We start from the raw sequence: 72,089 nt of genomic DNA, 5'->3' as shown, positions 1-72,089 counted from the left end.
GGCCTGTAAATCAAAGGCTACCGACGAGGATGAAATGCCAGAAACCGGTCCCCGGTAGCTTGTCTCCTTTCTGGTGAAGAATTGGCTTGGTAGTTTGGTCTGCCCTGTTCCCATGATGCACTGGGCCAGGGACAGACTAATTTGCATATAGCCAGGTTCTGAGCTGGGATGGGGCAGTGAGCTAAATAACGGTGATGGATCAAGCCCTGATCTTTGGACTGGGTAAGAGTGGTCTGCTTAATTCAGACACTCTGTTCATCACCACCCCCTTTTCTGAATCGTTTTTGGCCACTATAGGTGTGGCAGGGTATACTCAGACATGAGTCCCTTGCTCACTGCTCCATCAGGATTCAAGCAAGCCGGGCCGACGAGGCTGAAATGCCAGAAACCGGTCCCTGGTAGCTTGTCTCCTTTCTGGTGAAGAATTGGCTTGGTAGTTTGGTCTGCCCTGTTCCCATGATGCACTGGGCCAGGGACAGACTAATTTGCATATAGCCAGGTTCTGAGCTGGGATGGGGCAGTGAGCTAAATAACGGTGATGGATCAAGCCCTGATCTTTGGACTGGGTAAGAGTGGTCTGCTTAATTCAGACACTCTGTTCATCACCACCCCCTTTTCTGAATCGTTTTTGGCCACTATAGGTGTGGCAGGGTATACTCAGACATGAGTCCCTTGCTCACTGCTCCATCAGGATTCAAGCAAGCCGGGCCGACGAGGCTGAAATGCCAGAAACCGGTCCCCGGTAGCTTGTCTCCTTTCTGGTGAAGAATTGGCTTGGTAGTTTGGTCTGCCCTGTTCCCATGATGCACTGGGCCAGGGACAGACTAATTTGCATATAGCCAGGTTCTGAGCTGGGATGGGGCAGTGAGCTAAATAACGGTGATGGATCAAGCCCTGATCTTTGGACTACTTCTTTCATCCCTTCTTGTAGGTTGGTTTTGGCGGTGGTTGGGTCTTTGGTGAGTGAGAGGATCAGCTGAGTGTCATCAGCATAGGAGATGATGTTGAGGTTGTGTTGATGGGCAATGGTTGCGAGGGGGCTCATGTAGACGTTGAAGAGGGTGGGGCTGAGAGATGATCCTTGCGGGACGCCGCAGATGACTTCGGTGGCCTCTGACTTAAAAGGGGGGAGGCGGACTCTCTGAGTTCTTCCAGCGAGGAACGAAATGATCCAGTCCAATGCTTTTCCTTGAATTCCGATGTTTCTGAGGCGTTGTATCAGGGTGCTATGGCAGACTGTGTCGAAGGCTGCGGAGAGGTCAAGGAGGATAAGGGCGACTGTGTCTCCGTTGTCCAGTAGTGTTCGAATGTCGTCTGTTGCTGCGATGAGGGCGGTCTCGGTGCTGTGTTTGGCTCGGAAGCCAGACTGTGAGGAGTCGAGTGATTTGTTGGTTTCGAGGAAGGTGGCGAGCTGATTGTTGATGGCTTTCTCAATGACTTTGGCAGGGAATGGGAGGAGCGAGATGGGGCGGTAGTTTTTGAGTTCGGTGGGGTCAGCTGTGGGTTTTTTCAGAAGGGCGCTGAGTTCGGCGTGTTTCCAGCTTTCTGGGAATGTGGTGGAGTTAAGGGAGTAGTTGATGACATCTCGGAGATGGGGTGCGATAATGGAGTCTGCTTTGTTGAAGATGTGATGGGGACATGGGTCTTTAGGGGATCCTGAGTGGATGGAGTTCATCAGGCGAATGGTCTCTTCTGTGGTGATTGGGTTCCATTCTAAAAGGATATTCGGAGGAGGTAACTGTTCGGAGGTGAATGGGGTGGACTGGTTTACAGGTTGGTTGTCAAAGCTGTTGTGGATGTCGGCGATTTTGTCATGAAAGATTGAGGCAAGGGAGTCGCAGAGGATTTGAGAGGGGGTGATGTCGTTAGAGCTGGCGGTGTGGTTGGTGAATTCTTTGATGATGTTGAAAAGTTCCTTGTTGTTGTGGGCGTTGTTGTCTAGTCGGTCTTTGAGTGCTGATTTCTTGGCTGTCCGGATTAGTTGGTGGTGTTTGCGGGTGGCGTTTTTGAAGGTGGCTAGGGTGATAGTGTTTGGGTCTTTTTTCCAAGTTTTCTCAAGGGAACGACAGAGCTTCTTGGATTTCTTAAGGTCGTCGTTGAACCAGGGGGCGTTCTTGCTTCCTTGCTTGATTTGATGTTTTTTCAAGGGTGCTAATTTATCGGCGGTTTGGGTTAACCATTGTGTGAGGTTGATGGCGGCTTCGTTAGGGTTCGTTGAATAGGCAGGGGGTTTTTGAAGAAGCGATGTTGAGATCTGGTCGATGGTGATTTTGTTCCAATTTCTTCGCAGAGTCGGTTGAGGGTGGTTGTGGATCGAGGTCTTATTGTAAATAAAGTGGATGCAGCTGTGGTCCGTCCAGTGGAGGGGTGTGGTATGAGTGAAGGAGATATGCTTGCTGGAAGTGAAGATCGGGTCGAGTGTGTGTCCTGCATAGTGGGTGGGGGTGTCAACAAGTTGTTTGAGTCCGAGATTGGCGAGGTTGTTCAGAAGGGTGGTGGTGTTAATGTCGTTGCTCTTTTCCAGATGGAAATTGAGGTCTCCAAGTAGAATGTATTCTTCCGAGGGGAGGGCGTGTGGGGTGATAAAGTCAGTGATGTCTTCGCTGAATTTTGTACGGGGTCCTGGTGGCCTGTAGAGGAGGGTGCCCCTAAGTGTTGTATTGGGGTCGGTGTGGATCTGGAAGTGAAGGTGTTCGGCGATAGCGAGGTTGTCATCTGAGCTGGTTGAGACGCGGATGGTGTTCTTGTGGACGATGGCGATGCCTCCTCCTGTTTGGATGGGGCGGTCCTTACGGATGATCTTGTAGCCGTCCGGGATGGCTATGGTGATGTCTGGAGCTGAAGAGGCGTTCATCCAGGTTTCTGTTAGGAAGGCGATGTCCGGAGAAATGGTGTTGAGTAGATTACAGGTTACCTATAGGCTCCAAATGGTGCAGAACTCGGCGGCCAGACTTGTATTAAAGTGGCCCAGGAGATCATCAGCGACGGAAGCCCTTAAGGCTTTACATTGGCTACCCATTATTAAAAGAATTTTATTCAAAATCCTGCTCATCACCTTTAGGGCCATTCATAAACTAGGACCGTTGTATTTGCGGAAAAAATTCATCAGATATCATCCAACCCGAACTCTCCGCTCGACCAACGCCAATCTTCTGGCAGCTCACCATTCAGGCTTAAGACCCGTGGGGGCAAGTCCCTTGCGGTGCTAGGCACAAAAGCCTGGAACACACTCCCCACTCACATAAGAGCCTTGGATAGAGAAATTGAATTCAGGAAACAACTAAAAACCTGGATCTTTACTCTACCTGACACCACTGCCAGACTCCTAGTGTAAGAATTCTACCTGATCAGCTATACAAGTTGGGCGCCAAGATGCTCCTTGGAGCGATAGTTGCGCGATATAAATAACCCCTTACATTACATTACATTACATTCCAAAGGTCGATGGTGTGTTTGTGAACCGAGCGGGTGTTGAGAAGGATGCATTTGAGGTGGTTGGTGTTGGCTCTCTGTTTGGTGTTTGTGGGTTTGGTTTGGGATTTGACGCAGGTGAATTTGCAGGAGTGGCAGGTGAAAGGTCCATGGATGTGTCCTGGTGCTGCTTGGGCGCAGTTAGTGAGTCGGCCGGGGTTGAGTGCAAGGAGGGAGGAGGCGTCGTATGTAATGCGGGGAGGGTGGGTGAAGCGGGGACCAGGGCGTAGACGGGCTTACCTTTGGCGCACCTTCAGCGCGAATGGGGCGCGTCCGCTGCGCGTGAACGCTGCGCGATTGTCCAGCTGTCATAAATGGAGGATGGAAGGGGGCGGAGCATGGGCGGGGCGGCTGGGAGGCGGGAGCGTGGGGGGAGGGACGGGCTGAAGGCACAACCAAATGGCGATCGGTTAAAATACACAACACACAGGCTAACACGCCGATATTGGGCACAAGGAAGACAAAATTAGTAATGGAGATGTTATTATTAAATTAAATACTGCCCTGTTCCCATGATGCACTGGGCCAGGGACAGACTAATTTGCATATAGCCAGGTTCTGAGCTGGGATGGGGCAGTGAGCTAAATAACGGTGATGGATCAAGCCCTGATCTTTGGACTGGGTAAGAGTGGTCTGCTTAATTCAGACACTCTGTTCATCACCACCCCCTTTTCTGAATCGTTTTTGGCCACTATAGGTGTGGCAGGGTATACTCAGACATGAGTCCCTTGCTCACTGCTCCATCAGGATTCAAGCAAGCCGGGCCGACGAGGCTGAAATGCCAGAAACCGGTCCCCGGTAGCTTGTCTCCTTTCTGGTGAAGAATTGGCTTGGTAGTTTGGTCTGCCCTGTTCCCATGATGCACTGGGCCAGGGACAGACTAATTTGCATATAGCCAGGTTCTGAGCTGGGATGGGGCAGTGAGCTAAATAACGGTGATGGATCAAGCCCTGATCTTTGGACTGGGTAAGAGTGGTCTGCTTAATTCAGACACTCTGTTCATCACCACCCCCTTTTCTGAATCATTAGTGGGCCTGCAGCACTGATTGTACCACCCAGGTGAGTAGCCTTAAAAAGGTAACTCAGGCCGGCCATTGCAGAGTCTACACGCAGTTGGTAACTGCCATGTCGACTTGGCCAGTGCACACACTTTCCAGGTCCTAAACCTTCCCTTTTCTACATATCAGTCACCCCTAAGGAAGGCCGAGGTACCCCTGTGGGCAGGGTGCATTGTATGTGAAAGGTAGGATATGCCTAGGTGTGTGTGGCATGTCCTGATAGTGAATAACAGCCAATTTAGTTTTTCACTATTGCAAGGCTATCTGTTCTCATAGGCAAGAATGGGCAGTTTGATTATAACATCTTATAATCCTAAACTGACCCAGGGAACAATGTAGAAATTCGAGTTTAGTATGCCTGAACTCAGAGTGTTAAAATACATCTTTTAGTGAAGGTGATTGTTACATTCTGTGTTTGAAAGTACCACTTTTAGAAAGTAAGTATTTTCTTGCTCAGTCATCCTGTGTGCCTCTGCTGGAATGTGGATTGCCTGTCTTTGTTTTGGATGACAGAAGGCTGGGGAGCAGGAGGGCTCCAGGTAGTCTAGGTAGGGTCAGGAAAGGGCTGAATAGACCTGAGCTGCAATGGGGGAAGAGGGAGATTTCCTTGCACCTCAAAGGGCCTGGTCTGCCTCTAACAAAGCCGCCTCCACCTGCTGCCAGAAATTCACACCAGAGAAGGTGGAACTGGTTCTTGCTGGGCACAGACACCCTCTGCCTAGAGGATCAAAGGATTTTTGGTTATCAAAAAGACTGCCAAGAAGAAGAGCTGGAGAAGCTCTGAGTAGGGACTTCCACTTTGCTGTGTGCTTTGCTGTGTTGGCCTGCAGTGGCTGCTTCTGTCTTGGGCAGTGAAAGAACTGGACTGAACTTTCTGCAATCTACTTTTGTGAGTTTCTCCAAGGGCTTGAGGTAGAGCTTGCCCCCTGTTCACGATGTCTCGGGAACAGCAACGACTTCAAGCTCCTCTGCCCTCAGCACTGGGGACTGTGTGTTTTGTGCTGCAACAGCAGAAAAGCAACTCGACGACATCTACGATGCCGCTGCCAACTCCATGTCCTGAAGGCACCGCAGAGGGCACCGCCGCAATGCCGCACTGTAACCCTGGTCTCACTGCCGATGCCTGCTGATGGCACCACCGAGCCGCAGCTCGCACCGCGACCTGTGGGCGCCACACTCCGCAATGCCTCGCTTCAAACCGAAGACGGGGCACCACAGAAAGCACCACCACAAAGCAGCAACATGACCCTGGTCTTACCGACTCTGCCTGCTGCTGCCGCCACCCAGCTGCTGCTCACACCTCGACCCATGGGCACCGCACTCCACACCGCCTCACTTCACAACGATGCTTTGGCCTCCCCGATGACGCCACTCATTGCTGAAATCAACGCAGCTGCTTGCACCGTGGTCCGAGGGCACCGCTCGTAGAGTTACATGACGCACAGCCCTCATCATGCACCGCAGCCTTGACGAGCATCGCCTTCATCTTGCACCGCGACCCTGGTCTCACCAACGAAGCCATCTGATGATGCCACTATGCCGCTGCTCGCACCGCGACCTGAGGGCACTGCATGCCACACTGCTACATTTTGCAGCACAGCACCCGACGCCTGTCTATGCCAGCACTCCTGACTCCATCAGAGAGGAGATCGACCTGAAACGTGTGTGTCTTTGAGAATTGGTAGTGCCTATCTGGAAAGAGAATGCCGACCTCTCTTTTGCCCTATCAGTTAAGTCGAACTGCCAGTACTCAGACGTTAGATCAAACATGCTGAGGTACCAGGCAGCCCCTAACCGATCAATGAGCTCATCAGCTCTGGGGATGGGGTGCGCCTCATTCCTGGTGACTGAATTGAGTCCTCTGTAGTCCACACTTAACTGAAGTTCGGGCGTGGCACTGGGCATGGCAGCCTTTGGACCAAGACCACTGGGCTGGCCAAAGGGTTGTTAGAGGACTTAATCACCCCAAATTCAAACATCTTGGAGACCTCCTCCTTGATGCAAGCTCTCACCCTGTCAGTAATTCTGTAAGTTTTGTGCTTAACAGGAGGACTGCCCTCAGAGTCTACATCATGGAGACACCAATCAGTGACACTGGGAGCCAAGGGGACCAGATCATAAAACTGTCCCAGCAACTGGTGACAGTCATTCTGCTGCTCAGGGGTCAGGGTGGAAGAGAGGTTCACACCATCCATTGACCCATCTTGCTCTGTTGCACACAGGTCAGGAAGAGGCTCAGTCTCCTCCAATCTAGCATCTGTTGCAAGGAGCATGCCCACTTCAGACATCTCTAAGAGGGGCTTCAGGTTGTTGACATGTAGGACCCGCAAAGGGTTCCTTGGAGACCGCAAGTCCACCAAGTAGGTGACATTACTCTTGCCCTCCACCACCTCAAATGGTCCAGTCCACTTATCCTGGAGGGCACAGGGCTCCACTGGGGCCCTGACCACACTTTTTGACCAGGCTGAAGCTCAACCAGAGTGGTATTCTGGCCATATCACCGCTTCATCTCCTCTTGGCTGGCTTCTAGATTCGCCTGAGTTAGTTGTCTGAATTGCCTAGTCTGGTTCCTGAAGACCAGCATGTAGCTATATACATCCTGGGGAGGTTTTCTGAGTGCTTGCTCTCAGCCGTCCTTGACCAAACTCAGAGGTCCTCCTACTGGGTGACCATAGAGAAGTTTAAAGGGGCTGAACCCTAGGGACTTCTGTGGCACCTCACGGTAAGCAAAGAGAAGGCATGCCAAGAGTACGTCCTACATCATAGGTTCCTCAAGACCCATAATCATGCCTTTGAGGGTCCGGTTGAATCTCTCAAGTAGCCCATTACATTGGGCGTGGTAAGGAGTGGTGAACTTGCACGTTACACCGCACGCCTGCCACAGGTACTTCATATACTTGGAAATTAAATTTGTTCCTCAGTCTGACATCACCTCTCTAGGGAACCCCAAGCGGGAGAAAATCTCCATCAGTGCGATACCCTCCACGGGGGCCGTCACAGTCCAAAGAGAGATGGCTTCCGGGTGGCATGGTCCACCAAGACCAGGATGAATCTGTTGCCCATGGCTGTCTTGGGATCCAGAGGCCCCACAATGTCAATATCCACCTTTTCAAAGGGGGTGATGACCACATGGAATAGCTGGAGAGTAGCCTTGTGCTTCTTCCTACTCTTTCCACTTGCCTGGCAAGTCTGACAGCTTCTGCAATAAGTGTCTGAACTCTTGTGCATTTGGGGCCAATAAAAGTGGGTGACAAGCTGTTCAAGGGTCTTGTCCTGCCCCAAATGGCATGCTAAAGGCACAGCATGAGCCAGCCCCAGTAAGAAGGCTCTTGAGTGCTGGGGTACCACCAGCACATGGGCTGACCCAGGCTCAGCAACCTTAGGCTCACTATACAGGAGACCATTCTCCCAGTAGATCCAATGTGATCCAGACTGATCACCTGCTGCCTGGTTTGTGGCCTGTTGCCGCAAACCCACAAGAGAAGGGCACGTCCTCTGGTCCTCACAGAACTCTTCCCTGGAGGGTCCTCCCTTCTGCTGCCAATGGGTCAGCTCAGGCACGTCCCCCAGTTCAGCTACCTGTTCCCATGTAGGTTCCAGGGCATCCCCCTCAAGGTCTACCTCCTCCTGGACTGTGGGAACTGTGTTGGTGGGTTTCCCGCACCCCCACCCTCTTCTCTTTAAGGCAGGCACGTTGGTCTTTGATTAAGGCTCCAGGTCCTCCTGAACACCCTTACTGGATGTCGTGGATCGAATGGTCATGCATGCCCACTCAGGCAAACCCAACATCTCTAAATGAGCACTTCGGTCCACCTTAGCCCAAGGGGAGCTCTCCAAATCTTTACCCAACAGACAGTCAACAGGCATGGCTGGCCTCACAGCTACTTGAAGAGTACCTGGGCCCCCACCCCCCACTCAAAGGGCTCTCTGTGTTGTCAACTGCAACAACAGAATAAAATGCATTGGGGATCACCTGCTCTTCAGACACCAGCCGACAACTGTCAGCTGTCACACTGGCTGTGGTGTCTCTAAGAGCGACACTCTATGGCCATTGATGGTCACCCACTGCCTTTACTTCTTAGTGTTATCAGGCAGCTGGGCCCTGGGGACCACCTCACAGTCTCCTAAAGAGACTATGGACATCTCTGCGGGACCCCACCCACATTGGGCACCCATCTCCTCCCCCAGGACTACACTAGCCATCTGCCAGGATAGTGCACCAGTGGGTGATATCTTCCCATACAGGGTACATCTAGCATCATAAGAACAGTGGCCTACTAGACCACCTTAAAAGAGGTCTAGGGCCCCTGTGAACAGGCGTATCTGTCAGGCCCCTGCCTTCTTCTCCGGGGAAGGCTGGGAACGCTTCCCTTGGGGATTATTTGGGGGCCTTTCTGGAACTCCCTCTGTTTACGCTTACTCGGCGATGTGACGGCAACTGCTGCGACAGCGACACACTTCTCTTCGTTGAGTTGCGCTTCCAGCTCCCAGTAACACGCAGTCTCTCAGAAGGCCCAGCACAATGGCAGGCATTTCAATTCTCAGCAAGGCAGGTTCCCCAGGAGATGGTGGTGAAGTCTTGTATCCCTGAGAGGTCAGGCAGGAGGCAAGCTTAAAGTTCAAGCGCTTGTAGTTCTTCTACAAGATGATGAAAAGCACACTCAGGCCTCTTCTCCTTTCTTTGGCAATGAAGCAATCACTGCAGGCCAACCCCCAAACACACAGCACAGGGGTAGTTTCTTCCTTCAGCTTCCTGGTTCTTCTTCTCAGCAAAGGTTTGTCTTGATTCCCAGAAGTGATCTAAAGTTCCGGAGTCTGGGTCCCCCTTTTTATATCCATAAATCCTTTGTCTCTGAAGGCAGAGAGTGTCTGTACCTAGTCCCAACCAGTTCTTGGTACATTCTGCCAGGGCACAACTTCTTCCTTTGTCAGTGTTGGCCAGGGTCATCAGACGCACCACAGGAAGTGGAGCCAGCATTGTGAAAGGCAGGCACAGCCATATTCAGGCCCAGGTTCTACTTCTCCCACCACTCCTCATGCACATAGGTCTATTCAGCCTTGTGCTGACACATTCTGTCATCCCAGCCCTTTCCATTCACAAACCAGACATGGAATACACAACCTGGCAGGCTTGGATGCTTAGGCAAGAAAATACCTACTTTCTAAAAGTGATATTTTCAAACACAACATGTTAAAACCAACTTCACTAAAAGATGTATTGTATCATTCTGAGTTCAGGCATATTAAATTCTAATATCTACCTAGTTCCCTAAATCAGTTATTATTATAAGATGTTATAATCAAACTGCCCATCCTGGCCCATGGGAATAGGTAGCCTTGCAATAGTGAAAAAGTAAATTGGCTGTAATTCACTATCAGGACATGCCACACACATCGGGGTATGTCCTACCTCTTACATACAATCCACCCTGCCCTTGGGCATACTTTAGGGGTGTCTGATATGTAGAAAAGGGAAGGGTTGGGGACAGGCACTTACCACGTCAACATGGCAGCACTAGGCTGCACACAAGCTCTGCAATGGCAGGCCTGAGCCACAGGTTACAAGCTGCTCTGGCGGGTGCCACAATCAGTGCTGGAAGCCCACCTGCAGCATTTGATTTACAAGCCCTGGGCACACGTGCACTGTACTAGGGTCTGACAAGTAAACCAATAAGCCAATCATGGAGTCACTAATACATTACAACAATTTACAATAGGGAGCACTTGCATTGTGGCACTGAATAGCAGTGTCACAGTGACCAAAGCATCTAGACCAAAGCATCTGTGATTTGAGTCTAGGTGATTGGAGCAGCCCAGTCCAGGATGCTCTGGATCTTGGCTTGTAAGGGTTGTCCCTGGCCTCCACCAACAAGGTGGCTCAAGTACACCACAGTGCCTGGCCCTATCTGGCATTTGGATGCCTTGATAGTCAGTCCTGCAGATTGCAGGGCTTGCAGAACCTTGCCAAGGTGGATCGGGTGATCCTGCCAGGTGGAGCTAAAGACAGCAATATCATCAAGATAGGCTGCACTGAAGGATTCCAACCCAGTCAGTACTTGATTCACCAACCTCTGGAAGGTGGCAGGGGCATTCATTAACCCAAAAGGCATCACAGTAAACTGATAGTGCCCATCAGGGGTGGAGAATGCTGTTTTCTCTTTGGCTCCTGGGGCCATGCCAATCTGCCAGTACCCTGCGGTCAAGTCAAAGGTGCTTAGAAATGTGGGGGCCCCTAGTTTGTCTATTAACTCATCTGCTCTTGGAATGGGGTGAGCATTTGTCTTGGTGACAGAGTTGAGCCCTCTATAGTGCACACAGAACCTCATCTCTCTGTGGATGAGGTTTGGGGACTAGAACCACTGGACTGGCCCAAGGGCTCTCATAGGGTTCAATTACACCTAGCTCCAGCATCTTGCTGACTTCAGCTTTGATGCTTTCCTTGACTTGGCCTGACTGTTGATAGATCTTGCTTTTGACACGGTTACTGTCACCAGTGTCCACATCATGGGTACACCAGCTGGTCAGACCAGGGGTCAAGGAAAAGATGCTAGCAAACTGCTGTAAGACTTGCTTGCAGTCAGCCTGCTGTTGGGGAGTGAGGGTGTCTGAAAAGACTACTCCATCCACTGACCCATCTTTTGGGCTGGTAGAGAGGAGATCAGGGAGAGGTTCGCTCTCTGCTTCCTGTTCCTCATCAGCCACCATCAGCATCGTGAGGTCAGCCCTGTCACAGTAGAGTTTGAGGCGGTTAACATGGATAACCCTTTTAGGTGTCCTGCTGGTGCCCAGGTCCACTAAGTAAGTGACCTCACTCTTTTTCTCCAGGATAGGGTAAGGGCCACTCCATCTGCATGGAGAGCCCTTGGGGCCACTGGCTCCAAAACCCACACCTGTTGCCCAGGTTGAAATTCAACCATGGCAGCTTTTTGGTCATACCAGTGCTTCTGCAGCTCCTGGCTGACCTCGAGATTTTTGGATGCCTTATCCATGTACTCAGCCATTTTGGACCTTAGGCCAAGCACAAAGTCCACAATGTCCTGTTTGGGTTCTTGGAGAGGCCTCTCCCAACCCTCTTTTACAAGGAAAAGTGGTCCCCTTACAGGATGACCAAACAGAAGTTCAAAGGATGAAAACCCCACTCCCTCTGTGGCTCTTCCCTATAAGCGAAAAGCAGGCATGGCAACAGGACATCCCATCTCCTTTTGAGTTTTTCAGGGAGTCCCATGTTCATACCTTTTAATATCTTCTTGAACCTTTCTGCAAGACCATTGGTTTGTGGGTGGTATGGGATAGTAAACTTGTACTGCACCCCACACTCCACATGTGTTTCAGGTAAGCAGACATGAAGTTGGTACCTCTGTCTGAAAACCACCTCCTTAGGAAGCCCTACCCTGCTGAAGACACCTAGGAGAGCCTTGGCTACTGCAGGAGCTGTAGTGACCCTAAGGGGAATTGCTTCAGGGTACCTAGTAGCGTGATCCACTACTACTAGAACAAATTTGTTCCCTGAGGCTGTGGGGGGTTCAAGTGGACCCACAATGTCCACACCTACCCTTTCAAAGGGCACCCCCACCACTGGCAGTGGTATCAAGGGAACCTTTGGCTTGCCACATGTCTTGCCACTGGCCTGACAGGTAACACAGGAACTCACAAACTCCTTCACTTTTTGGTTCATCTGGGGCCAGTAAAAGTGGCTAACCAACCATTCCCAAGTTTTGGTTCACCCCAGGTGTCCAGCTAGGGGGATGTCATGAGCTAAAGTTAGGAGGAATTCCCTGTACTTCCGTGGCACTACCACTCTCCTGGTAGCTTTAGGATTGGGGTTTCTTGCCTCAGCATCTAGTAATCCCTCTTCCCAATAAGCTCTGTGGGTACCACTGACATCTCCCTTGGCTTCTGCAGCTGCTTGCTGCCTCAGGCTTTCAAGAGTGGGGCAGTCTCCTTGACCCTGACACAGCTCTTCCCTAGTGGGTCCCCTGGGCCCAGGAGTCCAGCCCGGTAAGGCTCAAGCTCCACAAGTTCAGTTCCCCCTTGGGGAGAGGGGTCCTGAGAGGCTGGCTGTGTAGAAGCTGGTTCCCCAGTCTCCTTGCTTTTTCTCTTGGTTGATTGGGCCATACTTTCAGGCTCCAACCTCACTTGTTCACCCTTCTTTTTGCTCTGTGCTCTGGTTTGGACAAACACCAGTCTAGGAATACCCACCATGGCTGCATGGGTTAGTTGCTCAACTTCAGCCCAGGCTGAGATCTCCAGGTCATTTCCAAGCAGAGAGTCAGCTGGCAATTGTGGTGAGACCACTACCAGTTTCAGGCCAGTAACCTCCCCCCATCCTAATGTTACCCTAGCTAGGGGGCGTTGGGTGGTAATGCTGTCAGCATTGGTGACCGGGTACGTTTTCCCAATCAGGTATTGCTATGGGGAAACCAGCTTTTCCCTTACCATATTGATGCTGGCACCTGTATCCCTCAGGGCTTCTACTCTAGTTCCATTGATGGAGGGGTATTGCATATATTTGTTACAGTTGGTTGGCCACCCAGCCACACTGGCAACCTCCATATTCCCCAAGCAGACTAGACTAGCTTGAGTGTATTCCCAGATTTGCTCTGGGCACTCCTCTGATCCCATCTGTAGATTTACTGTCCCTGGAGTAGCTGGAATGGGTGCCTTAGGGGCTTTGTTGTAAGGGCAGTTAAATGTCCCAACTTCTTACAGTTGTTACAATAGGCCTTGTTAGGATCAAAGTTTCTTCCCCTGAAGGGCTGAGGCACATAGGGAGTAGATTGGGACCCACCCACCTGAACAGGTTTTTGGGGCCCTTTGGAAGACTCAGACTTTTTCTCTTGGGGATTCTCACCACCTTTCCCCTGAGGGGTGGGGGTGGTTTGTGACCACCTTCTTTTGGTCACCCCCAGTGGCTGTCCTTGTCAACCTAGTCTTGACCCAGTGGTTTGCCTCCTTTCCCAAATCTTGGGGAGAAATTAGACCTAGGTCTACCAAATGCTGATGTAACTTTTCATTTGTGCAATTACTCAAAATGTGTTCCTTCATAAACAAATTATACAGTCCAGTAAAGTCATGCATATTGTGTTAAGTTAACCAACCATCCAGTGTCTTTACTGAGTAGTCTACAAAATGTATCAAGGATTGGGTCTGGGTTTTGCGAGCCCCCCTGAACCTAATTCTGTACTCCTCAGTGGTGAGTCCAAATCCCTCAATCAGAGTCTTCTTCATGAGATGTGCATTGCTGCAGGCCCAGGAGAGCGGGGGGCTCTCGACCCAGGGGTCCAGCAACATGTCTGCTGTGTGGCACCCTCTGCAGCCACTCAGCCCAGACGTGGTTTGTAGGTTCGGGTTTTGGAGGGCATCTCTAAGATGCGCTTTCGTGCACTTTACATTAAATCCCATACTGGCATCAGTGCGGGTTTAATGTGCTGAGACGTTTGATACCAAACTTGTCAGTCTTTAGTGTAGCCATTATGGTGCTGTGGAGTTCGTAATGATGACCTCCCAGCACCATATACTCTTAAATGCATCACTGCACTTACAGTGCCCAGGAATGGCCCTGGGTACTGTAGGGGCACAGGGCTCATGCACCTGTGCCCTCACCTCTGGCATAGGGCACCCAGCTAGAGGGGTGACAGAAGTATGTCAGGGCAGTGGGTTCTGTGGGCATGGCACACAGGGATGTGTGCCATGTCGACTCTTGTTTTAGTTCTGTACTTAGGCACTCAGCCTGCAAAGGCAGTGTGTGGGTGCCAGGGTACAGGGCCCCTGAGGGTGGCACAATAAGTGCTGCAGCACTCAGGTCTTCTCTGGTCACCATGCCCTGGGTACCTAGGGTACCATTTGCTAGGGGCTGACAGGTGGCCAGAGGTGCCAATTGGGTATTTTGTTTCAGTATAGCTTTTCTTTATAGGGCAGGAACACAGACACTGGGTACCTGATTGGCAGGGTCCCAGGGCACACTCAGTCAAAGCACATCAGCAGTTCAGAAAAAAGTGGGAGCATACCAAGGCAATAAAGATGGCACTTTCTCACATCTACCTTTCAGTGGGAAAATTGGGCAAAAAGGAGTATCCAAGCCTTGGAAATAAGGCAACCTCAGGAGCTCAGTTCATCAAAAAGCAAAAACGATCTAGAGATTTTGCAGCCTGAGCTGGACAAAGTTCTGGAGGGAGAGGGTTTCAACCCTAATGGGCTACTAATAGCTAAATGAATAACAGAAGCAAACATTGTCCCAACAAAGAGCAAGGTTACTCAGGTAGCAGTGGAGGTGCACCACCATTTAACAGTAAGTCTCAACTAAGAGGCCCAGTTGGCAACAATTCTTCCCAGGGAACTGTACAGCAAACAGCAGAGGACAGCTGAGTAGTAGCATGTCCTTGGTGGAAAAGGCTCAGTTGGATGAGGTATTTTCACTCTCACAGGTGGAACCATAGGTGGAGCCTGTAGTGAAACATGATGAAGGAATGCCTTTGGATGATTCCCCTTTATTAGTGACCCCAGACATCTCTCTACAAGCAGATTCCCCATATAGCCAATCCCCCTGCCGGGTAGGAAAAGACAGCAACACATGTAACATCTTCCTTCGTTCATTTCAAGCTGTAGTTGATGCTCTAACATATCAGTCTGGTAAGTTAAACATCCAAGTGGAACTACTGAACACAATGGATCTTTACATCACTGCAGTTGGTTCAACAATCGGTGCATTAAACTCGCTGGACCTGAAGTCATAAGCTGATTTCATTACAAGACGGGAGGCTACCATTATGCATACAACTTTTAATGCAGTCCAAGCATAGCCGCATATGTCACAAAGCAAAAGTTCCATCTTAGAATACATATGAATCAACAATAGCATGAATCACTAGGCAATCAGCCTCTTTTAAATGCGGCTCCAAGCAAGATAAGTCAGCTCCTTACTTGGCTCTTTATAATATTGTAATTTCATGTTAAAGACTTGTATTTTATTATTAATCTATATTTGTTACTATATACTGATTAACCCCTTAATCCCTACAGGAGTAATATTTATATATATATATATACAATGTACCTGTTTTATATACCATCTTATAAGGTAGAGTAACACTTTTTTACTCCTTATACCCAGACCCCCAACCTCCAATTTACGGAGGTTGGCTTCCGCTTTCCTTTCCTGAAGTTGTCTTTATTTTAAAGTTATAATTCTTTCCTCTCGCGCGCGAATTATTCAAAAAACACAGTGACCCGCTTTTATTTTCAGAACAATCTCCCAGACGTTCATAATTGTGCCCAATACCTTAGACTTTGTCAAAACCTTGTGAGGTACGACGCTTTGTGAATGTATCTAATTTTTTATCCGTGTTACCCTCGCCTCCCTCCCATAATCAGTCTATTAGGATTGATATTTACAAACTAATTTGAAGGTAATATTAAAAAATTTAAAAAAAATTAAAAAAGGGAGAGGATATATATATATATATATATTGAAAATATTACTATAAACATATATAAAAAAAAAGGCTGTACATATATAGAAAGTTTATAGAGAAAGGTTAAGAATTCTATATAAGCTTCAGACATTCTTATATATTTATTTTTTCAATTCAAAATATGTCTGAGTCAGATTCTGATTCAATTCACAGTATTACTGTCGAATCTGATTTTAATAATGATGCCATCAAAAAACTTATCCACAAGGAGATGAGATCATGTATGTTTTCTACTCTCTCCCAAGTTATGTCATCTAAGAGACCCTTGATCCATGATAATGATGACCTATCTGACTTGGACATAGCTGAGATTAATGATCTCACCGAAAAAAGGGGTAAGAGGCATAAAAAAAGTAATAATATTGATTATACCCCAGAGAGCACGGGAGGTCCTAGCACCTCAAATTTTACAGGAGGTCCTCGTATCTCATTTGCCTCAGGTGTCCCTCGCGGCACAAATCTGAAAGGTGTCCTTAGCGGCACAAATCTGAAAGGTGTCCTTAGCGGCAAAAATTTGATGGGTGTCCCTCGCGGCAAAATTCACCAAAGTGTTCTAGATAATGATCCAAGTGATATTGATGGCTCAGAATTTCCTGACGAACATATTCTTGACCTAGATGAGGACGATCAAGATATTGATTCCTTTCTCTTGAATGACGACAATGGTCCTTCATCTTCTAAAGATAGTATCTTGGACCGTTTAGGGGAAGAAATGTTCTCCCCTTTTAACATTAAACATCCTAGAAGCTCAGAGTGGACTCCACATGAGCACGTTTCTAAATTCATATCTAAATGGATTAGGAACCCTTTAGAAAGGGAAACTTGCAATGTTTTGAGGGCAGAATGCACCAGACCTTCAATTGAAGGTAAAGTCTGTCAAACTCCTAACCTTGATCCGGAACTATTTACTTATCTTTTTTAATTAGGAAGAGACCCACGCAAAGGCTTGGAAAGGTCACTTAAGCTCTGCCAAGATAAAGTTCTCGACATCCTAGGTCCACTTACTAAAATAATCGACGCAGCTGAGGAGAGTTACCTTAATGGTTCCCCTCTTGACACACACTCCATTCGAGGATGGAGCCAAAGAGCACTTGTCCTCTTAGGAAATGCCAACGCAGGACTTAATTGTGAAAGAAGAAGTGTAGTCCTCAATAAAATTAGTACAAAATTAATCGATATGGCTGAAAAAGAAACCTCCATTAATCCAAAAGGTTTACTTTTTGGAGAAGTTTTAATATGTATCAACCTTTACCGCTTTAGATAGAGCGCATCAAAACATGAAAAAAGTTTTTAACTACAACAGCAACCTTTTTGGAAGGGCTGGAAGAAGGGGGCAATCTTCCGGCCGCTTTAATCGACGCCCCTTCCCAAGAAACAGAGGCAATTTTGGTAGAGGGTACCAACCACCCAACTAACCACAGTTTTATCCACCCAGAGGAAGAGGTTTCCGCTCCAGAGAATTCCGAGCACGAGGAGCACCTGCTGACTCCACCCCTCAAGTGAGTACTCCTTCCCCTTCCCTTTCTTTGAATCCAAAAGTAGGTGGCAGACTAAGATTCTTTTACCACAATTGGAAAATTATCACACAAGATCCCTGGGTTCTGAACACCGTTCAAGGTTTTTGTATAGATTTCACCAAGACTCCAATACAGTACTCTCTTCCAAGACCGACACCCCTTACACTAGATCAAGAAAAAATCATAGAAGAAGAAATTTCCTCAATGCTAAAAAAAAGGAGCAATTCTAGAGGTACCCATGGAATTTATGACATTCATAAGTACTCTCTTCCTTGTGGAAAAGAAAGACAAGGGTTGGAGACCGGTTATAAATCTCATGGAACTCAACAAATTCCTTGTCTACCGTCATTTCAAGATGGAGGGCATCCATCTTCTCAGAGACCTCTTACTAGAAGGAGACTGGCTAGTCAAATTAGATCTGAAGGACGCCTACTTTACAATTCCCATGACAAAGGAACACCAACCCTTTCTTCAGTTCATTTGGAAAAACCATCCTGATTCTTTCTCAAGACTATGCTCAAATCATCAAAGATCTGAAGATAGTTATAGACCTCTTAGAAAGTCTGGGTTTTATCATAAACTGGGAAAAATCCATTCTAGTCCCCTCAAAGAAGATGGAGTTCCTGGGCTTCACAGTAGACACAACAGAATGTTTTCTCCTCCCTCCCAAGAAGATTGCAAAATAAGAAAGGAGATAAGACATGTATTGAAACAAGAAAATCTCTCCCTAAGAGAACCAGCAAGACTTCTAGGCCTTCTATCTTCCTCCATTCAGGCCATTTTTCCGGGACCACTGAATTATCGAGCCCTTCAGAGAATAAAAGCAAGAGCTCTCAGGTCAGGTCTTTGGTACGGAGATCGAATTTCCTTAAACCCAGATGCAATCTTAGAACTAACATGGTGGTTAGACAATCTAGATGCATGGAATGGGAGAGCGATCTTTGGTTCAGCACCAGATTTTATTCTAGAATCGGATGCCAGCCTTCATGGCTGGGGTGCTTGTCTACAGAACCAGAACACTGGAGGAATTTGGTCCCAACAAGAGTCCCTGCACCACATCAATTATCTAGAATTAACTGCAGGACTTTATGCTCTAATGAGCTTCAAACGCTTTCTTCAAGGAAGATCAGTCATATTGAAAATGGACAATATGTCTGCCGTTGCTTACATAAACCGTCTAGGAGGGACCAAGTCAGAAGACCTCTCCATTCTAGCAAAGAAGCTTTAGTTTTTCTGCCTAGAACACAAAATCTCTCTGAGAGCAGAATACCTTCCAGGGAAATCCAATCTTTGCGCAGATTGGAATTCAAGATTCATCTTGGATTACAGCGACTGGAAGCTCAACACTTCTGTTTTCAACTCCCTCAGTCATTTTTGGGGCCCATCCCAAATAGATTTATTTGCGAGCAGATTGACTACCCAATTGATATCTTATTTCAGCTGGATGCCCGATCCTGGTGCTCTAGCAGTGAATGCCTTTCTCCAACCTTGGGTAGGGATCAACGCTTATGCCTTCCCTCCATTTGCAATGATCCAGAGACTCCTTCAGAAAGTGAGACAAGACGATCCTCAATTGTCCTAGTAACTCCTTTTTGGCAATCCCAAGTCTAACGATCTCGCTAGACTTTCGTCAACAGCTTCAACTCTCCTTGGAGAGTCATGGGCCCCTGGAACACATTACGGGTACAACAACATTTTGAAAGTCTGGTCACGTTGGTGCTTGGAAAGGGACTTGGATCCCATGGAGGCACCTATTGTTGATATAGTTAATTTTCTTGGAGAACAATTCGATAGAGGTTCAAGTTACAGATCTCTCAATTGTTTTAGATCTGCTATTTCTGCAGGACATTCTCTAATTAACAATAAAACGGTAGGTAAAAATCCTAATATTTGTATAATACTTAAAAGTATCAGACTTAGAAGACCTCCTCAACCTAGCTATCAATCTCTTTGGGATGTTAATTTAATTCTTGACCTTTTTTGTTCTTGGCCAGTTAATTCTCTTCTCAGCAGGAAGAATCTTTCTATCAAATTAGCTACTCTTCTTTGCTTAATTTCATGCATTAGAGTCTCTGATGTTAAAGCTCTAGATATTTCTTTTAGATCTTACGATATGTTTGGAGTCAAATTTGAAATACATAGAAGAGCTAAAACCATGTCAGATTCTATTTTCTATCCTCGTTTTGATACTTGCACTAAACTCTGTGTTGTTCAATGTATGAAAGAATATGATGTGAGAATGAACTCTCTTCATCCTTTGAATGTATCTCAGTTACTCCTCTCTTTTGTTAAACCCCATAAAGGAATTTCTTCTAGCTCTATTGCTGGATGGGTTAAAACAGTCATGAAACTTCCTGGAATCAATCTGAATATTTTTAAACCACATTCTATTAGAGGCGCAATGGCCAGTAAGTCATTCTGCTCAGGTGGTAAGTTAGATGATATTCTAAAGGCTGCTGATTGGTCTAATTCTAGAACCTTTGCTCATCATTATTGCAAACCTGTTTCTCACATGTCTGATGTTGATTTACATTGCTACCAACATGCATAATGGTAGCCTTCGATCTTGTAATGAAATTGCGATTCTCCTATTTACATGACCAGAGAATCTGGATTTCATTAAAGACACGGAGGCTAACATTATCCCTCCCACCCTTCCATGGGTGGTTGATTAAATGATATAATATATATATAATATATGTTATGATATGCTTATTTGAATTTTTTACTTACAAACAAACATTATTTTCCTTTGCAGGATTACTTACATCCTTTCCTTTGTCAGGAATTGTTATTTAGATGATTGTTTATTATTCTTGTCCTTAATACTTTTATTGGGATTTATTAACAACCTTTCTTTGCCTTGCAGATAACTTGTCTTCTTGATTTCACACCTGTGGATCAATCGTGGATGGTGTATTCTTCCGTCATCCTTCTTCAAGTTTGATGTTTCATTGGATTTGTTTGGACTTTTCCTTTTTCATTGTCACCACATTTAAAAGAGGCTGATTGCCTAGTGATTCATGCTATTGTTGATTCATATGTATTCTAAGTTGGAACTTTTGCTTTGTGACATATGCGGCTATGCTTGGACTGCATTAAAAGTTGTATGCATAATGTTAGCCTCCGTGTCTTTAATGAAATCCAGATTCTCTGGTCATGTAAATAGGAGAATCGCAATTCTCAATATATTTCTGCTTGTACTGCAGTCCAGCTTTAGATGAACTGTCATCAATCTGCAGTTAACAACAGCCTCGGAAGCAGTCGGCATGCCAGTGCCAACTAACTTCGACAATTGTGCTCCTAACAATAACGTTTTTTACCAAAAAACAACACAAACTTTAAATGCCACTGTGGAGTTGAGCGTTTCAGATTTGAAACTGCAGGGTAGTGGAGCTGAAAAGTCTTCAACCAGTACGCATCTGATAAATTTTGAAAGCAGTGACAGACCCCTCCCCCCCCCCCAACATTCCATCAAATAACACCAGTGTAGGCATGGGAGAATCATTAACACATATTTTACTAAGTACCACTCCACTTGGAGATACTAGTCAGCCAACTAAGATACAGTGAAAAAGGCTCAGGAAAGCACATAATATAAAGTGTAATTCATGCATAGGTGAATTACAACCTGGACATACAGGTCAAGTACATCTCATTTTTAAAACCAATAGTAAACACAACAGGATCAGTCAAAACGCTGGAAGAGAAATGGGATCAGACTGAGGAGGCATATATTCACAACGATTTGATCAACACTCTCACCGACCTAGCAAATATGGTCACCACATGCAAAACAAGTGAATCTTTATTACAATTGGATCCAAACCCACTATTTGAAGCCCTTCCCACACAGAGAAAGAAGAGTCTCAACGCACTAGGGTCAGAGAAAGAGCAAGCCCCAGCAGGAAAACACAGGAACACAAGTGGGGAATCTGTGTTTTTAAACAACCAGGCCACTACAACGGCTCATCTGGTAAAAAAGGTAAACAAATCCTGGGGCAATCCCTCTGTAAGAGAGGGGTGCATCCTCCCATTATTGAAATGATAATCTCCTACAAAGACAACAGAAAAAAAGTCAGGATCCGTCAGACAGAACTTGCAGCACCGGTAATGATCAAAAAGATCTGCACAGATGGCTATTGCATAATAGCCAGCAGAAGAGGAAACGTCACCGTTGAGCTTGAAATCACTCCCTTCCATCACCTGCCCACCTGACAACCATTGCAATGTGACATTTATACCAAAGTACAAGTCAAGGGGACATTTCGACAAGATTAACAGAGGGGCACTGCTACGCATGGCTCAAGAAATCCCGTCCTTAAGCCACAATTTTGTCATCTGACATTCATGCAGCCACTTTCTCCAATTTTGGTTGGGGAAGAACCAACAAAAATCATTTAAGCAACGGCTTTGCTAGATGAACAAGTATGGACAGAGAAGCAGGCATTTTCAAACTGGGGAATAGAAATGACATGTGAAAAGGGCAACCCATATCCTCAGTTTCTTCAGCCTGAAAGGCTTGAGGCCCATGCCCCGGTAACAGGGGTGGCCGGGGCTCACACTGCCAGAATGAAAGATTTAAAAATTCTGCAGGGGGGCGTGGCTAGCCAACACCCAAGATGGCTGCATTGAGATATAGCTTTGATCGCTGCCTGAATAATCTTCCCTATATCCGGCACAAACATATCCGTTTTGCCAGCCAAACTCTAAGGATCTGAGGCTCCTGGACTCCCTGCATAGTACGATCCTGGAGCGACCGGAATCTGATGCTCTGATCTGCAGATATCAGCTCCGGAGCTGTAGACCGCAAAGCAGTGGAGGCACTGTCTGATATCTTGGATGCCACATCACTGATCCCTAAAACAGACCACTTCCCACTGTAGCACACCTGCCACTGACTCTTGCACTGCCCGTATATCAGGAGGATATTTATACGGTCTTCGGGCGGCTTTGGCGGAGACCCCTAACAGTGCGTGATCGCGTTGACGTGCCCCGCAGGCTCCGTTGTGAGTGGCCTGCGTTGGAACTCCCCTTGCTTTTTTTTAACCGAATACGGTACCAGAGAGAGGGGACAGTGGTGGTGCCGGATCGTTTCTCTCCCCCTGCGAGGTACAACTGCATGATGCACATCTAACATCAGAAGAGGTGAGGAGCCCCCAGCTTACGGGCCTGATCATATAACCTTCACTTGACGCCCCGTCATAAACAACAATAGACTCAAAGGACGTGTTGGGTCTTTAGTCATCAGAGGGGTTGGCAGGCTGATAGTCCCTTTGAATCAGATGGACTTCAAATTACGGGGCTCATATCTGCAGTTCTGTAGCCCAGCAAAACACACAAGATGATGGACGGAATGTTGAACAATGGCAAAACATTCACCCCCAGTCACAGATCTGGGTTTAATCCATCGTTATTTTGCTCACCAAGCCTCCCCAGTTCTGACAACGCCATATGCAAACCAGTCTTGACCCTGTGCCTCATGGGAACAGTCCAGCCCGAACTGCCAAGCCATGTCTTCCCTGGACCAGAATGAAGCATCCTAGGACTGGTTTCTGGCTATCAGTCGTCCTCAGCCAGGGTAGCTTGACTCCAGTGGCTTAGTGAGCACGGGACCCACGTCTGGGCATACCCTTCCCACATAAGGTGAACAGCAAAACACACAAGATGATGGATGGTATGTTGCACAGTGGCAAAACATTCACCCTAGTCACAGATCTGGGTTTAATCCATCGTTATTTTGCTCACCCAGCCACCCCCGTTCAGACATGGCCATATGCAAATCAGTCCATAGCCCATTCAACTAATTAAAGTACCACACAGTGGCTGTGCGCCTGACTGGGCACTGGCCACTGAGATCTTTAGCTACAGGGCCAGAGGGGTGATCAAAGACACACACAACTGTGGGGATCGAACCACATCCGTGATGCCCTGGCTTGGGTAGTGCCCTATCTGGGGATACACCACAGCCCAATTTGGATGCACAGTTACACATCCATGTCCTCCAGGGCTCTGTATGCCTCTGGGCCAGATACCCCAATGTTGTCTCTGTGCAATACACAATTGCTGCTGCAAAGGGCTCCAGACAAACTCACCTGCTAAAATGGGTGAAATTTGCCCGTTCAAAATCTGACGCCACAGATGGGAAAAAAGAATAGATGGAGGAAAAACAATAAACCGATAAGGGGTCGCCGATGCTGGTGGATGTTATGCCATCCACGAGGTCCCGATGGCTCTGGAACATAAGATTGATGCAGTATCTATAGATGTTAACCTTATACGTACCGACTCGAGAAACATGGGAGAACGGGTCAAGGCGACAGAGGATTCCGTGGCAACGTTTCAACACTCCACGACACAGCTTGAAATGACCGTTAAACAAGTAGATGACCAAACATCAAAACTCAAAGCTAAGCTAGAAGATTACGAAGGTCAAGTGCGCAGAAACAACGTATGCATCCTGGGAGTCCCGAACAGGCGGAGGGACAGACCGCAGACCTCTTTGTCGAGGACTTAATCCAAAAGTAGCTGCAGCCCACACCATTTCCAAATATATTTCAGTGGGGTGCACCCATTGAGTCCCCGGGGATCCCTCGAAGCCAGGTGCCCCAACACCTCCACTCCTGGCAAGGATCTTTAATTTTCGAGATAGCGACATAATCCTCCAAAGTGCAAAGGTGACTCTATTCTGCGAACGTTTGGTTAAATGTTTCCACCCTTCCATTACCTTTAACCTTTATGGGTCGTAGCTAGAGAATGTCATAGTTCGCCTCTGGCAAGGATCTTTAATTTTTGAGATAGGGACATAATCCTCCAAAGTGCAAGATCTGCCCCACTCATTAAATTTGAGAAAACAACCATCACTTTCTTCCCGGATTTCACTTATAAGGTGCAACAAAAACACAGGTTCTTTTTGGAAGTGAAATGGTCACTTCGAGATCACAATTTGAATTACGCAATGTTTTTTGCAGCAAAACTGTGTGTTTAATCAAATGGAAAGTCGTGGTTTTTCCAAACCCCGGAGGCACCTGTGACTGGTTGGATGGATGGCGCTCCTCTGGATCACAGGAACATTCCTCTCCGGATCGTACTCGCAGACGAGAGGGCCACCTGGGGAAAACCGACTGAAATGAAGGAACTTGGGTACCAGTAGACCTTAGTCTATGAAAGGGGCCGGCTCCACTTTTCATGTCGAGAGAAGACCTCTGGACAGCTGCTGCACCAGGTGCAGTTGTCGCCCAACTGGGCAAGGGTGACTCTATTCTGCCAAAGTTTGGTTAAATGTTTCCACCCGTCCATTACCTCTAATCTTTATGGGTCATAGCTAGAGAATGTCATGGTTCGCCTCTTCTTTCCCATCCTGGGGTGGAAATAGAAGGCTCACTCTGGTGTCGGGAATATAAAGTCCCAGTTACTGTTTGCGGAGTCTGTCGCTAATTATCCTGGGCAAATGCATAGATTTTACAGGGAAGTAGGCTGTATTCCTGGGTAGTTCAGCTGTGTAGTGTTCTCCTTTACGCAGCTTTCTTCTGGGTACACATGCAATCTGCAAAATTGGGGGGTGTTCAGTTTTGAGTCCACATTGCAGGGAAGTCGGGTGGGTGAGGGATTCTATTAGACTTTTATATTGTTTTTTTGTCCAGTCTGAATATTGCTGTCACCTTTCATGCTATTTGCTAGCCACTACTGTGTATTACATTTTCATTATGGCATTAATGGTCTTTGTCCCAAGCAATGATCCTGGAGGATTGGATAAGATTGTTCCTCACTGCCTTACTGTGTTACCCGAGGGGGGGGCTTCTAGCAATGTTTACAGATGAGTGCTGATCCAATAACCCCCCCTCCCCTAGGTCACCTTAAACTGCTCTTGTGGAATGTAAACGGCCTGGGTGATTGCATTAAGTGGGGTATAGTGCTATAATACTTGAGAAACACACACCCGATCTTATATTGCTCCAGGAGATACATATCCACGGCTCCTCCTATTGTGCACTCAATATACGGGGAAACAAACTGATAGCTCATGCAGGCTACGCTCGGGGATCCAGAGGGGTGGGTATCTTGGTGTGCAGTTCCCTGCCCTTCCAGGTACAAAACATCACCCATGACCCCCTTTTCAGAGGTGTCATGGTCTCTGGGCGATGTGGGGGCAGGTCCCGCAACATGACTTCCCTATATATACCACCCTGACTACATTCCTCTACCTTGACTGACTTGGGCCTACACATGCTGAATCTGCCCGATGAAGATGTCTTAGTGGGAGGAGACTAATGCCGCCTTTGAATGGCAATCTGGACCTCTTGCCCCCAGACGAGGGGAACCATGGGGTAAGCTGTTGCAGGACTTTCTTGAGGCCCTGTTCTAATATATGTGTGGCGAGTATGTAACCCCACTACTAAACAGTACACCTTCCACTCTGGGCTACACTTTTTTGTAAAGCCACCCAACTCCCCATGTTTAATGACATCTCCTTTCTCCCCAGGGGCATGTCAGACTATTCCCCGCTCACGGCATGCTATGGAAGGATTCCATACTCCACGCTCCACGAAATGGTCCTTAATCCTTGGTACCTAAAAGTCCCGGCAATCTGTGACAAACTGACGGTAGCCACCCAAAACTAATTTGCTGAAACCAACGGCTTTGTTGACTCAGACGTCACACTATGGGAGGCATATATTATAGAGACACTGCGGAAGACGCGGCTAAAACCCACAATCGAACCACTCAACAAAGCATGTATGATATTGGGGATAAGGCCAGGAAGCTATTGGCATGGCTTGATCAGCGTGATTTGCCCAATAGATGGGTGGCTGGGGTAGTGAATAATGATGGGGTGAGGTCACAATACAGAGCCGGGATCGCATGGGCTTTTGCCACTTACTTTGAACAAATGTATGCTCCCTTACCCACATCCACATACGATGCAGCCAGAGAGCTGCTCTGCACCCTGCCGCTACCCGTGCTGGAGCCGCAAGTTTGAACGGATCTTGATGCCGTCTTCATGGCTGACAAAGTGTCTAAAGCAATTGGTGCACTACACTCCCGAAAAGCCATGGGCCTCAGTGGTCTCCCTATTGAGCTCTACAAATTAATGCCTCATTTATTGCCCGCTTCCTCGTGCAAATGTACGAGAAGACTGTGGACTTGGGTTTAGGGATCACATAAAGAAAACTATTGATTAGATTTGGAATATTCCACCAATGCAATCTTCCAAACGGTGAACAGATGCATGCATGAATGCGAGGGAAAGAATCAGCTGTGTGTTGTCGGTATAGGAGATGATGCTACGGTCATGCAGTCTGGCGATGCGGGTGAGAGGGGCCATGTAAATGTTGAACAGGGTCAGGCTGAGGGATGATCCTTGGGGTATGCCGCAGATGATCTTGGAGGCTTTGGATCAGAAGGGGGTAGTTGGATGCGCTGCGTTCTGTCGGAGAGGAAGGAGGAGGTCCATTCCAGTGCTTTGCCACGGATTCCTGCGTCATGGAGGCGGGTGCTTAGGTGTGGTGCCAGATCGAGTCGAAAGCAGCTGAGAGGTCCAGGAGGATGAGGGCCGCGGTCTCGTCGTAGTCCAGCAGGGTCATCGGTGGCGGCGATGATGGCTGTTTTCGGTGCTGTAGTTGCTGTTTGTTGACGGTCTTCTCGATGACCTTCACTGGGAACGGGAGCAGGGAGATGGGGCGGACGTTTTTGAGGTCCCTCGGGTCTGCCTAGGGTTTCCTGAGCAAGGCGTTGATTTTGGCGTGCTTCCAGCTCTATGGGAAGGTCTCGGTTTCGAAGGAGTTGTTGATGGCTTGCGGAGGTGGGGTGCGATGGAGGCTCTGACTTTGTTGAAGATGTGGTGGGAGCATGGGTCGGACAGGGAGCCAGAGTGAATGGTGCTCATGATTTTGATGGTGTCATCCTCGTCGATGTTAGTCCATGCGAGCAGTGGGTCGCTGTGGGTGGTGTCCGTGGGGTCCGGAGGGGTGTTGGCTGCTGTGGCGGTCTAGTTGTTGAAGCTGTCATGGATGTCTGCCATCTTGCGGTGTAAGAAGGAGGCAAGGGCGTTTCACAGGTCTTGCGAGGGTGGGATGTCGATGGTGTTGGAGCTGGGTTGGAGAGTTCTTTCACAATATTGAAGAGCTCATTGCTGGTGTGTGCATTGTTGTCGAGGCGGTCCTTGAATGAGGTCTTTTTGGCGGTTCTGATGAGGTGATGCTGTTTGCCTAGGGCATCCTTTTCGGGCTGCTAGGTTCTCTGGTGTCAGTTTGGTATAGAGTCACAATATCGAGTTTTTAATATTGATATGCATTAATATCGATTAAAAAATATAGAAAGGACACAATATCAACTGGAGAGAATATAGACTACAAAAATATCGAATAGGATAGCATTAATATCGAATCAAAAAATATAGAATGGACATAATATCGAATGGACAGAATATAGACAACAAAAATATAGAATGGACAGAATAAAGACAACAAAAATATCGAATTTGAGGTAGGTAAGTTAATATTAATTTTTTCAAGTATTTTTTATGTTAGTATATGTGTGAAAAGTGTATATTTATTTTATAATTTATTTTAAATAATTCAATCAATCAATCAATCATGCCATTTGTATAGCACACTACTCACCCGGGAGGGTCTCAAGGCACTTGGGGGGAGGGGTATGCTACTGCTCGAACAGCCAGGTCTTGAGTTGTTTCCTGAAGGCGAGATGGTCCTGGGTTAGCCGAAGGTGGATGGGGAGGGAGTTCCAAGTCTTGGCAGCCAGGTAAGAGAAGGATCTTCCTCCGGCGCTGGCTCTTCGGATGCGTGGTACGGCTGCGAGGGCGAGGCTGGTGGACCGTAGCTGGCGGGTGGGCGTGTAGAAGGTCAGGCGGTCGTTGAGGTACTTGGGGCCCAGGTCATGGAGAGACTTGTGTACGTGGGTGAGGAGCCGGAACGTGATCCTCTTGTCGACGGGGAGCCAGTGCAGGTTCCTCAGGTGGCTGGAGATGTGGCTGCGTCGGGGGACATCCAGGATGAGTCGGGTGGAGGCGTTCTGGATGCGCTGGAGTCTTTTCTGTAGCTTGGCTGTGGTTCCGGCGTAGAGGGCGTTTCCGTAGTCCAGGCTGGTGACGAGTGCCTGGGTGACAGTCTTCCTGGTCTCGGTCGGGATCCAGCGGAAGATCTTGCGAAGCATACGCAGGGTGTTGAAGCACGATGAGGAGACGGTGTTGACTTGTCTGGTCATCGAGAGGGAGGGGTCCAGGATGAAGCCCAGGTTGCGTGCGTGGTCGGTTGGCTTGGGTGTGGTGCCCAGGGCTGGCGGGCACCAGGAGTCATCCCAGGCAGAGGGCGAAGATCCCAGGATGAGGACTTCCGTCTTGTCCGAGTTCAGTTTCAGGCGGCTGTCCTTCATCCACTCGGCGACGTCTTTCATCCCTTTGTGTAGGCAGGTTCTGGCGGTGTCGGGGTCTCTGGTGAGAGAGAGGATCAGCTGGGTGTCGTCGGCGTAAAAGATGATGTTGAGGTTGTGCTGGCGTGCGATGGCTGCGAGAGGTTTCATGTAGATGTTGAAGAGGGTGGGGCTGAGTGAAGATCCTTGCCGGACGCCGCAGATGACTTCGGTGGCCTCGGAGCGAAACGGGGGGAGGCGGACTCTTTGTGTTCTTCCGGCGAGGAACGAGATGATCCACTCCAGTGCCTTCTCTTGGATACCGATGTTGCTGAGGCGCTGGACTAGGCAAACCGTGTCGAACGCAGCGGAGAGGTCCAGGAGGATGAAGGCCACTGTTTCCCCCTTGTCGAGCAGGGTCCGGATGTCGTCGGTGGCTGCGATGAGGGCGGTCTCGGTGCTGTGGTTGGCTCTGAAGCCGGATTGCGAGGGGTCGAGGGATCCGTTCGTCTCGAGGAAGGCGGTCAGCTGTCTGTTGATGATCTTCTCGATGACTTTAGCAGGAAAAGGGAGGAGCGAGATGGGGCGGAAGTTTTTGAGATCGGTGGGGTTCGCTGTAGGTTTCTTCAGGAGGGCGCTGATCTCGGCGTGCTTCCAGCTCTCCGGGAAGGTGGCGGTGTTGAAGGAGGCGTTGATGATGTTCCGAAGTTGGGGTGCGCTGGTGGAGTCGGCCTTGTTGAAGACGTGGTGTGGGCAGGGGTCGGTCGGTGATCCGGAGTGGATGGTGTTTATCGTGCGGGCTGTGTCTTCGGTGGTCACCGTGGTCCAGGTGCGAAGGGTGGCGGTGGGGGGCGTTGGTTCGACGGTTGGGTGCGTAGGTGGGGCGCCAAAGCTGTTGTGGATGTCGGCGATCTTGCGGTGGAAGAACGAGGCGAGGGAGTCGCAGAGGTCTTGTGACGGAGTGATGTCGTTGGTGCCGGTGCTGGGGTTGGAGAACTCCTTGACGATAGTGAAGAGCTCTTTGCTGTCGTGGGCGTTGTTGTCCAGTCGTTCCTTCAGGGATTTCTTCTTGGTGGTGCGGATGAGCTGGTGGTGCTTGCGGGTAGCGTGTTTGAGGGCGGTCATGTTGTCGGGGGTCTGGTCGAGGAGCCAGGCTTTCTCGAGGGTGCGGCAGGTCTTCTTGGAGTCCTTGAGGTCGTCGGTGAACCAGGGTGCCTTCTTGCTTCTGGGTCTGCTGGGAGGGTTCTTTAGTGGCGCGAGGTCGTCGGCGCAGGCGGTCAGCCACTGTGTGAAGTTGCGGGCTGCTTCGTTGGGGTCCGTTGTGTTGGCGGGTGGGCTCTGGCTGAGGGAGGTGGTGAGCTGGTCTGCGGTGATCTTGCTCCAATTCCTGTGAGGTACCTGTCGCGGGTGGTGGTGGGCCGTGGATCTTTTGAAGCTGAAGTGGACACAGCTGTGGTCGGTCCAATGGAGTCTGGTGGCATGGCTGAAGGTGATGTACTTGCTGGAAGAGAAGACGGGATCAAGCGTGTGGCCGGCGTAGTGGGTGGAGGTGTTGACCAGTTGCTTGAGTCCGAGGTTGGCGAGGTTTTCCAGCATGGCGGTGGTGTTGCGGTCCTTGTTGTTCTCCAGGTGGAAGTTGAGGTCCCCGAGGAGGATGTAGTCAGTGGAGGGGAGGGCGTGCGGGCTGATGAAGTCTGTGATGTCTTCGCTGAATTGTGTGCGTGGTCCCGGGGGTCTGTAGACGAGGGTGCCTCTGAGGGTCGTCTTAGGGTCGGTGTGAATCTGGAAGTGGAGATGTTCGGCTGTGGCGAAGGAGTCGTTGGCGTCGGTCGTGATGCGGATGGTGTTCCTGTGGACCATGGCGATGCCACCTCCGGTCTGGTTGATGCGGTCCCTCCTGATGATCTTGTACCCGTCCGGGATGGCGATGGCGATGTCGGGTGCAGAGGAGGCGTTCATCCAGGTTTCAGTGAGGAAGGCGACGTCCGGTGATGTAGCGTCGAGGAGGTTCCACGGCGTGTCTGTGGACGGAGCGGGTGTTGATCAGGATGCACTTGAGGTGGTTGCTGCTGGTGTTTGTCTTGGCGAGTGCGGGGCAGGTTCGGAGGCAGGTGAACTTGCAGGTGCAGCAGGTGAAGGGTCCATGGGTGCGTCTCGGGGTGGCTCGGCAGCAGGCGTGGGTCCGGCCGGCATTGAGTGCGTTGAGAGTGGCGGCGTCGTAGGTCAGTCGGGTCGTCTTGTCTCGGCGGGGAGGGCCAGGGGTCCTGGCGCTGGGCGCGGGCCAGGCGCGGACGGGCGCAGACAGGCTTACCTTTGGCGCACCTTCGGCGCTCAATCGGCGCTCCCGCTGCGCGCGTCCGCTTCGCGGTCGCTCTGGGGGCGTCATAAGTAAGGAGCCGGGAAGGAGGAGCAGCTGGGTGGCGGGAGCGGGGCGGCGAATGGAATCACAAGGGGGCGGGGCCGCAGGGAGGCAGCGCTGGGAAATTCCAAGAAGCAGCCGGCAGCGAGAAATTCCCAGGAGCAGCGGGAAATTCCCAGGAGCAGGGGGAAATTCCCAGGAGCAGCGGGCAGCGAGCGAAGGAATCTGCAGGCAGGAGGCGGCAAAGGCAGGCAGGAGCGGCAGCAGTGAGTGGGGCGACCAAGCCCTGTGGAGGGCTGAGCGGTCACACTCTGTGGTCCCCTACGGTCCCCTTAAGTAAGGAGCCGGGAGGGAGGAGCAGCTGGGTGGCGGGAGCGGGGCGGCGAATGGAATCACAGGGGGGCGGGGCCGCAGGGAAGCAGCGACGGGAAATTCCAAGAAGCAGCGGGCAGCGGGAAATTCCCAGGAGCAGCGGGAGATTCCCAGGAGCAGCGGGAAATTCCCAGGAGCAGCGGGCAGCGAGCGAAGGAATCTGCAGGCAGGAGGCGGCAAAGGCAGGCAGGAGCGGCAGCAGTGAGTGGGTCGACCAAGCCCTGTGGAGGGCTGAGCGGTCACACTCTGTGGACCCTACGGTCCCCTTAACTAAGGAGCCGGGAGGGAGGAGCAGCTGGGTGGTGGGAGCGGGACGGCGAATGGAATCACAGGGGGGGCGGGGCCGCAGGGAGGCAGCGTCGGGAAATTCCAAGAAGCAGCGGGCAGCGGGAAATTCCCAGGAGCAGCGGGAAATTCCCAGGAGCAGCGGGAAATTCCCAGGAGCAGCGGGCATGGAGCGAAGGAATCTGCAGGCAGGAGGTGGCAAAGGCAGGCAGGAGCGGCAGCAGTGAGTGGGGCGACCAAGCCCTGTGGAGGGCTGAGCGGTCACACTCTGTGGTCCCCTTAAGTAAGGAGCCGGGAGGGAGGAGCAGCTGGGTGGCAGGAGCGGGGCGGCGAATGGAATCACAGGGGGGCGGGGCCGCAGGGAGGCAGCGGCGGGAAATTCCAAGAAGCAGCGGGCAGCGGGAAATACCCAGGAGCACCGGAAATTCCCAGGAGCAGCGGGAAATTCCCAGGAGCAGCGGGCAGCGATAATTAATTTTATGGTATTTAATTTTTGGGTAATATAATTCTGTAGCGGGTTGTGGGTTTATAGGGGAATAGGGTGGGAAGTAATTTAATTATAATTAATTAAATATGTTAATTTATTTGTTGGTATTTATTTTGAATTAATTGTTAATTAATAATTAATTAAAATATAATTGGTAATTATTTTAATTAATTGATTAATTGATAATTATGTTAATTTTATTAATGTGTTTTCAGTAGCGGGTTGTGGGTTTATAGGGGAATAGGGTGGGAAGTAATTAATTATAATTAATTAAATATGTTAATTTATTTATTGGTATTTATTTTGAATGAATTGTCAATAAATAATTAATTGGTAATTAATTAAAATGTAATTGGTAATTATTTTTATTAATTGATTAATTGATAATTATGTTAATTATGTTAACTTTATTAATGTATTTTCTGTAGCGGGTTGTGGGTTTATAGGGGAAAAGGGTGGGAAGTAATTTAAATATAATTATTTAAATTTTTTAATGTATTTATTGGTATTTATTTTGAATTCATTGATATTTTCATTTTTAATTGGTAATTAATTAAAATATAATTGGTAATTAATTTTAATAAATTGATTAATTGATAATTATGTAAATTTTAATGTATTTTCTGTAGTGGTTTGTAGGTTTATAGGGAAAAAGGGTGGGAAGTAATTTAATTGTAAGTAAATAAATATTGTTATTTATATATTGCTTTTGTTTTGTTGTAATTTTTAATAATTTTTTAATTGTTAAATAATTAATTGGTAATTGGTAAATAATTTGAATTATTAGGTAATTATTTGTAATATTTATTTGTTGTATTTTTAATGTATTAATTATTATATTATATAACATTGTTAATTACTTTTAATTAATTTGTATTTGGTATTAATATTTAAGTTATTTTTATTCATATATGAAGTATTTACTTTCGCTACTGTTGCTCTCTCTGGAGTGTGAATAGTAATTTTTACCCCTATGCTATCCAACGCTTTCCCTACTGTTGGACTCTTTAGAGTGGGAATAGTTATTTTTACAAAAGGGGGTGGTGATGGACGGAGCATCTGAACCAATCAAACACTCACACCCAGTCAAAAGATCTGGGTTTGATCCATCACCGTTCTTTAGCCCACTCTGCCACCCCAGTTCAGACATGGCTATATACAAATCAGTCTGACCCTGTGCCTCATGGGAACAGTCCAGCCCGAACTGCCAAGCCATGCCTTCCCTGGACCGGAAACAACCTTCCGAGGACCGGTTTCTGGCATTCCAGCCGTCTTCAGCCCGGCTTGCTTGAATCCAGTGGCAGTTATTTTTACACCTACGCTATCCAATGCTTTCCCTACTTTTGTACTCTTTTGGAGTGGGAATAGTAATTTTTACCCCTACGGTATACTAACACTTTCCCTACGGTTGCACTCTCTGGAGTGGGAATAGAAATTTGATCCCCCCCGCTATCCAACGCTTTCCCTACTGTTGCACTTTCTGGATTGGGAATAGTAATTTTTACCCCTATGCTATCCAATGCTTTCCCTACTGTTGCACTCTTTGTGGTGGGAATAGTAATTTTTACCCCTACGCTATCCAATGCTTTCTCTACTGTTGCACTCTTTGGAGTGGGAATAGTAATTTTAACTCTCCCGCTATCCAACGCTTTGCCTAATGTTGCACTCTCTGGAGTGGGAATAATAATTTTTACCCCTACGCTATCCAACGCTTTCTCTACTGTTGCACTCTTTGGAGTGGGAATAGTAATTTTAACTCTCCCGCTATCCAAAGCTTTCCCTACTGTTGCACTCTCTGGAGTGGGAATAGTAATTTTTACTCCTACGCTATCCAACACTTTCTTTACTGTTGCACTCTTTGTAGTGGGAATAGTAATGTTTACCCCTACGCTATCCAACGCTTTCCATACTGTTGCACTCTCTGGAGTGGGAATAGTAATTTTTACCCTCCCGCTATCCAACGCTTTCCCTACTGTTGCACTTTCTGGATTGGGAATAATAATTTTACCCCTACGCTATCCAATGCTTTCCCTACTGTTGCACTCTTTGGAGTGGGAATAGTAATTTTAACTCTCCCGCTATCCAACGCTTTCCCTACTGTTGCACTCAATGGAGTGGGAATAGTAATTTTTACCCCTACGCAATCCAACGCTTTCCCTACTGTTGCACTCACTGGAGTAGGGATAGTAATTTTTACCCCTACGCTATCCAACGCTTTCCCTACTGTTGCACTCACTGGAGTGGGAATAGTAATTTTTACCCCTACGCTATCCATCGTTTTCCCTACTGTTGCATTCTCTGGAGTAGGAATAGTAATTTTGACCCCTACGCTATCCAACGCTTTCCCTACTGTTGCACTCTTTGGAGTGGGAATAGTAATTTTTACCCTGCCGCTATCCATCGTTGTCTCTACTGTTGCACTCTCTGGAGTGAAAATAGTAATTTTTATCCCTACGCTATCCAACACTTTCCCTACTGTTGCACTCTCTGGAGTGGGAATAGAAATTTTTACCCCTACGCTATCCAACGCTTTCCCTACTGTTGCACTCACTGGAGTGGTTATAGTAAATTTTACCCTTTCCGCTATCCTACGGTAAAAATATTGTACATTTTTTATTAATATTGCGTTTATATATATGTGTATTAACAAATCAATTTGTATTATTTATTTTTTTACTTACATTCATTATTTATTCATTTTAAGGTTATTTAAGTATTTTAAGTAGGTTTAAGTTAGTTATATTTATTATTTAATTAATTTGTAATTAATTTAAAGCATTTTAAAAAATTAGATATTTTGACTAAATATATATTTTTACATCGATATTTTTGATTCGATATTTTTGTACTTACCTGTTTGGAGATAGGAGGTCGATATTTTAGTATTCTATGTTTTTACCTCGATATTTTGGTAGCTCGATATTTTGACATTCTATATTATGTGATCCGTCTGTTCGTGGCGCCACTTCTTCTCCAGTTTTCGGCAGTGTTGTTGGGGGTCCGTGGTGAACCAGATGGTGTTTCTGTTGGTGCATCTGTTGGAGGGATTCTTGACCGGTTCAAGGGTGTTGGCGTAGTCGTTGATCCAGTGTCTGAGCTTGCCGGCAGTGGTGTCAGGGTCGGTGGGGTCGGTGGGAGGGCTCCGAGCGAGGGTGGTAGTGAGCTGGTCTTCAGTGACTTTGCTCCAACAGCTGAGGGGGATCTGTTGGGTGAGGTGGTGCATGGTGGGCTTCTGGAAGGTGAAGTGGATGCCGCGATGGTCGGTCCAGTGGAGTTCGGAGGTTGGACTGAAGGAGACGTGGGTGCTTGCGGAGAAGATAGGATCCAGCGTGTGGCCGGTGGAGTGGGTGGGTGTTATCACTAGCTGTCTGAGTCCAAAGTTGACGATGTTGTCGATCAGGGTGGAGGAGTTTGTGTCGTTTTGTTCTCGAGATGGAAGTTGAGGTCTCCTAGGAGGATGTAGTCCGTGGATGCGAGGGCGTGCGTGCTGATGAAGTCGGCGATGGAGTCGCTGAACTGTGGTCAGGGTCTGGGGGGTCTGTAGATCAGGGTTCCCCTGAGGGTGGTGTTGGGGGTCGGTGTGGATCCGGAAGTGCAGGTATTCAGCTGTGTTGAGGTTGTTGCTGGAGTTGGTCGAGACGTTGAGGGTGGACTTGTGGACGATAGCAATTCCTCGTCGTATTCCATTTGCGCGGTCTCTGCGGGTGATCTTGTAGCCATCCGGGATGGCTATGGTGATGTCGGGTGCCGAGGAGTCGTTCAGCCAGGTCTCTGTCAGGAAAGCGATGTCCGGGGAGGAAGTGTCGAGTAGGTCTCAGAGTTCGACACCGAGTTGGCGTGCGGAGCGGGTGTCCAGGAGAATGCATCTGAGGTGGATGCATCCCGGCATGGTGGGTGGGTTGGCGGCTCTGGTGCTGGTGAATCTGCAGTTCTGGCAGGATAAGGGTCCTTGAGTGTGCCTCGGGGCGGCCTGGAAGCAGGTGTATTCTTGTCCGGTGTTGAGTGCGTGGAGGGTGCTGGCGTTGTAGCAGATTCGGGCATTGTGGCTTTTGTGGGAGCTAGGGGTTCAGGCGCTGGGCATGGTCCAGGCACGGACGGGCGCAGACAGCTTGCCTTAGGCGCACCAGCGGTGCTCCAGTGGTGTGGACGTGCAGCGGCTGCCATAAGAAGGGGAGGTGGGAGGGAGGAGCAGCTGGGGGGGGTTTGGACTAACGGGCGAGCTGGGGGGACGGGGCCGCAGAGCAGGAAAGAGGGAGGGGGAGATGGCGAAGGGAAAGGAAGGAAAAAGGCACAGAAAAGGGCGAAAGCAAAAGACGATCACAGAAAAACAAATAAGTAATACAGTGCAGAGGCAAAAATCAATCACAGAACACAAATAAGCAGTACAGTACAGAGGCAAACAACATTCACAGAACAACAAATAAGCAATCCAGGGCAGAAGCAGATACCAGTTGTTAGAACCGGGGTCTCTAGTTGGCCGGGGTATGCACCCTAGTCCAAGTAGGGACCACCGCTTCCGATGCGGTAGCTTGGCGCAGAGCAGGAAGGCTTAACTTCAGAGGCAATGTGTAAAGTATTTGTGCAACACCCCAACAGTTCCCAGTAAAACACGCACAAAAGAAAAAGACATTACACCAATCTGTTATAAAAATAAAAATATTTTTATCTCAAGTTTCAGGCAAGATCATCAATCAGATAAATACAGTTGCATATAAAGAAGGTAAAGTTATCCTTATCTGGAGATTGCACACGGTTCAAAAATAGTATGAATTCCCCATACAACAAATCACAGGTCTCAGTTCAATGTCTGAGGATGGCTGTTACTGTCCTATAGTAGGAGAGCGATAGGGCCAGCGAAAGACTCCCCCAGTCACCCGCAGTTAAATGCCAGTCTCTGATCCCTTTAAGGCACACAGTTCCCAAAGGCAGTAGAGTAAACACGGTCCCCAGGAGTTAGGAGCATGAGGCACTTGAAAGGGGACGCAGTCCCCAATGTGCAGGCCCCTCGCACTGAGAGTTCCATGGCTGCTTCAGTGTTTGACCTTTGCGAGGGGTTCCGATGTGCTCACTGGAGGCCAGGAGTGTCGGGTTAGGAAAGGCCTGGTACCGCTGTTAAAAAGGATGGATGATCCCACTCCTGTTCAGCACTTAAGGCGCCTCCTTAGCAGCGCATTGCATTGACAGATCGCTTGTCTCCTGAGGCGGAAGCCGGGAGCAGCGCAAAGATCGTTTTTAATAATTTTAAAATTGTTGCTGTAATATTACTTACATTGCTTATTTTGCACATCCCACCTACCCTTACTCATTTAATTTAGTGGCCTTGCCCTCTGCAGCCGATCAGGCGCTGGGAGGGGAAACTGATTACTAGTTTTGCCGCCATCTTAGGAAGGTGCTGGGTGACGCTGCATTTGGTTCTCAGTAGCATTGAAGGCACAAAAACAGACATGTAGAAGAGCAGAGAAAAAGTGGAGAACCAACTATGACACCCAGCTCAGACAAGGATATAAAGCAGTTCTAGCCAGTTATAAAAAATTAACAATAACGGAAAAAAGCAAATATTTTGTTTAGAAAATCAACGAGTCAAAAAACTCTAGTAAGGCTCTCTTTGCTACTGTAAATAAACTATCAAAAATTGAAAACAGCAGCTCAGTTGAAATGTCGTCAGAATTTTGTAACACATTAGGTGAATTCTTTGTTGACAAAGTATCTTCAGTTTATGAGTTTATGACTCTTTTAAAATTCACCACACAGATATGGCAGCCCAGGCTACCTCACACCCAATAAATTTAGCGGAAGAATCAGTTCAACCCATACTGTTCCATTTCATCCCTCCTACAGCAGATCAAATTCAAAAAGAGGTGCTCACCACTAATTCAGGCAGCCCAATGGACCCTTGCCCGCCCAAAGTAATGCAAATCTGCCCAGAACAACTGAGCCTGCTACTCGAAAAACTATTTGCTCAAATCCTAAGAATTAACACCTTTCCAGATGACTGGAAAACGATATTGATTATGCCTCTATTGAAAAAAACAAATCTAGATTGTGAGGGACCAAGCAATTACAGACCAATAGCTAGGATTCCTTTCGCCGCGAAAATTTTCGAGAAACTTTTAAACAAACAGTTATCCCACTATCTGATGGATGGTAATTGGCTGGACCATTCCCAGTTTGGTTTTCGCGAGGGACACAGAACGGAGACTGCTCTACTCAAAGCAGTGGAAGAACTTAGGAAGGTGTTGGACAATGGAGCGAAGGCTGCCTTGGTGCTACTAGACCTATCGGCGGCCTTCGACACGGTCAGCCACGAGATTCTCCTAACTCGTTTGAGAGCAGCAAAAATTCATGATTCAGCATGTACCCTCATTGCTTCCTACTTAGAGAACAAAACCTTCTCGGTGGAATTAGGAGGGGCTAAATCTAAACCATTTAACTCACCATGCGGGGTCCCACAGGGGTCCTCGCTGAGCCCCACCCTTTTTAACTTATACGTGGCCCCTCTTGCAGAAATTATAAGGGACTGTGGCTTCACCCCAATATCCTACGCTGATGATACCCAAATCGTGGTGTCCATCAGCAAGGATGTGAAGGAGACAGCAGAAAAATTTCAACTATGTATGCTACAGGTCAGACAATGGATGAAAAAGAACTGCCTAAAGCTTAACGGGTACAAGTGTGAGGTGATGATACTAGGGGGCGACACAAATATCTGGTCCCCCGCATGGTGGCCCAACAATCTGGGTAGATGCCCAGATTCGTCAGAAAAAGTGAAGAATCTGGGCATTACTCTAGACACCAATCTTTCCTTTGACGCCCCAGCCAGCAAGCTGGCATCAACAATCTGGTTCATCTTAAAGATGATAAAGAAGATACTGCCTTACCTACCACAGGATTCGCATAAGACAGTGGTGACAGCTTTAGCCTTGTCAAGACTGGACTACGGGAATGGCCTATATGCTGGAGCCAGGACAAAGATCTTAGCCAAACTACAATACCTGCCGAACGCAGTAGCTAGGCTGGTTCTCGGCATACCTAAGTTTGAGCCGATCAGCTACAAAACTAGAACCCTGCATTGCCTGCCAATTGCAAAAAGGGTGCAATTCAAATCATTGTGCCTGGCCTACAAGGCACTTCATGGGACAGGATCGCAATTCCTGAAGTCACATCTAAAACAATACGAACCAACCAGACTTCTTAGATCCAGCCAAAGGAAACTCATCAGGATCCCAAAATTTAGACTAGCCAGCTAGGGTGGAAGAAGTTTCCTGGTACATACCGCACGAACCTGGAATCAGCTGCCTTTTGCTATTTCTCTGCACAGCTCTAGCTACCGTTCTCGATAGTCGAGGGTCTGTCATAGCGCCAAGACGCCTGCAGGCAATCACGCGCTTTATAAGTTGACAAATCAAATCAAATCAATATCCCCCACAGTAAACGAAGGCATTCCCCGTCAGGCCCGCAATGCAGCCACAGGGCTCTTGCTTAATTGTTGCGAACCCCGGCCCGAGCTTCACTCGCAGCCCACACACCCCGGCAGACCCGCAACCCGCCCCCTGTGCTGAGGCGTTACCTGGAGAGGCGGTTGCGGCACAGGAGTCTGCTTCGGGGCGATCCTCCGCCCAGAGTTTCTCCCTTCTTGTTGGTGCCACTCTGGGGAAGTCAGAGCCACGGCCCGAGCTTCACTCGCAGCCCACACACCCCGGCAGACCCGCAACCCGCCCCCTGTGCTGAGGCGTTACCTGGAGAGGCGGTTGCGGCGCAGGAGTCTGCTTCGGGGCGATCCTCCGCCCAGAGTTTCTCCCTTCTTGTTGGTGCCACTCTGGGGAAGTCAGAGCCACTTCCAGGGGTCCGGCGAGGGTGGCTCCTTCTCCCGGACCCTCCCCGGCCTCCAGTTCCACTCTTCCTGTCCCGGCCAAAGTGTGGGGGAAACCCTTGTGGCAGGGCCAATAGCAACGCGGCACGCTGATGACGATGCGGAACTCCTTGGCGACTGAAGCCAATCCCAACGCGGCCCTTCCCCGACGTCAGTGGTGCAGGCAGCAGCTTTCCGAGGCTCCCGGGCCGCCGGTGGGGATTTTGAAATTGATCGTGGTGCACTCTCACTTGGGCCCACGGCGGTGAAGCTGGGGGCAAGTTTTAAGGAACTTTCCTCACACATCAGAGCTGATGCAGGTTAACTCGTAGGTTACTCGTGCCAGCAGTAGGGGGTGGTCCCAAAGCCCAAACAGTGCTTCATTCACTGCACAGTGCCCCTCGGTGCATTCCGGTCCTGGGCGGCGTCGGTAATTTCACGCCCGTACAGCGCTCCCTTTCCACAGCACTTGTCAGGCCATGTAAAGTCCTCACAGAGCGACCGGTTCCCAGGGCAGCAGCGGTGATTGCAGGAGCACAGCACTACAGGGGTGATTTAAATACCGCGCTCCACTCTGGCTGGAGGCGGTCACTTCAGAGGGGAGCATAAAGTTATTTTACACACCCAGTGCTGCAGAGGCAGTAGTTGAAGATCCCGGGGCCAGTGATGTTGGTTGCAGGGACAGAGGTGCAGAGCCAAGTCCTTAGAAGAGTTGCTGTCCCCCAAAAATGCAGCCCTTTAGACGGGGTTCGAAGAAAGGTAGTTTCTCAGGGATTTTGTGGAGACACTCTGGTGGTGGTATTTCCAGTCTCCCTAGCAGGGCAGGATCAGCAGGCAGCAAGGTAGCTCAGTAGGTAGGGGCAGCAGTTCCTTGGAGCAGTCAGCCTCCTTCAGACTGGCAATCCTTCTTGGTGCAGCAGTCCTCACTCCTGCAGGGGTTCGTCCAGGTCCAGCAGTGTAACAAAGAAGTGAGGCCAGGACCCTCATTTATATATCTTACAGTCTAGGGGCTAGAAAGTGGTAGAAGTCTCTGGAAGGGTCTGGGGGCAGGGGCTTCTGGAAGAGTCCAGGGAGTTCTTGTATGTTCCCTGCCTTCCCTGACCTGGCTGTCACATTGACGAGAGGCAGGCCGTTAAGGCTACAGTGGGCAGCCCATCACAGCCCATCCAAGCGGAGAAGGTGTGAATCACCACTCCCAACTCCCCACCCAGGCAGCTATCAGTATGCAGAGGGGAGAGTCGGCAGTGCCCAATCTAAGTGTAGGCAGGAAAAGGTCCACTTTCTAAAAGTGCGATCACTAGCGTAGTAGTGCCCAAACCCCATATATCATTGGAAAGGGTTCCCCGCCCCGAGTCCAACACGACCAAACATGACAGACTTATTAGGTCCCTGTCAGAAATGATCCCATAATAGCGGTTCCCAATGCTAGCCAATGGAGAGTTAAGCCTTACTGCAGTAGCAGGGGCTTGTGGCAGATATGCCAGCGTCATAAGGTTTTAGGGGAGAGCACCTGCTCCTCAGCACTGTGTAGCAGTGGTGAGGCGCCAAGAGTCCTAGGTCCAACAAAAAGGTACAGTGAAAATGGGAGGCGCAAGGGCAAAAAGCGAGGGGGAGACCACTCTAAGGCTGACAGGTCCAACACCAGTCAACAAAAAACAGTGCAGATACTGGACGCAAATACCTACGGCCTACCACTGGCAACCAGGGATGCGGCGCAGGTGGTAGCCTGCCGGTGGAGGTGGGCCTCGAACTCCTTCAGCAGCAGTGGCAGCTGGGCAGAGACACGGGCGCAGACAGGTGGATCTGCGCAGTGTGGGGAGCGACCTGCCTAGAGACAGGTTCAAGGGTCACTCTCTTCACCGCGCAGCGGCCGCCATAAGAAGGACAAAAGAAAAAGTTTGTTATGACAGTATTTTAACCAGAGCACTATACATACATGTCGACAAGCAGTTATAGCTGGTCTTCAGGGAGAGGACCAAATCTTTTCTGGGAAATCTAAAAAATGCATGTCCGTAGCTGAGGGGAAAATTGTAAAGTGCCAAGAGTAATGCCTACTGACAAGGATGTTAGTACCATATGAAGCACAACTATAACAAGTATTTTCTTTTTTCCGATGTCCTTTTCCGATATAGGATTAAATTCAAAGGTTTTTTAACCAACATGTAGTATTAAGACTAGAAATGATTTTATAAAAGGCATGCTCCACTTTAATCTTTTGGATATATCATATTCTTGTCCACATCTGTCAGGATCAGTCCCTAACTCTAGGTGGAATGGTATTAAACCATTGGCAATAAGGTCAATGAAATGCAAAATGCACAACCATAATGAGTGTTTACTTTTTTCCAATGAGCTTTTCCGATATACGATTAAATGGATTTTTTTTTTACCAATATATAATATTAATATAAGAAGTAATTTTATAAAAGGCACGCTGCACTTTAATTTTCTGAATAATGTATAGTCTCATCCACCAATTCCAGGGTCAATACCTAACTTCAGATGCAATGGTATTTAACCATGGGCAACAAGGTCAACGAAATGCAACAACAGCATATTGCTGTCTTTAAAATTAGTTCTGGTGCACAATTGCATTTATTAATTATGTCGGGTCTACCGACGACCATTAAATAGTAATTGGCCAATAGATGAATCCATTATTTACAACAAGGGGTGGTGATGGACAGAGTCTCTGAATTAAGCAGAGTACTCTCACCCAGTCAAGAGATCAGGGCTAGATCCAACACCGTTTTTTAGCTCATTGCACCATCCCAGTTTCAGAACCTGGCTGTATGCAAATTAGTCTGTCCCTGGCCCAGTGCATCATGGGAACAGGGCAGACCAGACTACACAAGCCAATTCTTACACTGGGAAGGAAACAAGCTTCCGGGGACCGGTTTCTGGCATTACAGCCGTCTTCGGCCCGGCTTGCTTGAATCCTGATGGTGCAATGAGCAAGGGACTCACATCTGAGTATACCCTTCCACGCTTAGGGTGGACAAAATTATTTACAACAAGGGGTGGTGATGGACAGAGTCTCTGAATTAAGCAGAGTCCTCTCACCCAGTCAAGAGATCAGGGCTAGATCCAACACCGTTTTTTAGCTCATTGCACCATCCCAGTTTCAGAACCTGGCTGTATGCAAATTAGTCTGTCCCTGGCCCAGTGCATCATGGGAACAGGGCAGACCAGACTACAAAAGCCAATTCTTACACTGGGAAGGAAACAAGCTTCCGGGGACCGGTTTCTGGCATTACAGCCGTCTTCGGCCCGGCTTGCTTGAATCCTGATGGTGCAATGAGCAAGGGACTCACATCTGAGTATACCCTTCCACGCTTAGGGTGGACAAAATTATTTACAACAAGGGGTGGTGATGGACAGAGTCTCTGAATTAAGCAGAGTACTCTCACCCAGTCAAGAGATCAGGGCTAGATCCAACACCGTTTTTTAGCTCATTGCACCATCCCAGTTTCAGAACCTGGCTGTATGCAAATTAGTCTGTCCCTGGCCCAGTGCATCGTGGGAACAGGGCAGACCAGACTACAAAAGCCAATTCTTACACTGGGAAGGAAACAAGCTTCCGGGGACCGGTTTCTGGCATTACAGCCGTCTTCGGCCCGGCTTGCTTGAATCCTGATGGTGCAATGAGCAAGGGACTCACATCTGAGTATACCCTTCCACGCTTAGGGTGGACAAAATTATTTACAACAAGGGGTGGTGATGGACAGAGTCTCTGAATTAAGCAGAGTACTCTCACCCAGTCAAGAGATCAGGGCTAGATCCAACACCGTTTTTTAGCTCATTGCACCATCCCAGTTTCAGAACCTGGCTGTATGCAAATTAGTCTGTCCCTGGCCCAGTGCATCATGGGAACAGGGCAGACCAGACTACAAAAGCCAATTCTTACACTGGGAAGGAAACAAGCTTCCGGGGACCGGTTTCTGGCATTACAGCCGTCTTCAGCCCGGCTTGCTTGAATCCTGATGGTGCAATGAGCAAGGGACTCACATCTGAGTATACCCTTCCACGCTTAGGGTGGACAAAATTATTTACAACAAGGGGTGGTGATGGACAGAGTCTCTGAATTAAGCAGAGTACTCTCACCCAGTCAAGAGATCAGGGCTAGATCCAACACCGTTTTTTAGCTCATTGCACCATCCCAGTTTCAGAACCTGGCTGTATGCAAATTAGTCTGTCCCTGGCCCAGTGCATCATGGGAACAGGGCAGACCAGACTACAAAAGCCAATTCTTACACTGGGAAGGAAACAAGCTTCCGGGGACCGGTTTCTGGCATTACAGCCGTCTTCGGCCCGGCTTGCTTGAATCCTGATGGTGCAATGAGCAAGGGACTCACATCTGAGTATACCCTTCCACGCTTAGGGTGGACAAAATTATTTACAACAAGGGGTGGTGATGGACAGAGTCTCTGAATTAAGCAGAGTACTCTCACCCAGTCAAGAGATCAGGGCTAGATCCAACACCGTTTTTTAGCTCATTGCACCATCCCAGTTTCCGAACCTGGCTGTATGCAAATTAGTCTGTCCCTGGCCCAGTGCATCATGGGAACAGGGCAGACCAGACTACAAAAGCCAATTCTTACACTGGGAAGGAAACAAGCTTCCGGGGACCGGTTTCTGGCATTACAGCCGTCTTCGGCCCGGCTTGCTTGAATCCTGATGGTGCAATGAGCAAGGGACTCACATCTGAGTATACCCTTCCACGCTTAGGGTGGACAAAATTATTTACAACAAGGGGTGGTGATGGACAGAGTCTCTGAATTAAGCAGAGTACTCTCACCCAGTCAAGAAATCAGGGCTAGATCCAACACCGTTTTTTAGCTCATTGCACCATCCCAGTTTCAGAACCTGGCTGTATGCAAATTAGTCTGTCCCTGGCCCAGTGCATCATGGGAACAGGGCAGACCAGACTACAAAAGCCAATTCTTACACTGGGAAGGAAACAAGCTTCCGGGGACCGGTTTCTGGCATTACAGCCGTCTTCGGCCCGGCTTGCTTGAATCCTGATGGTGCAATGAGCAAGGGACTCACATCTGAGTATACCCTTCCACGCTTAGGGTGGACAAAATTATTTACAACAAGGGGTGGTGATGGACAGAGTTTCTGAATTAAGCAGAGTACTCTCACCCAGTCAAGAGATCAGGGCTAGATCCAACACCGTTTTTTAGCTCATTGCACCATCCCAGTTTCAGTACCTGGCTGTATGCAAATTAGTCTGTCCCTGGCCCAGTGCATCATGGGAACAGGGCAGACCAGACTACAAAAGCCAATTCTTACACTGGGAAGGAAACAAGCTTCCGGGGACCGGTTTCTGGCATTACAGCCGTCTTCGGCCTGGCTTGCTTGAATCCTGATGGTGCAATGAGCAAGGGACTCACATCTGAGTATACCCTTCCACGCTTAGGGTGGACAAAATTATTTACAACAAGGGGTGGTGATGGACAGAGTCTCTGAATTAAGCAGAGTACTCTCACCCAGTCAAGAGATCAGGGCTAGATCCAACACCGTTTTTTAGCTCATTGCACCATCCCAGTTTCAGAACCTGGCTGTATGCAAATTAGTCTGTCCCTGGCCCAGTGCATCATGGGAACAGGGCAGACCAGACTACAAAAGCCAATTCTTACACTGGGAAGGAAACAAGCTTCCGGGGACCGGTTTCTGGCATTACAGCCGTCTTCTGCCCGGCTTGCTTGAATCCTGATGGTGCAATGAGCAAGGGACTCACATCTGAGTATACCCTTCCACGCTTAGGGTGGACAAAATTATTTACAACTAGGGGTGGTGATGGACAGAGTCTCTGAATTAAGCAGAGTACTCTCACCCAGTCAAGAGATCAGGGCTAGATCCAACACCGTTTTTTAGCTCATTGCACCATCCCAGTTTCAGAACCTGGCTCTATGCAAATTAGTCTGTCCCTGGCCCAGTGCATCATGGGAACAGGGCAGACCAGACTACAAAAGCCAATTCTTACACTGGGAAGGAAACAAGCTTCCGGGGACCGGTTTCTGGCATTACAGCCGTCTTCGGCCCGGCTTGCTTGAATCCTGATGGTGCAATGAGCAAGGGACTCACATCTGAGTATACCCTTCCACGCTTAGGGTGGACAAAATTATTTACAACAAGGGGTGGTGATGGACAGAGTCTCTGAATTAAGCAGAGTACTCTCACCCAGTCAAGAGATCAGGGCTAGATCCAACACCGTTTTTTAGCTCATTGCACCATCCCAGTTTCAGAACCTGGCTGTATGCAAATTAGTCTGTCCCTGGCCCAGTGCATCATGGGAACAGGGCAGACCAGACTACAAAAGCCAATTCTTACACTGGGAAGGAAACAAGCTTCCGGGGACCGGTTTCTGGCATTACAGCCGTCTTCGGCCCGGCTTGCTTGAATCCTGATGGTGCAATGAGCAAGGGACTCACATCTGAGTATACCCTTCCACGCTTAGGGTGGACAAAATTATTTACAACAAGGGGTGGTGATGGACAGAGTCTCTGAATTAAGCATAGTACTCTCACCCAGTCAAGATATCAGGGCTAGATCCAACACCGTTTTTTAGCTCATTGCACCATCCCAGTTTCAGAACCTGGCTGTATGCAAATTAGTCTGTCCCTGGCCCAGTGCATTATGGGAACAGGGCAGACCAGACTACAAAAGCCAATTCTTACACTGGGAAGGAAACAAGCTTCCGGGGACCGGTTTCTGGCATTACAGCCGTCTTCGGCCCGGCTTGCTTGAATCCTGATGGTGCAATGAGCAAGGGACTCACATCTGAGTATACCCTTCCACGCTTAGGGTGGACAAAATTATTTACAACAAGGGGTGGTGATGGACAGAGTCTCTGAATTAAGCAGAGTACTCTCACCCAGTCAAGAGATCAGGGCTAGATCCAACACCTTTTTTTAGCTCATTGCACCATCCCAGTTTCAGAACCTGGCTGTATGCAAATTAGTCTGTCCCTGGCCCAGTGCATCATGGGAACAGGGCAGACCAGACTACAAAAGCCAATTCTTACACTGGGAAGGAAACAAGCTTCCGGGGACCGGTTTCTGGCATACTCAGACCTGAGTCCCTTGCTCACTGCTCCATCAGGATTCAAGCAAGCCGGGCCGACGACGGCTGAAATGCCAGAAACCGGTCCCCGGAAGCTTGTCTCCTTTCTGGTGAATAATTGGCTTGGTAGTTTGGTCTGCCCTGTTCCCATGATGCACTGGGCCAGGGACAGACTAATTTGCATAAAGCCAGGTTCTGAGCTGGGATGAGGCAGTGAGCTAAATAACGGTGATGGATCAATACCTGATCTTTGGACTGAGTAAGAGTGGTCTGCTTAATTCAAACACTCTGTTCATCACCACCCCCTTTTCTGAATCGTTTTTGGCCACTATAGGTATGGCAGGGTATATTCAGACATGAGTCCCTTGCTCACTGCTCCATCAGGATTCAAGCAAGCCGGGCCGACGACGGCTGAAATGCCAGAAACCGGTCCCCGGAAGCTTGTTTCCTTTCTGGTGAAGAATTGGCTTGGTAGTTTGGTCTGCCCTGTTCCCATGATGCACTGGGCCAGGGACAGACTAATTTGCATAAAGCCAGGTTCTGAGCTGGGATGAGGCAGTGAGCTAAATAACGGTGATGGATCAAGCCCTGATCTTTGGACTGGGTAAGAGTGGTCTGCTTAATTCAGACACTCTGTTCATCACCACCCCCTTTTCTGAATCGTTTTTGGCCACTATAGGTGTGGCAGGGTATACTCAGACATGAGTCCCTTGCTCACTGCTCCATCAGGATTCAAGCAAGCCGGGCCGACGACGGCTGAAATGCCAGAAACCGGTCCCCGGAAGCTTGTCTCCTTTCTGGTGAAGAATTGGCTTGGTAGTTTGGTCTGCCCTGTTCCCATGATGCACTGGGCCAGGGACAGACTAATTTGCATAAAGCCAGGTTCTGAGCTGGGATGAGGCAGTGAGCTAAATAACGGTGATGGATCAAGCCCTGATCTTTGGACTGGGTAAGAGTGGTCTGCTTAATTCAGACACTCTGTTCATCACCACCCCCTTTTCTGAATCGTTTTTGGCCACTATAGGTGTGGCAGGGTATACTCAGACATGAGTCCCTTGCTCACTGCTCCATCAGGATTCAAGCAAGCCGGGCCGACGACGGCTGAAATGCCAGAAACCGGTCCGCGGAAGCTTGTCTCCTTTCTGGTGAAGAATTGGCTTGGTAGTTTGGTCTGCCCTGTTCCCATGATGCACTGGGCCAGGGACAGACTAATTTGCATAAAGCCAGGTTCTGAGCTGGGATGAGGCAGTGACCTAAATAACGGTGATGGATCAAGCCCTGATCTTTGGACTGGGTAAGAGTGGTCTGCTTAATTCAGACACTCTGTTCATCACCACCCCCTTTTCTGAATCAATAGATGAATCCAGCAGGGCTCTTGGGACGGTATTGCCTATTTTCCATAAAACGACATATGTTTTAGCTAATAACAGGGTAAATAAAATACTTCAGTTATAAGAGACCTAATAAGTGCAATAAGATCTGAGATGAAACTATTGTAGATTGTGTCTTCAAAGTAGTCTTTAATCTGAAGCCTCGAATAGATCAAGAAGGTTTTTAACTGTATTTTATTTAGCACGATGTGTGGGGAGAGGTGTGGCGCCGCGGCCAGGGCGACTGACGCTGGCATCTGAGGACCACGGTTCGATCCCCGGCTCCGGCGGCAGGTTAGCCCAGCACCATGTGACTCTGGGCAATAGCTCGCTTAATCTTCCCGACGGCCCCCAGCGCCTAGAGACCCTTACGGGTGATTGTGCGCTTTACAAATGTGGACTTTACTTACTTTACTTTACTTTAACTGTGTCAGATTGTAAGTTTTAATTAACTGAACAATAAACATAGTCATTCATATAAGAAATTGTACACCTCTCAGATGCCCACAGAAGTAGATGAACCAATCAAAATAGTTTCAGCATGTACCAATAAGTAGCTATGCATCCCTTTAGTCTACTTGACGTTTACCAGTAAATCCTCTTTTGTTGCTGCTAGCGTTCGGATATGTGTCCTCTCTTACATGATTTCATATTTAAACGTAATTTTATTGTTCTGCTGTTTATCATTTTAAAAGTCTATGAATTGGACACAGATGCATTTTTCCTTTTCTCTTTATTGATTTGCTCCCATGGCGTACAGCACCACAAGATATTTTGGGGTACATACCTCCTCCCAGAGAGGTGACGTAGCCCAATTTTCTTTAGTGATGTACCACCTCTCTTCTCTTCCTCCCCTTTCAGTCAGCACGCCCACTCCCCGTATCCAGCGGTGTAAAAGGAAGCTCATGGAAGTGTTCCCGTTTTAGTGTTTCATAATTTTTGCCCAGCAACCCATTTGCGAATGCCCAAGGCTCTATGGGCCATATGTATCATCATACCGTTTAGCGATTCCTAAATAGCGATTTTTAAGGAATCTCTATTTGGAAATCGCAAAACGGTATGTATGTAGGAAATCGCTTCTTTTTAGCGATTCCTTAACATTCCTAAATTGCGATTAGCAAATTGCTAATCGCAATTTTCTTATTCATTTCTATGGTCCAGGAGGCCCATAGAAATGAAGGGGATATTTGCGATTAGCAATTTGCTAATCGCAAATTGCGAATATTTTCAAGGGTGCAGGGGTGTCACAAGAACACCCTGCTACACCCCTGAAAATGACATGTGTGGGCATATGGCGCACATACATGCTCTAAGGGCATGTATGAGCATCATATGGCACCTTTGGAATTTAAATAAATTGCTTTTTTAAAAGAATTCGCAACTTACCACCAACTCGAAGTTGGTGGTAATCTGTGAATACTTATGTGCATTTTTGCATAAATATTTCTTTGATACATTGCATTTAAGGAATCGCAAAATTTGCGATTCCTTAAGTGCAATCGCAAAATAAGGAATGGCAAAATGTGCGATTCCTTATTTTGCTGCGAAAATTTTTCATACATACCATTTAGCTAATTAGCTTTCGCAAAGGCCGAAATTCTGCGAATTTCGGCCTTTGCGAATGCTAATTTGCTTGATACATATGGCCCCAAGAGACTTTTTTCGGTCAAGAATTCGAGACCTCTTGTATTGTTTTGTCAATTTCTTTGTGTGCTTACAGTTCACCCACTGCTTTTTCATTTGTGTGTTTCAGGTAATGATCCATTCTGCACTGGGCATACACGCTCCTTGTTCACCTTTTGCATCCTGCGTATATCCACTTCCAATTTCAACATCCCTGCCCCTCCTGCCTCTGGAACTCCGCTGCCAATGTCCATTCCAGCTGCCCCGTTCCGGACCATCGGTGCTGTAGTGGATACAAGGCACCCGCTACAGTTGGGCAGCAGCTCATTCAATAGCCACAGCCATCCATCATTGAAAATGCCCAATACTCATCACATGCTTGCCTAACGAGAAATGCCCTGTACTCACCATGTGCTTGGCTAAAGAGGCATGTTTATATTAGTTTCTACCAAAGCCAGTGCCAGTCTCTGCACTATCAGATCTTCCTGTACAGGTAGCACTCATTCCCCTCCTCAAAACACTTCTAGGCCTCCTTGAATGGCCAGACTGACCAGCCTCCCTTCCCAGATCCAGCTGCCCCTGTAGGCCATCTTTAAGAGCCTGTAGGATTGTCACACCAGTCCAATACTCACCTATACTGCCTTTCACATAAGCAGTTACTCACCCATATACCACTGTTACATCCATTCACTCACCCACACAGCCATACACACTCTCACTCACACATACAACCCCTAATACACACACTCACTAACCCATAGAACCACTGACACACCCACACACTCATCTATACAGGCAGTTACACACACACTCACCCACCCACACAGAAACTCCTGTACTCAGTCACACATCTATATAACCCCTTAGTTACCAACTGACAGACAGATACAGAAATTCACACAACAAGACACACCCATATATTCACTGAAAAACGTATTTATTCACTACTAGCACACCCACTGAATCATTGGCGGATCCCAGTAATGTCAGGCATACTGCCGTTGGCAGACTTCATACAGCACTGGTCTTCCAATCCACTTGTTAATGGAAGTTAGGCTCCTTTGTCGTTAGTATGACTTGTCACTGCCCATATAATCCCATACTTTCTGTGGAGAAGGCTTATGCCAGTGTATCTCTGTTTATTAAGCACAAGCTTCTGGCTTGTTCTGTATCTTTGAGAGCAGAAAATCAATATCAAACATCTCATGTGACTGGCATCATAGCCCAGGTCCTTCTCTGCAGATTTGTACTGACATCAAAACCTCTGTACTAGCGGAGCTTTCTGAAGAGAATCCCACAATTTAAATCAACACTCCCCCTGGGTGCATGTAGATCCATAAACCTTCAGGGTCATATGTCCTTCCTACTCTATGCTACATGTTTGCAGCCCTTTTGTCTGCATACCTGCACTTGCTCCTCTGTCACCTCGTGGACATCTGCAGAGCAGGGTACGGTCAACCCAATGTATACCACCTCTCTTAGAAAAAGATGCTTCTTCGTTGATGACTGCCTTTGACCACATCTGGCCCCATACCAAGGACCCAGCCAGTTTTAGACCTGCCTTTAATTGACATTTAGGACATGATGCACCAAACGTAATAGTCCTATTAGTTATGGGGGTATTTTGAAGGCATGTTTTCAATCCACTTCTTGAGATTACTGGGGAATGCAGACATATGTTAGACACATTTAGGCAAGGATGATAAATAAATCTGATGCTAAGAGAGGCACAGATAAGGCGCATATTTTAGCTAATATGTGACTGTAGAAATACCAGTCTGCTAGCTCAGTCTCACAGACTTGCCTCAACAAGCCGTACTTCCAGTAAATGCCTGCCAAAAGAGCAGGAGATGTAAGTATTGAAACCCTTCTATTGCTATCTGAAGGCCATATTTCTCTCAACTCTTCTCAGTACTCCACTGAGCATTTTCGAGCCAGTGGTGCTTGGATCCAATGCCTCACACCCTTAGAATATCCAGCTCAAAATGCGGATTTTGTGCGGAGCACTGATGATGTCCATGCTTGCGGCATTCTTGAGGGGTTAATTGTGATCTGTTTTGATTTGAAACAATTCACGATTTTACGACAATTGACTGCTTTTTACTTTCCAGAAATGCTAGACAATTCCATTAAATGATGATCGGTTACTGATGCAGGCTTAGTTTCAACTGTCTTTCAAAAGACGATTTAAAAATTTTACAATAAAGGGTTACACTCTTTGATCACCTCAACACATGCATGTTCCCATGCCAGAGACGTATTGTGCTCTTGCTTTCCATAGCGATAGCGGAACAGCACTTAACGACATGGTCTATATGTTTCCCTATGTAAAGTGACTGCAAAAAAGGTGAAAGAAATCCATTCTGGTCTGACATATGTTTGTTAGATTTGAACCCAACCACAAAGTACCAGAACAAATAACATTCAACAGAAAATAAATAGTTTCAAACAATGGTTGAAGATATACATTAGCAAGTTTAAAACTCCGGAAGAATACAGAAGTTGGCAGTTTGGGTGGTTAGGGTTTTGGACAAAGATGTTGAATTGTGTACCTCCTGTAAGGTTACAGTTTGTGTTGCAATATCTACACCCGTCTCTGTGATTGACCCAATGAACTGTAATTGCCATTCAGTAATTAATATTTATTTTTATTTTCTAACTTTTAGTTGCTCATTAGTTTGTGCAGATGTAACAATTGACTGCTTTTTTTCTGAGACTTACTGTGTTTCTTTCTATACCTAGGTAAAGATTTCCCCAGTGGAAGACACTGTAAGCACTTCATGTTTGGTGGATGGGCATAGTGTGATTTCGCAAAACAGACTCTTCAGTTTTGCCATTTACATCTTACCTTAGATGATACATCATAGTGCTGCTACCATCAGATTTAGCAGACTGTAAGCCTGTGGGAAGTTTATTCCGTGCGCAGAGAGTTGCCTACTCCACGTTCCGTGGAAAAATCTCTGCACACTCCGCAGTGGAGTGGAGTTGACCAGCCTCGCATCCACCCCTATACAGAATTAATAAAAAATACATTAAAGGGGGAGGAGCTTCGCGGGCATCCAAGATGGTCGCGTGAGCACAGAGCTCCCCGGACCCGCGCCGCCCTTCGCAACTATCCTTACTACATCCTGATATTGAAGATGGGCTTTTGTTCGCAAACCCTCGCTGATCTCAACATTCTTTGAAGAATTGAATTCGGACGTTGGGATCCACTTTTACATCGCCTCGAACTTTTGCGTCCCGCCCCGAGACGGACTGGGGGCTCGGTTGCTTGGCAGGCCGGGGAGTAGTTTAATAACATCGGCAGAAGGGGTCCCCTCTAGATCGACCCCAGTCTGACTTTCAGTTTCGTTTTCTACTCCCGGCTCGTATTGATGGCAGTGTCGCTCTAATTGATCCTCGGCCGGCCTGGTGTTTCTACACTGCTTTGCGCTGTCCTTGCTGAGTGCCCTGTCTCTAGTTTTCTTGGCGTTACTGCTCATTTGATCCAGTTTTGGTGTCTGCTTGATCAATCTACACCCGGCCATTTTTACCAGGTTGCGCGGACCCCTCCGGGGTCCCTTCTCCAATATGGCCACCAGACCTGATACTGAGAGGCGCAAGATCAAGACACCTCTCCGTGGGGGTCAGACCCAGACGAACATTATGGATCATTATTCTCAGTTGAAAGGGTCCCCCGGCGGTTCTGGTCGCACTTCAGACGACCCTAAGGCTGATCCTGCAGCGTCCTCGGAAATATCGTTGGATGACGTCATGGGTGCCATTACCAGCATGAAGGCCTCCATGGGACAGCAGTACGAGGCCCTTGCTTCTAAGATTGACACGGTGGCCGTCGACATCACGCTGATTAGAGCGGTCTTGGCGAAGACTAACGAGAGGGTCAAGTCGTTGGATTTGAAGACTTCCAGTCTTATTACAGATGTCACAGATGCTCAGACCTGCGTTCCTCTCACGACATGATGGCTCGTCGCCTTGAGGATTATGAAAATAGGGCCCGTTGTAATAATGTACGCCTTATTGGTGTCCCTGAGAATCCCAAGATGCCTGCAACCGACTTACTGGTGGAAGATCTGGTCACGAATTATCTCGCTCCCGCCGGACTTAGCAAATTCTTTGCTGTTGAACCGGCCCATCGAGTCCCAGGCGGGAAGGCGAAGCCGGGTGCCCCCCCGAGACCCATCATGGCCAGACTATTCCACTTTAGGGATAGAGACGCTATTCTTCAGGCCTCGCGGGACAAGGGCCCTGTGAAATTCGAAAATGCCTCCGTGACCTTTTATCCCAACTTTACACTGCTCGTTCAGAGACAGAGGCTGGGATTTCAGGGAGTGAAGAGACGGCTGCGGGACTTGGGCCTTAAGTACGCCATGTTGTTCCCGACCAGACTTCGGATCGAATATGGGGAACGTACATTTTTCTTTGATCGTCCGGACAATGTTAGTGACTGGCTTGACTCTTTGCCCAAGAGAGACGATCGACCTGGTCACCCCGGTGGCGCCGACGGTGGCGCGCCGGAGTGAAAGTGACACCTCGGATCCTGACGTCTGAACTTTTCTACCATTTCAGCTGAGTCTGGACATTTTTTCTCTCGACTGTAGTCTCGATTGGCCTGAGGGTGGCAGGGGGTGAATGGGGACTCTTCCTCCTCCTGGGTTCTTTGTGTAGATTAGTTTAATGATGGGGCGACAGTCGCACTGCAAGTTGGGGTGGCTTATGAATCGTACGCAGGGGTGCAGGGTGGGGGGTGTTGTAACGGGTTCAAGTTGAGGGGTGGCGGGGGGGGGTGTTTTTCTTCATTCACGAGGCATCATATTGGTTCTTTTTTTTGCTCTGGTCAGTGGGTCTTGTCTGGGTGTTGCTCTGCCTATTTCTTGGGGATGGGGGGTGGCGAGTTGCGACTACTGTCCTGGAATGTCAATGGGCTGGAAGACAGGATAAAGCGAGGGGTCGTGTTACGGTTCCTTAGACGTCATTTTCCCGATATTGTCCTTTTGCAGGATACGCATCTAATAGGTAACGCATGTCAGGCCATGAATAGACGTGGATACCGGCTGGTGGCTCACTCTGGGTTTACTTCTGGTTCCAGGGGGGTGGGCATTCTTATCCGGTCTTCTCTCCCCTTTGAAATTGATGAAGTGTCGCTTGACGACAGGGGGCGCTACGCGACGCTCACTGGTAGATGGGAGGGGAAGACACTATTCATACTTTCTGTGTATATCCCTCCGGGTCTACAGGCCTGGACTTACGCTGATCTCGGCATGGTTATATTGGGGCTCCCTGAGGGCCTCCTGATTCTAGGTGGGGATTTTAATTCTGTTGTCTCCGGCACTTCTGATCGCTATCCCCCTAGGGATTTGCCTAAGTATCAAATGTGGCTGAGTGACTTGTTCGAAACCTTCGGGCTGGTAGACGGTTGGAGGTTACTGCACCCCACGCAATTGCAGTACACTTTCCATTCCGGGGCCCATGGCAGTCTCTCCAGATTGGATTACTTCTTAATGCCATCGGTCCAATCCTCCTCCATTAGAGAGATTCGTCACTTTCCTAGGGGTATTTCTGATCATTCCCCACTGTGGCTTAGTTTTGAGGTCGGGGCGGGCAGTGAGGGTAGAGTTGCCCCTATTAACCCCTGGTACTTCCGCAATCCCAAAACCCGCTCTGAACTTGTTAAAGCTATTGACCATTATTTCGATGAAAATGTGGGGTCTGTTTCCTCTGCCGTTTCACTGTGGGAAGCCTTTAAGACGGTTGTCCGTGGGCAATCTCTGTCGCTGATTGCCGCCACCAAAAGGGCTAATAATGTGGAACTTGTACGATTGGAAACCGAAATAACTGCACTTGAAGACGATCTTGATTCGGGTGTCTCTCGCGCAAAGCTGCACTCCCTTGTTTTGAAACAAGCCGACTATAGAGCTCTTGTGACTGATGCTGCGAAAATGATGTATAGAGAGCAACAGGGTAGGTTGTATGATGTGGGAGACAAGGCTGGTAAATTGCTTGCGTGGTTGGACAAGAAAGAGAGGGCGAATCGTGTTGTTCCGGTGATTGTTGGGCCTGATGGTGAGTGTGTTACGGACCCAGTTGGGATTGTTCAGTGCTTTGTTGATCACTTTAAGATTGTGTACGCCTCGGTCTGTGGTAGAGATGAGGAAGACTCTCGCTCGCTGTTGCGGGATATTGCATTGCCCTGCCTTTCTGACGCCGACAGGGACCTCATGGAGGCTCCGCTTACGGTGGACAAAGTTGCTGTGGCTATACGTTCCCTCCGGTCTGGCAAGGCAACGGGCCCCAATGGTTTGCCCATTGAACTGTACAAGCTGCGACCCGACAAAATGGCGCCCCACTTAAGGGAGATGTTCCTTGAGGCTTTGGAGTCTGGTTCCCTTCCCGCTGATCAACGACTTGCTACCATTGTAGTTATCCATGAGGAGGGTAAGCCGCGGGATCGTTGTACTTCGTACAGACCTATTTCTTTACTTAATGCCGAACCTAAAATCCTAGCTAATTTGTTGGCTAATCGCTTGATTAAGGTGATTGGAGACTTGATCCATCCAGATCAATCCGGTTTCATTCCACATCGCAACACCGCTCTTAATCTTCGCAGACTCCATGGAATTCTCGTGAGAGCTGGGATGCTCACCGAGCCGGCCATTTTAGCTTCCCTTGACGCTACCACGGCTTTCGATACCATCGTGTGGCCCTACCTTTGGGCGGCCCTCTCGAAGTTTGGGTTTTGGCCGGTTTTCATCGCCTGGGTGAAACTTCTTTACGAGAGGCCTTTGGCTCAGGTGGTAGTTAATGGGAAAGTGTCCTGTGTTTTTACGCTCGGGCGTGGTACCAGGCAGGGCTGCCCGCTGTCTCCGCTGCTTTTTGCCATCGCTCTGGAACCTTTGGCTGAGTGGCTCCGTTGGGAGCCTTCAATGCGGGGCATTCGGTGGACTCCCGATTTTGAGGATCGAATCTCATTATACGCGGATGACATCCTTCTCTATCTTACCTCCCCTCGGAAGTCCTTGAAAGTACTTTTTGATGTTCTGACCTCCTTCAGGAAGAACTCGGGTCTCATTATTAATAGGGCTAAATCCTGCATCTACGTTTTGGCGGGAGATCTCCCTCCATTGCCTCGTAGATTTCCAATTCAAGTAACTGAGACCAGTTTTAAGTACTTAGGTATTTACGTCTCCTTAGACCCCTCTGTGCGCGACGAGCAAAATTTGTTACACCCCCTTCAGCGGCTCAAGCTTGATGTTGAACGTTGGCGTAGGTTGCCTTTATCACCACTTGGTAGAGCGGCGCTTTTTAAAATGATGTCGCTGCCTCGATTTTTATATGCACTTCAGAATTCGTTTGAGCCGATCGCTTCGGGTTATTTTCGTGAAGTGGAGAGCCTGCAGAGATGACTGGTCTGGGATGGGCGTGCCCGCATTCCTCTTTCCAAACTCACGCTTCCGTGGTATCCCTCCCAGATATCAGGCGCTATTATTATTGGGCTTCTCAGCTGAGTGCCATCAATCACGCGACTTATGCTTCCGGCCCTGCCCCGGCTTTTTTAATGGATACATTTCTTCTGCCAGGAGGGACCTTCCATAGGGCGCTCTATTCCAGGGGACTTTGTGGAGCACTGACCAGTCTCACTAAAATTGCTGTAAGGATGTGGCAGGACGCGAATGCGGCGTTGGGGTGGTGTGGTAGATTTACCCGTGCGACCCCTTTGTATGATTCTGAATGTTTGGGACATCTGTGGAGAACGAAAGGGTTTGATAAATGGGACATGATTGGTATAAGCAGGGTAGGTGATCTATGGACGAAGGGTACCGTCAAGTCCTTCGATGTGTTGAAAGCGGAGTACGAGCTTGGTGATACGGAATTCTTCAGGTATGCTCAGGTCCGTCATGCTCTACTGTCAGTCTTTTCTGTGTGTGATGATATTCCTGAACCCTCCCCCCTCGAGGACCGCATCCGAGATGGCCATGTGCCCGACAGCACGATTTCACTGGTCTATAAGAAGCTGATTAATAATAGAGCTGATTTGCTGGTGCGCCTTATGGCTTCGTGGAGCGCTGACGGGCTAGAACTGGATGACGAGGACTGGCAAACTGCTTTATCCTCGCCTAAGGAGGTTGCTATTCCTGCTCGCCTTAGGTTCATCCAGCTTAAGATCCTCCATCGTGTGTATGTTACTGGTCCGAGTCTGGTTCGAATGGGTTATTCTTTAGATGGGTTGTGCAAGCGTGGCTGCGGTATGTCTGGCACCTTCCTCCACATTCTATGGGAATGTCCGGAGGTGGTTGAGTTTTGGTCCCAAATACATGTGGTGATGGAGAGAGTTACTGGTGTGCCGTTGCTGCCCAAGGCCAGGCATTGTCTGCTGAATGTCTGGGAACCCAATGATTACAATACGGCTCAGATCAACTGGGCAACCTTTGGTAATATGGTCGCGAAAAGGGATATCGCTCAGCTCTGGGGCTCCCACAGGCCACCCACCGTATCTAAATGGAAGGAGAACATGGATTGGTGCATGTTTCGGGAGAAGACTGTGTACCTATCCCGGGGCAGGCCCAAGAAATGGGGTAGGATCTGGTCCCAATGGAATGCATATCGTGGAAATATATGTACTCCCCCACAAGATGTGTATCCCGATGTCTCCTTGTCCCCCTAAATTGACATTCCGATTTTTGTTCTAGATAGTATTACTGCTTGTTTCCTTGCCTACCCCTTCCTCCCCGCAAATATCGACTGTAATGTTTGTACTCTGCACTAGAGCTCTGCCTACATGGACTCATGATCATGCTTTACTCGATTTCTGCCTTGTGAGTTTTGTTATTTTGTTTATTTGATTTTTTCAATAAAAACAAAAAAAAACTAAAGGTAAAAGAAAAAAATCTTACCTTGACTGGGCTTCCCTGGGCTGCCCTCTTCCTCTTCCTCGCCGTCTTAAGGATCTTAATTCAATATGAAATGTCTGGATTCACAGCTTAAATAGACAGAAAAGTGTGAGAAGACCATGCTACCGCGTACCCGAGGACACAGTTGGCACTTTATAGGCGGACGACCCGATTGTAAATGGCTCGTGGGGTTACTTCTAATGAAATGACACCTATGGAGGACTTACTTTTATGTCTACTTACGATGTGACATTTCAGAACAAATTAGGAACCTTATAAATTTCTAATTTTGGGAAATTCAACCTGAATTGTACATATCGTCCTATACACAAATGGGATGGAATTATCACCATATGAGAAATTTCCACCAAATACACTTGAGCCTTGAAAAAGTTGCAGGACAATTTCCCAGTGTGGCGAAGAAACACGTGGTGGCTGGCTAAGAACCTTATAACCCCTTCCCTGCTCATGACGAGCTCAGCTCGTCATGAGGCACGATGGCCATGTGCTCATGACGAGCTGAGCTCGTCATGACACGTGCGGCGCTCACACGCAGGGATAATCCCCCCGCTGTGCTGAGCATTCCTTTAAACGGGCGTGGTCCTGATGAGCTCAGCTCGTCATGAACACAGAGCCACCGTGCAGCGTGACAAGCCGAGCTCGTCACGAGCACCGTGGTGCTGCGCAAGCCCCGCCTCCCCCCAGCACCGCAGGGGAATTATCCCCGCGGCAAAGGTGCTAAAATAACAAGAAACGGATGAGAATAAAAAAAAGAAAGGATCACAACTACTGTTGTCATAATTTGTGTACAGTATTCACATTAATATTGTCTTTACCCTGCATACGTGTGCTGAGGATTGTTTATACCTGTTACTTTGGCCTAGGCCACAATTTACGGAGGCTGGTGGTTCTCTTCACCTTACAGCACCGTCATCTGATATTCTCTTATTAAAACATGTGTGACATTTCCTGAGTGGTGCCAGTATACCTAGTAGTATACCACTGATCGTTTGAATCCTGCTCTAACTTATACTTGGATAACTGGAAGATGTGCACAGCCTGTCTCTTTCCTTGCTCTCTCTGTCGGCTCACATACCTCTCTTGGTCGGGTGCCCAAGAGAGGTATGTCAGCTGATGGGTGGCCATTGCCCCTCTGAATACCTGCCTTACTTTGAGGGTAAAGAGATTTCTTTGGGAAAAGCAACAAGTCCCTCTCACTCTCATACTCTCTCTCATCCCTCTCTGTTGCTCTCTCCCACACTCTTCTTGCCTCCCTCAATTGGTCGACTGCATGTTTTCAAGCACAGTTTCTTTCCTGTGCCTTTTCACATTTTCTGTCCCTCAATACTACACTCTCCTCCCCTTCCTGGGGAGTCTTTTACACACAAAGGTGTTCCTTCCTTTTTTATACTTCTGTTACCTGCTCTCCCCTTCTATCTCGATTTCTCACACACTCTTTCTGCTCCTGTGTCTGGAGCTCTATCAGCGCGTTATGCACAAACTACATCTCCTTCTCTGGCTTCTTGTCTATCTATTCTGTGCAGCTTTCAGCCCTATCTATCCACCATGCCACATAATTCCACTACACAGATCCACTCCACACCACACAATTCCACCTCACACAATCCCACAACTAACAAATACAACTCTACCACATATTTCTACTCCACACCACATACATCCACTTGACTCTAAACCTAAACACATGGGCAAACTCTTGCAAATGTGAGACCTATTGACATTGCCAATGCTTGTTAAGTTTTCACACCAACACTTTTGATAACCATTTGGGAAGTACTTTTTAATTAACTGGTTTGCCACTTTTCCTTTTTTATGTCTTAATTTGTTGCTTATAAAAAAGAGTATTTCTGAGCACTTTGAGTCCCATAAGGATAACACTCCACTGACTCTATGAGCAGTAAGGTAAGGCTCTGTACCATGGAACAAGTGTCTTAGAGTTTCATGGAGGATATGGAGGTGCCTCAAACTCAACTCAGACAAAATATGAATACTCATATTTGGATACAATAATTCCCTGTGGGATTATGTTGCAGGGATTCTGCACATACACAGAGCTATGCACAGGAAGGTGTGCAGTCTAAATATCGAGTATTTATTTTCGAATGGACATAATATCGACTCCAGAATATCGAGATGGCATTAATATAGAGGTAAGTAATATCGATGTATTTATTATCGATTTTCATGTATGTAAAAAAATATCGATTGAAAAAATATCGAGTAGGTAATATCGATAGTAAAAAATATCATTTTTTCTAGTAGTTTAAAAATATCGAAAGTCAAAATATAGGTTTTAAGAATATCGAAAGTAATATCGAATATTTAAATGTACACTGTTTTAATTTTTTATTACTACATTTATTGTTAAAATATATGTTCATTTTGTATTTATTTATATTGAAATTAAATTTTAAAAAAATTAATAATTATAAAAAATAATTCAAATAGTATAATAATTTCTAGGAGCGGGTAGTGGGTTTTTAGGGGAATAGGGTGGGAAGTAATTTAATTATAATTAATTAAATATGTAAATTTATTAATTGGTAGTAATATTTAATTACTTGTTAATGAAAACATATTTGTTGATTATTTAAAATTTAATTGGTAATTAATTTTATGTAATTGATTAATTGCTAATTATTTTAATTTAAATAATTTATGTCATGTAGCGGGTTGTCGGTTTATAGGGGAATAGGGTGGGAAGTAATTTAATTATAATTAATTAAATATGTAAATGTATTAATTGGTAGTAATAGTTAATTAATTGTTAATTAAAAAATATTTGTTGATTATTTAAAATTTAATTGGTAATTAAGTTAATTAAATTGATTAATTGCTAATTATGTTAAATAATTTTTTTTATTTCCTGTAGCGGGTTGTGGGTTTATAGGGGAATAGAGTGGGAAGTAATTTAATAATAAATAATGAAATAATAATATTTATTTAAGGTATACAACGTTTACCACGCAACTTTTACAACGCATTACCATTACAACGAAACTTTTACAACGCAAATACCATTACAACGCATGTATTTACAACAAATGTTTTTACTACGCAGGTACTTTTACAACGCATACCATTACAACGTAAGTATTGGTAAGTATATAATTATATTTAAAATGTTATAGGTTTGGGTTTTTGGGTAAAGGGGTATTTTTAGGGTTCAGGGTCAGTTTTGGGTTTTTGGGTAAAGGGGTATTTTTAGCGTTCAGGGTCAGTTTTCAGTTTTTGGGTAAAGGGGTATTTTTAGGGTTCAGGGTCAGTTTTCAGTATTTGGGTAAAGGGGTATTTTTAGGGTTCATGGTCAATTTTCAGTATTTGGGTAAAGGGGTATTTTTAGGGTTCAGGGTCAGTTTTCAGTTTTTGGGTAAAGGGGTATTTTTAGGGTTCAGGGTCAGTTTTCAGGTTTTGGGTAAAGGGGTATTTTTAGGGTTCAGGGTCAGTTTTCAGTTTTTGGGTAAAGGGGTGTTTTTAAGGTTCAGGGTCAGTTTTCAGTTTTTGGGTAAAGGGGTATTTTTAGGGTTCAGGGTCACTTTTCAGTTTTTGGGTAAAGGGGTATTTTTAGGGTTCAGGGTCAGTTTTCAGTTTTTGGGTAAAGGGGTATTTTTAGGGTTCAGGGTCAGTTTTCAGTTTTTGGGTAAAGGGGTATTTTTGGGGTTCAGGGTCAGTTTTCAGTTTTTGGGTAAAGGGGTATTTTTTGGGTTCAGGGTCAGTTTTCAGTTTTTGGGTAAAGGGGTATTTTTAGGGTTCAGGGTCAGTTTTGGGTTTTAGGGTAAAGGGGTATTTTTAGGGTTCAGGGTCAATTTTCAGTTTTTGGGTAAAGTTGTATTTTTAGTGTTCAGGGTCAGTTTGGGGTTTTTGGGTAAAGTGGTATTTTTAGGGTTCAGGGTCAGTTTTGGGTTTTTGGGTAAAGGGGTATTTTTAAGGTTCAGGGTCAGTTTTGGGTTTTTGGGTAAAGGGGTATTTTTAGAGTTCAGGGTCAGTTTGGTGTTTTTGGGTACAGGGGTACAGGGTAAAAATAACGTAATTTTAAATTTACATTAAATTACTTAAATTAAAATAAATTAAATTAAATTAATTTTAATAAATTTACATTAATAAAAATATGATATACTTAACAATACTTACGTTGTAATGGTATGCGTTGTAAAGGTATTTGCGTTGTAAAAACATTCGTTGTAAATACATGCGTTGTAATGGTATTTGCGTTGTAAAAGTTTCGTTGTAAAGGTATGCGTTGTAAAAGTATGCGTTGTAACGTCATACATCTTTTATTTAATTGTATTTAATAGAAAATAATTGTAAATTAATTTATAATTATCAATAAAAAAACTTGGTAATTAGTTGTAAATTAGTATTAATAGGTAAGTAATAGAAATAATTATAGTTAATTAGTAATTTTAATATATTAATTATTATGTAAAATTAAATAGTTAATCATTTTTAAATAAATTTATATTGATATTATTTTGTAATTTATTTATTAATATATGAAGTATTTACTTTCCCTACTGTCGCACCCACTGGAGTGGGAATAATAATTAGTATGGGTTCAGTGTCCAGCAACTTCCATGAGTTTACAATTGGTGAAGTGGGAATTGTAATTTGTATGGATTTAATGTGTAGTATGGTTTTGTGAGTTTATAATTGGTGCAGTGGAAATAAGAAAACATTTTTATACAAATAATTATTATTGGTAGGATACTATAATAAAGTTTTAAAATTACATAGACAAATTTTGTATTAATTATAATTATTTTTAATGTAGTAGTTAAAAGATAAATACATTTTAAAAATTATTAAAATTCAAAATGCATTTTTAAATAGAATATTTCATATGTAATTAATATTTATATAGAATAATAAAGAAGGAAACATACACAGGGTTAAATGGAATACATGAAAAACAGTTTATTAACATATAAAAAATACATTGTAAGTAGAGATGTGTTTTTTATTTCTATTGAAAATTGTAAGTAAACAGTTTTTATTATCCAAAAAAATATATGAAGTGCATATAAATGTTTTTAACAAATAAATGATATTAACATAATTTTATGTTTATTAACATATATTGTAATTTAAATAGTTAAAGAAACAAATTGGTAATATGTACTTTTCATTTAATAACAATTATTTTATTCACATAGACATTGAATATATTGTCATAGATAAATATGTATATTTGTTTTATAACAGTAACATTTTTGTTTTTTACAAAGTAATCATATTTTTTTTACAAATTAATATTATGAATATTGAACATATTTATAATATTAATTTTTACATAGATAAACACACAAATACATTTTTATATACATACATAATGTTTAAACTAATATTAGCTATTTTTATAAACAAATTATTTGTAACAAGGTTATATATGCAAATTTGTTTAACATATAGATTATTTTCAAAATGTATATATAAATAATAAAATATTATTTAAATTAACAGATAACAGTTGAATAATTATTTGAAAGTAATGATTATTTAAGAAATATTTTTCTACAATTTAAATAATTATTTACACTTAATATAATACTCAGTGTATTTTTTTAAAGTGTTGGAATATAGAAAATAAAGAGGTTTTTGCTGTATACAGGGACTACTTTTTAACCGCGTAATGTTATTTAGGCTTATTTGGTGCTTCAACAGATCGCGGTTGGATGCTGCTTCGCGTTAGAGAGGGTAAGTTTGTTTTAATTGTATTTTAGAAGTTAATGAAGTTAGTGTTAGTGTATGTGTGGTGTGTTTAGGTTTATGTAGATAGGGTTATTAAGAGAAGATTGAGTTTTCGGTGTTAGGTAGAGTGTACGATATTTGATTTTTACCGCGTTTTAGTTGTAGGTGTGTGACGTGAGCTAATATGTTTAAATGTTACAAAGATAATATGTTTGGTGTATAAATATGTGTTTTTATATATGTATGGGTGTTTTTGTGTGGGTGGGTATGTATTTTATTTTTTCCAGGTTATCGTCGCGTTTTACTGTTTTTGAGGAGGTCCTTCTTTTTCGATCAGAGTTGTGTGACGAGTATTATATACTCTTATTTTTGCACACAAATATTTTGGTTTTCAAGTTTTCCAGGAGCGTTTTTTTATCAAAATTACTATTTTCGGGTTTTCAATCGTATATCGTGTGTATTACATTGGAGAGGAGTCGCTATGGATTTGCTTGTATTTTTGCATTTTTTTGGGGCTTCCATGGATTGTATGGGTTTTTGCAATGGTGTCGTATGGATTGCTTGGAATTGGATTACGTTTGAAGGTGCAACAGAAATGTAAGTATTTACAAAAATTTTTATGGGTGGGGAAACTGTTTTAATTTTTGCTTTAGTTACGTTGTATGTAACATTTTGTAAATACATTATCTAAATACATTTTATATATGTTAATATTATGTATTTGATAATTTAATTGCAAATTGTTACATGTAAAAATCAAGGAATTTAGAAAAAAATGCTTAATGTAACGTGTATAGTTATGTTATGTTTTAAAGAATAGTTTTTGCAATCATTGATAGATATTCTAGTCCTTTGCTAGTTGGATAGAGGGTAACTTGACTTTGGAGTGTGTTATACATTTTTTTCGTTTCTTTGGTGAGTTTAGGTCCGATCAAAGTTACTGATTGCTCCATTCGGAGCTCCTGGTAACTCTGTTCTTTTTGTAAGGATTGTATTAATTTGTGAAGGGTAGGCGTTCCTCGGCCTGCAGTTGCTTGGAAGGCATTGTGCCATCCTTCAACTGCATTGTTTGTTTTTGCTTCCTTATTTAGTGTGCTAAGGTAGACATTCCACCAAGCTATTTGGTATTTGGGTTGTCTTCTATGGCCTGATCTGTGTAGCCTTCCTACCCATGTGTCTTCGAAGTAGTCAAGCATTAGGCTTAGTCTTTCTTCGTTTCTTTTATAGTAGGGGCTGTCTATTAACAAGTTATAGTGCTCAGTTACATCTGTCAGTGGAACATAGGCTAGGGCGATGAGTTTTTTTATTTGTAAGCAAATGTGCTATCAGTGGCGTATTGAATACTCAAGGTAGATTTTTGTAGATGTCGCCAGATACATTGGTTAAAATGGTAATAGCAACCTTGTATTGCTGTGTGTGGGTATGTTTTAAGGATGCTGTTTATCATTGCTTTTTCAAAGTCAATGATCATTTTTTGTGGAAAATAGTTGTTAGTATGTCGATTGACTACAGTTAGTATTTCTTGATAGGTAGCTTGCTGTTTGTTTGGTAGAAGGGCATAAAGGAATGGAATATTAGCATTTTGGAAATGACCATGAATAGTGTATAATTGATAAAAAGGTTTGGGGCATACAGAAAAAGTACCGTCCATCATCCAAGTTTGGCATTGGGTAAGTTTAGTCATGTTGTTTGCTGTGGCAAACAGTATAATTCTTTTATCTTTAGATTTGTTGTCATATAGTATAAAATCATCTTTATTGTGAGTTACAGAGAGTTCAGGGGGAATTTGCACTTCTTCAAAAGTTTTTGGTGTGGGAGGAGTAGTGCATGTTGCTCTTTTTTGTCTAGCTACAGTTCTTTTAAGGGATTCGATAGATGGTAATTGGCTAGAAGCATGTTGGGGAAGTACACTTAAATGGTGTTTCAGAATAGCAGTTGTTGGTTGATCAGTACTAGTACTAGCTTCTTTAAGGGAATCTAGCATTTGTCTAATCTCTATTTCTGTTACATTGGGTGGGTGATTATGTTCCTTAGTATAAGTAACAGTAGTTTCCTGAGTTATAGCTCTACCATAACATTTGTTGGCATAATATTTCGTACACTTCCAAAAAACTCTCAAATCTTTTTGTTTCTCTTGAGTGTAGACATATCCCATGTAACAAAGAAGCATTTTCCCTTTTTGTGAATAAATGAATTTAGCTCCTTCAGTCATGATTGTATTGTAGTGCTAGGAGGTAATTAAAAGAGAATGTCATTACATTTTTTGAAAAAATAATGTTGTATTCTAATAATACAGTTTAATACATTTCTGATTTACCTGTAAATCTTTTTATGATTTCAAGTAGTTCTTTTCAGGTGTTGATGTTCTTCAAACTGTTATTTTCTGTGTATATATTTTTGTACCTGTGGAAGTTGAGAAAATGTGTACAAATATTTTATAACTATTTATGATATTTTGGTAGAGGTTTTTAGCTAGTTTCTATTTAGTTACCTATCTATTAAATGTCGAAGTTACATTTAAATTATATACTTACTTATTTATATTTAACTTTTGATGTCCAGGTGTTGTCTAGGTCTTCTGTATTTTCTTTTTGTCTGTAGGATAAATAGTTAAAAAAAAACATATATTTTAGGTATTTGGCTTTTAAACATAGGTGTGAGGTTTGAGAGTTACATTTTCGATGGAAAATAATGTAGTAGTACTTACTTTAGATAGGTGTAGCTGTCTTTATGTTGAAGTCAATAAGTTTTCTTTCAGAAATCCTGCAGAGTTTCGTCTTCCTTTAGTTAGGAGATTTAGGCAGCATTTTTAGTTTGCTGTAATCTTGTTTATATAGTATTAGTCTAATAGTTTCTGAAATAGGATTGGTTGTTTAAATTGATAGTCTGTTTTTATTTGTGGATTTGAATTTTTTAACCTGTTATGCTAATTGCTTTCCTTATATGGGTGACGCCAATTAACGTTTATTTAATGTGTAAGGCCTTATTTAGTATAGGTAATGTTATCTTTATATTTTTAAAGTGGAGGAATATATATTATTTGCAGTAAGAAATGTTTAGTTGTTCGAAACATTGTTTATGTTTTATAAAATGTATGTTTGTATTTATTTTGTGTTATAAATGTTAGGAAAATATATAGTATGTTTTATAGCTTTATAGAAACAATTAGTGAATAATTATGATTAGTATGACTAAATTTTAAGATAATAAAGTGATTTATTCAAGGATGTAGTAATTTCGATATTTTAAAAAAACGATCAATTTGCTATCTATATTTTTGTATTCGATATTTTGACTGTTTTTCATTTAAAGATGTGATAATCGATGTTTTAGAAATCGATAATGTTGTTAGTCGATATTGTTGTAGTCGTTGTTTTTTTTAGTCGATAATGTGGTTTCGATATTTTTGTGTTTTGTTGTTTAAGTTTAGGCAATCGATAATTTTGTAGTCGATAATTTGTCATCGATATTTTGTCCAGTCGATATTCGGTCTGTCGAGGTTATGTCAGTGATCCCACAGGAAACCAGAATCTCTGTGTGTATTGGTGCACCAGAAAACCCACCTCAGTACCCAGAACCTCAATCTGACTAGCAATAGTGTCTCATTCATTCTCACTACTACAGTGAACTTACCAATGATTAGACATCCTAGAACATGTCACTCGGTCCCACTCAGGAATCGCAGGAAGAAGAACACTCTTACGTTGAAATAGTCATACTTGTCCACAACTTGAGTAAACAGTGACACAATATAGCATAAAATGTTTATTTTAGCTAATGTGATCTACAACACAGTATACTAGCCAACACAAGCAGCGAAATGCATATGAACAATATATTCAGCATAGTTACAATTCCATAATGCACAAATGGGGCAATCATTTTATAATGATAGTGGAAACAGGGCTACAACGCCTTAGTACCCTCCCCTTGCTACAAGCTAGTTTATTATAATTATAGAAGCCCTCTAGGCTTTGTCAGGAGGACCCCATACCTCTAAGTTTAGATGCAAGGAATCACATCTCAGAACAACCATAGCTCTTCTTCATTGGAATGAATCTCTCCAAGTGCCTTTTCATGCATGCAATGCCTCAGTAAAAGCAATCGACTTTCAGTAGTGCAGCTGTGTTCTATGTTGTGTCTTTGGGTGCGGGAGTGACCCAAGTGAATTAACAGCATACGTTGTTTTTTGACCTTGAACACGCCGTGCAGACTACGAGCAGGGTGTATAGCTAAATGTGTGAAGGGCAGACAGTTCTCATGCACAAATGCATCAGCAGTTTATCCACAAGAATGAAGCCATGCAGTAACATGCGCAAAAGCAGCAAGATGGCTTCCAAGCATAAACAAACTAATGCTAACTTAGCAATGTCTGCAGGTAATTCTATGACCTCACTACAGCCTCCCCTGGTCAGTCCATCAGACAGAGGTTTCCTTGAGTAGGATCGGGTTTTTGAAAAGCGAGCAGAGTTTACTTGCAGAACAGCATTCTTCACAGAAGGAAATCGTTTCTTTCCAAAGCCTTCCCGTTGTCAGCTCTCTCAGCCTTCAGGAAGTGGTGCCCCTCTGCCTACCCGATCCTACTCAAGGAAACAACTGTGTTAATTGGACATTCAAACTTTGAACCTACTAAAGGTGTTTTAGATTCTCACCATTCCTAGGACCACAGATACCATCATGCTTTGAGCATCACCTGTGCGCCACGCCCACTGGGGGCGGATTTTCAATAAATGAAAGTATTGGAATTGAAACGGTGAGCCTTCTTTGTTTGAATGCAACAGCCCATGATTAAGAGGCGTAGTTGGCCTCGAAACGCGTCGGGCATGGCAGCAATGAAGGGAGACATGAAAAGCAAGCAGCTGCGAGGTGCAGAAACCGGATGGTGAGGACAGCCTTGTGTGCCCTCTGTGAGCTCAAGGGCATTTGTTTATTGATAGAGAGATATATATATATATATATATATATATATATATATATATATATATATCCTGCAGATTATTGATGCCAGCCAGGTTTATCCAACAAAGTGTATGAGCTGGAAGTTGCAACAGTCTCCAAGAGGACGTCATTGTTATTGTCAGAAAAAAGAGACTCCGTCCAATCAAGCAACTCGAAAGAACAGACATGTTCCTCAATGACTGATGCCTCCAGCTCCATCAGCAGCCAACTTGCGTGGTGCTCGATGTAACTTCATTGTAGGAAATCCTTTGCTGCAGCACAGATATCCCTGTGCCAAAACTCCAAGCGCAGACACGCGGGCCATTAGCCCAACACCGGAACACTCTTGCTCATGGGACACTAAGGGACTCATCTGCAGATCAAAATCCGGGGCAGGAGACACTGTAATGGAGAGGCAAAGATCCAATGCCCATTCAAAAGAACATTCCAAGCAGGTGAAGACAGGTTGCACGCAAGTGTCATGTGCAAAATGAAAGGACAATCTGTAAGCCACTCTGAGTGTGGCCAGGGGCAAAGTACGATAGCATTCAAGCATACAGCTACAAAGCATCTACTGTCGGTCTTGGCTGTGTAGTGCCACCAGAAAAGCAGCCATTGCACAGGAGGGATATTAATAGCAGTATTCCAGCAGCTAAGGCAAGTAATAGTGGCAACCCACCGAAGACGCTGGAAAAAATAGAATGAATAAATGGCGGTAATATATCAAAAATAGTTTGGAAAGTAGACACAATGCCAGAGCCCACAACTTTAAAAAAATGGGCCAAGCCTGCAGTATTAGATGCATTTAAAATGGAATGAATCAAAGCTCCGAAATGCAGTGGGAGGTCGGTATTAAGAAGGGCTTGAACCTCAGATCAGGTATTGGCCACATGAAGGATGATTGTCTCATGTGCAGATGTGAGAGAAACTTCTTTTTGGGACAACAATGCTTTAATTCTGCTCAACTTATCAAAATGGGCTCTCAAGGTCGGAATGGAAGGCCGGACTGAGTTATCGAGTCTCCCATGTGGGGGTGGAAACAGTACATTTTTACAGCAAACCACACGTTGCAAGACTGTCACAATGTAAGGGATGCCAGCAAGGATAGCGCAGCATTCCTCATTAATTAAAAGCAGATAATTAGCACTTGCAAGCAGAGTGAAAGTTGGTGTAATATTGGGCACTGGAATACCTTTCAGAATGCATGTGAGATTCGGAGCCGTTAAGTTACAGGCTTCGTGCAACTGTATATTTTTTCAAACAATCGAATGACCTATAGTCGAATTGCATGGATCCCCAGTTAAATACATTTCTTTTTCATGCGGCAAGCATCTGTAAGCGAATGGTAACACCTCATGAAGGAAAGCACTGCCCAAGGGTTCAAAGTGACATAAGGGGTAATGCTTCATACAGGTGCTAAATTTAAATAAGGGAAATGGTAAGGTTATTACCCCATAGATGAACCAGACAGCAGCCTCAGTTTCGCCTACAGAAAAGGGCAAAGGCTCCAATTTTTCAATATGTAAAAGCATGTATGTAGCATCTTTCATAGACATAAATCACTGTTTGTCTGTTAAGTTAAATGGTATAAATAAAGTAGTAGCGTTCAAATAATCACAAGGAACCTTACCCATTTTAAGAGTCTGCAAAGTCCATGCAAACTGCATTACTGAACACAATTGATTCTGTCCATGATACAAAACAGACACATCATCTTGCACAATATCAACAACAGATGAAACAATACTGTCCAATGTATAATTGCGGGAGAAAAGAGTGGTAATACTATTATCCACAACAGCAAGGACTTTTTCCAAATTAGTCTGGTCTATGGCCCTTAATCGGGAAGCAGCCTCAATTTGGGACAGCTTCCATATTTCATTATAAGTTGCGTAAATAAATCATTTCGATCTAGCACCAGCAGGGTCTTTTATAAAATCTGTAAAATCAATGTCACCTGATAATAACGACAAATGTTGTTTCACAGAGGACAGTGTGGAGTGTTGTAACCAATTTTGACATAATTTTCCAACCGAGTAAGTGGTGACAGAATGGGAATTAGAAAATCGGGGATTAGGCCTATTCTGCTTATAGCCAGGGGCCTTGCCATGAAAACACAGTTGGTACGAATCCGAGCTTGTTTGCTGGACCAACCAGCCAAGGGGGTCTAAGGCAGAAATATTAAAAGTAACATTCTGGAGCACGGACTTCAATGGAATAATCAGTCTGATTGGTCCAGTTAAGATATGCAGCCAAAGTG

This window comes from Lissotriton helveticus, chromosome 7 (genome assembly GCF_964261635.1).
Source record: "Lissotriton helveticus chromosome 7, aLisHel1.1, whole genome shotgun sequence".
In the NCBI taxonomy this organism is placed as follows: Eukaryota; Metazoa; Chordata; class Amphibia; order Caudata; family Salamandridae; genus Lissotriton; species Lissotriton helveticus.
This window is presented reverse-complemented; position numbering follows the sequence as displayed.